Raw genomic sequence first — 65,100 nt, 5'->3', positions numbered from 1 at the left:
ATATCTGCTTTCTTACACGAAAAGTTAGAATTCTGTATACAATGTTCTAGACCTTTCTTTTCTCACAGACAATATATCCTAGAAATGTCTCCATCTCAGCTTATAGAGTTCATTGTAATTTTTTTAACTCATTAAAAAAATTACTTTTGGCTCTGTTGGGTCTTCATTGCTGTGTGTGGGCTTTCTCTAGTTGTGGCGAGGGAGGTCCTGCTCTAGTTGCAGGGCACTGTCTCCTTCTCTCGTTGCAGCACATGGGCTCAGTAGTTCCTGCTCTCGGGTTTCGTTGCTCTGCGGAATGTGGAATCTTCCCAAATCAGACATTGAACCTGTGTCCCCTGCATTGGCAGGTGGATTCTTAACCACTGGACCAGCAGGGAAGTTCTTCTTTTACATGGTTGCCTCTCCATAAAGCCACATACTCTACCATGGGGATAGAGCATAATGTGTTCAATAAGCTTTCTACTGATCAATATTGGGGCTACTTTTAATCTTTTGCTGTAATAACAGTACCACAGTAGATAACCCAGCACTTGCAGTGTTTTAGTATTTGTGGACATACATCTTAGGAGTTGATTCCTAGAAGTGGTTTGATAAGTCAAAGGGAAACTGCATGTTTAGTTTTTTTTTCCCCCCCTAAATTCCCCTCCATAGCAGTTGCTATGCAATTTTTTACCCACTAGAAAACTATGAGAGTATGTGTTTTATCACAGCTTGCCAACAGAATGTTTTGCTCAACATTTTTGGATTTGTTCCATTCTAATTAGTGAGAAATTGTGGTTTTAATATGCTTTTCTCTTGAAATAATGATGAGCATTTTTTCACATATTTAAAGACCACCTGTGTATCTTTTTGTGTGAATTTTCTACTTGTTTACTTGCCACTTATTTCTATCTGAAGGGTTTTTAAAAAATCTTTTTCTTAGCTTTTAAAAATCATTTATATATTAAAGACACTGGCCCTTTGTGATGCAAATTGCAAATATTTTCTCCCAATTTGTCCTTTGTTAATTTTTGTTTTTTTCCCATGGAGTCCTGTTCCTTGCTATGATGTTGTCTTTATTTTTTTTTTTTTACAGCTCTGAATTTTGAGTCAGAGTTGGCCTCTCCCACCCCAAAATTGGAAAGGAATTCACCCATGTTTTCTTTCAGTACTTGTTTCATTTCTTTACACTTGGGTGTGATACATTTGTTGTTTAATATGTGGTATGTGTGTGGTATGAGGTATGGATCCAAATTTATCTTTTTCCAAATGGCCATCCAGTTGTCACTCCACCACTTATTAAGGAATCTATCTTTGCTCTGATGACTTGAGATGCCCCCTTCATCCTGAATCAAATTTCCAAATGTATTCAGGCCTCTTACTGGCCTTTCTAGTATGTTCCTTTGATCAGTCTGTCTCTTCAAGCATCAGTACAACCTTCTGCATTATGTAGACTTTATCATGCATGTTTTATTATCTAGTAGGATGTCCTGCTTTTTACTTTTCTGTTTTCAGGGTTTTCATTTTCTTTACTTTGTATGCATGAAATTTAGAATTAACTATATAGCTCCAGAAAAAAAGTTGGCATTTTTTATTGAGATTGCATTAAATTCATATATTAATTTGGATGTAGCTGGAATCTTTATGATGTTGAATCATCCTATCCAATAGCAAGGAAGACCTACACATTTGTCTTTTTGTATTATTTTAAGGTTTAGCCCATATCTTGTTAAATTTGTTCTTTAGTATTTTATTTGCTGCTAAAGAAGTCGTTTCTTCCATAGGAGGTCATATCTTCCAATTGGTTATGCAAAATTTATTTTTTTTGAACAGTTCCTTGTGTGTTTCTAAGGTACAGCCAAATTTAAGAGGCACAACTCTATTTTTTATTTATTGAGGTGTAGTTGATTTAGAATGTTGTTAGTTTCAGATGTACAGCAAAGTGATTCAGATATACATACACATACACACTTATTTTTCAGATTCTTTTCCATTATAGGTTAGTACAAGATACTGAATATTGTGATACTGAAAATATCATGCTATACAGTAGGTCCTTGTTGTTTATTTAGAGTAGTGTGTATCTATTAATCCTAAACTCCTAAATTATTCCTCCCCCACCTCTCTCCATTGATAACCATAGGTTTGTTTTCTAGGTATATGAGTCTTTTTCTGTTTTGTAAATAAGTTCATTGGTATCATTTTTTTTAGATGCCACATATAAGTGATATTATATGATATTTGTCTTTGTCTAACTTACTTCACTTACTATGATAATCTCTAGGTCCATCTGTTTTGCTGCAAATGGCACTATTTCATTCTTTTGTGTGGCCAATAATCCATTCTGCATAATATACTGCGCTTCCTTATCCATTTGTCTGTCAATGGGCAGTTCGGTTGCTTCCATGTCTTGGCTACTGTAAATAGTGCTGCTATGAACACTAGAGAGCATGTATCTTTCTGAATTCCAGTTTTGTCCAGATACATGTCTAGGAGTAGGATTGGTGGATCATATGGCAGCTCTGTTTTCAGTTTTTTGAGGATCCTCCATATTGTTCTCCATATTGGCTGAACCCACTTACTTTCCTACTAACAGTGTAGTAGGGTCCTCTTTTCTCCGCACCGTCTCCAACGTTTGTTATTTGTAGACTTTTTGATGATGGCCATTCTGACCAGTGTGAGGTGATACCTCACTGGAGTTCTGATTTGCATTTCTCTAGTAATTAGTGGTGTTGAACATCTTTTTATGTGCCTGTTGGCCATCTGCGTGTCTTCTTTGGAGAAATGTCTGTTTAGGTGTTCTGTCTGTTTTTTGATTAGGTTGTTGGGGACTTTTTGATTGAGCTGTATGAGCTGTTTGTATATTTTATAAATTAAGCTCTTGTCAATTGTATTGTTTGCAAGTGTTTTCTCTCATTCTGTAGGTTGTCTTTTTGTTTATGATTTCCTTTGCTGTGCAAAAGCTTATAAATTTGATTAGGTCCCTTTTTTTTTTTTTTTTTTGCCTTGGGAAACTGACCTAAGAAAACACCACTACAATTTATGTCAGAATGTTTTGTGTATTTTCTCTTCCAGGAGTTTTATGGTGTCATGTCTTATATTTAAGTCTTTAAGCCATTTTGAACTTATTTTTGTGTATGGTTTGAGGGAGTGTTCTACCTTCATCAATTTATATGTGGCTGTCCAGCTTTCCCTGCATCGCTTGCTAAAGAGACTGTCTCTTCTCCATTATGTATTCTTGCCTCCTTTGTTGAAGATTGGCCATAAGTGTGTGGGTTAACTTCTGAGCTCTCTATTCTGTTCCATTGATGTAAGTGTCTTTTTGTGCCAGTATCATGCTGTTTTGTTTACTGTAGCTTTGAAGTACTGTCTGAAGTCTGGGAGAGCTATGCCTCCTGATTTCTTCTTTTTTTCTCAAGATTTCCTTGGCAATTCTTGGTCTTTTGTGGTTCCATATAAACTTTAGGATTATTTGTTCTAGTTCTATGAAAAATGTCATGGGTAATTTGATAGGGATGGTTTTAAATCCATAGATTGCTTTGGGTAGTATGGTCATTTTAACAGTATTTATGAAATATCTTTCCATTTCTTTGAGTCATCTTCAGCTTTCTTTATCGAAGTTTTATTCTCAGTGTAAATATCTTTTCCCTCCTTAGTCAGGTTTATTCCTAGGTGTCTTTCTATGTGATTTTAAAAGGGATTGTTTTCTCATTTTCTCTTTCTGGTATTTCATTACTGGTATAAAGAAATGCAGCATATTTCTGACTGTTAATCTTGTATCCTGCTACCTTGCTGAATTCATTTATCAGTTCTAATAGTTTTGTGTGGAATCTTTAGAGTTTTCTATATAGAGTTATCATGTAATCTGCATATAATAACCGTGTTACCTCTTCTCTTCCAATTTGGATACATTTTATTTCCAATCTAATTGCTGTAGCTAGGACTTATAGTATGATATTAAATAGAAGTGGTCAGAATCCTTGTCCTGTTCCAGATTTTAGCAGGAACACTTTCAGCTTTTCATCATTGAGTATTATGTTGACTGTGGGTTTGTCATAAAAAGTTTTTTATTGTATTGAGATATATTCCCTCTATACCCACTTTGGTGAGGGTTTTTATCATGAATGGACATTGACTTTCATCAGATGCTTTTTTTGCATCTATTGAGATGATCGTGTGGGTTTTGTCTTGTCTTTTGTTCACATTGGTTTATGTATGTTGAGCCATCCTTGTGAACCTAGGATGAATCCTTTTGACTCTCGGATGATCCTGGTGTATGATCACTTTTATTACGTGTTGTAGAATTAGGTTTGCAGTATTTTTGTTGAGGATTTTTTTCCATCTCTATTCATCAAATAGTGGCCTGTAATTTTCTTTTTCAGTGGTGTCTTTGTCTGGTTTTGTATCAGGGAGACAGTAGCTTCATAGGTTGTCTTTGGGAATGTTCCCTCCTCTTCAGTCTTCTGGAAGAGTTTGAGAAGGATGGATGTACATTATTCTTTGTATGTTTGGTGGAATTCCCCAGTGAAACTGCTCATTCCTAAACTTTCATTTGCAGTGAGTTTTGTTGTTGTTTTCTCAGGCAGTTTTTTAAATTACAGATCCTATTTCCCCTCCAGTGATGGGTCTGTTCAATTTCTTCTTGATTCAGCTTTACAGGCTGTAAATTTCTAGAACCGTATCCATTTCTAGGTTGTCTAGTTTGTGGGGATATCTTTGCTCAGTATATTCTGTATGGCATCTTTGTATTTCTGCAGGATTGGTTTTTTTCACCTCTTTCATTTCTTATTTTGTTTATTTGGGTCCTTTCTATTGAGAAATGCAACACAACTTTAAATGAAAAGTCAGTGTTATCCTTCAATTTAAGGGTTCAATTTAAGACTTAAATTAATCACCTACCATGGCTCAGACTGACCACTTTTCTTCCAAGTTCTCTATTATCATGGAGCCATTTATTCTCCATTTCCTTCCAGAGGTGACCTCCTGGTGACCTTTGATCTTTACCTTCCACACCCATGTGCACCAGGTGGACTAGTTTTCATGCCGCCTTCTCGACGGCATTGTTCAGACCATGTGTGCCACTCTTCATTTCTATCCCCAGATCCCCTGGCAAAGCCCTGGGTCATGCTTTCTCTTTATAACCTCCTTTCCCTTGGTATGCCTGTCTTCTCCTGTCCCTCTCAAAGCATTCTTCCCTGCTTCCATCATGTTGCTCCAGGCTGCCAACCACAAGTGCCCATCAATCTTCTGAATCACATGCAGACTTGTGACAGCGGCTGCGGCTGCCCCACCTCAGGTACAGGGCTCATATCTTCTTTGCCAGGGACTGTCTCTCAAGCCTTCTCTCTCATCTTTGGTCTTCTCCTCTGGCTTTCAGCGTGTATGGAATCCTCTCTTTACCTGGTCCCCTTTTAGCAGCAGCTATTGGTGGCTAAAGAATCACCAATGCGAGAGACGCAGGTTTGATCCCTGAGTCAAGAAGATCCCCTGGAGGACGAAATGGCACCCCACTCCAGTGTTCTTGCCTGGAGAACCTCATGCATAGAGGAGCCGGATAGGTGCCAGTCCATGGGGTCGCAGAGTTGGACATGACTGAGCGACTGAGCACACATGCACATCCTTTCACCAACGGACTGAGGTTTGACATTTTTAGGAAGTTTGCTCTGATGGACTTCACAAACTTCTGTCATAATTCTGGAACCAGCCATTCCCTAAACTCCTCTTGTGTAGTTAGTGAGGTGGTTTGTAGCACGGCTTTGACATCCAATCCAAGTGCAGTGTTACCTTGGGTCTTCAATACCATGCTTTGTCTTCTCGTATGTTTGACATTGTGCATAATGGAAAGGTGGGCCAAGTGGGTGCTTGTTGGATTGAATTAAAGGAGTATTATGGGCCCTTGCAGCTTTAATTTCCACCTGGGGCTCTGGACACCAGTTCGGGACCCCTGCCCTTCACCTCACGGGCAGGGAAGTGTCTTAGCTCAGAATAACCGAGTTCACTGCTTCCAGTGATACCTGACCCCCCTCAAGCGGGACGTGGAGAAGACACTTGACTCCAGAGGCATTTGCTCCCGAGGCTGACTTCCTGCTCTGGCTGGGCGCCATCCCAAGGGGCCCTGTGTCCACATGTGGAGCAGGAGTGTCCACATCACACAGGAGTGGAGGAAGACCACTCAGGAGAAAGCCATCTTCTGGGGAGGGGACTCAGCTGCTCTTTCTGAGCAGTTAGCACCTCCTGAGCTGCCTGCGTTCTGGAGACACAGCACGCTTTCTTCCAGCGCACCCAGGAGGAGACTCAGTGCTCGTCCAGGCTGTGCAGATTGGTTCTCACTGGGTGATGGCTGGAAGAACAAGGCCTCCTCCTGTTCCCGTAAAGTTGGCTAATAATACATTGCTATTTCATCCGTCCCCTTCTGATCAGAGAAGGGTTTCACCCCAGCTGCAGGGCCAGTTAGCCCTGAAAGGTGCCTGTTTCAGCATCCCGAGGCTCCTTCTCTAAGATGTATCCCTCTTTGGATGGAAATCTTTTAAAACGCACACATATGTCCCTTCTCCCTGCTCACCTCAATAAAACAAATATCTAATGTGATCTACTCAACGACACTAAGATAACCAGTAGTACTGTGTGTAATACGTGGAAACCTTCAGATAGAAAATGTAAAATCTACAATGTGCTAAACACAGCACCGGGTGTGCCTGAGATTTTATTATCCTATTGAATGCACATAATCAGTCTGCAAGGCAGCCATATTCTCCCCATCTTTGCGCTCAGTCATGTCCGACTCTTTATGAGCAGGGAAGGGTCTGCTCCTGTGACTTGCCAGGCTCCTCTGTCCATGGAATTTTCCAGGCAAGAATACTAGAGTGGGTTGCCGTTTCCTCCTCCAGGGGATCTTCTCAACCCAGGGATCAAACCCATGGCTCCTGCATCGGCAGGCAGATTCTTTACCTTGAGCCCCCTGGGAAGCCCTCACTCCCGTATCACAGATGAGAAAACAGAGGCTCAGAGAAGCAAGGCACAATGCCCGCCATCACACAGTGAATCAGAGGGTGAGCTGTGGGATTCACACCCTGGCCCGTCTGACTCCAAAATTCCACAGCCTGTACCTGCTGCTGTCCGTGCAGTTCTGTCCTCCAACAGGTACGTTTCCCAATGGCTGTGCTTTTTTTTTTTTTTTTTTGGCTGCACTGTGCAACTTGCAGGATCTTAGTTCCCTGACCAGGGATTGTACCTGCACCCTCAGCAGTGAAAGCGCAGAGTCCTAACCCGTGGACCACCAGGGAAGTCCCCAAATGGCCGTGCCTTTTGATCCCTGATGCCTGCTTTTAGAACGGTTCGCTCTGCCGTGGTTTTGTCACTTCCATCCTTGGGGTTTCCAGAGAGCGGGGCTCTCTGCCTCACTCTGAGGCTCCTCCTGTGGCCTTGGGCAGACCTTCTGCCCCTCCTGCCCCCCAGGTCCTCCTATGCAAAAGCAGCTTGACCAGCCAGCCACCTGTGAGACCTCCGAGCTGAACACTCTCTGCCTGCTTGAGGAAGGAGTGTGATGCAGAGAGGAAGACAAGGCTACATGACCTGGAAAACCTGGAGGAGGCCAGCAACGTCTCAGAGCTAGCGTTGGGTTCAATTAATGTGAGCTGGGACTGTTTTACAAGGAGCTCAAACCCTGTACAGAAAACATCCTTGCAGTTTCCCGGAGGTGGGTGTGGAAGTGGTTATATAGAGACACAGGTAAACTGGTGACAAGAAGATGTAAAGAGCAAACTGAGCCTCATTCTGCTGCCCACAGGACCCCTCCCAACCACAGCTCCAGGTGGTAGGGAAGGACCCACCAGCACCACCCCTCCCCGGGGCTGCCCTGCTCCATCAATGCCTGAGATGTGGCCAGGGCCCCTCGCACTGTCCCTCAGCCCACAGGGCTGGCTCACACCTCTGCTTTGCAGGTGACCTGTACCTGTCTTGACCAGGCCTCCCAAGGAGATGGCCAGCCAGTGGACAAAGATGTGGACTCTGATGTGTTGCTGGGCAGGCAGGATGGGACCTCAAGGAGACCATCCCCTTTTAGACACAGACAGACCCTTTAGGAGCATTGGGCTCTCTTCTTGGATGTGGAAGGTCTCTAGGGATGGGAGTCTCAGCCCAGCTGGAGCAGGGGGGTGGGGGTGCGCATGCAGCTAGCCTGCAGCAGGCTGGGGGGTTCAGGCTTCCTGGTTTTTGTTTTTGTTTTTTCCTGCAGCCACACACCTGCCTGGCCCTCACAGAGCAGGTGGGTTCATCAAGTGTACTTTGACTTAAAATCACCGGAATCTCAAAAACGGTTGACTACCCATTATCCTGGAAACCGTTACAGGTAAAGGCTGCATCTCCCTTTCTTTTGTGCCCTCTTGAGGTACTCTGCACCGGGGCCAGCATACAGTGGATGATTAATGTATCTTCCTGCATCTTAGGGGTCCACAGCCCTGCACTGCCCCATCCCCACCCATACCTCTTCCACTTCTGCGGGTGCTGTGTGTTGGGAGGGGGCGGCTCTTCCTCTCAAGGGGGAACTGCTGACAGTTAATGACCACGGGGTGCCCACCAGCCACCCTCCCAAAGGCTTGTCAGGAAAGGTAAGGAGAAAAGAAGGAGACATAAAGTCAGGCAGGAGTGGGCCGAGCTTCAGTCACACCTCTGGTCTCCTGGCTTTGTTCCTTCAACCCCAATTTAGAAAGACTCATGCTTGCTGGACCCTCTCCTCCCATCCCCCCGTTTCTCTGCAGGCATGCCGCCCCCTAACCCCCACCCTGGCCAGCAGCTGGTCTTTCCTAATTGGTCATGTGTCTTAATAACAACAGGTCCTCAAGCAGCTGTTGCTGTGGATACTGTCTGGCAGGGTGGCTCCCTGTCATTAATTTACTTGTTGGTCCTACTGATGCTTAAGAAAGGATTAAATTAACAGTGACACTAATGAGACAGAAAGTTACACAGTGAAAGGAGAAGGAGGAGGATTATAATTGTTGTTGTCATTCCTGGCACAAGTTTTACAATCACACAATTCTGTCACGACCCTGTGTTGTGACAAAAGTCTTGCCCAAAATGCCAAGAGGATTTTCATCTTTCTGTCCTCAAGTTGCACTCCTTTTCCCCACATGATGAGATTTCTGTCCCCAGAATGCACCCTGATTTTCAAGCATGTGGCGCCTGCAGGATGGAGTTTAGGCCGGACCCCCGTGAGGCCGCCCCTCACACCGAGTGAAGACGCCCTGGCCCCAGGCTCAGAGAAAGGCATCTCAAACTTCCAACTTTCTCCAGCTGGAGAATGGTTATGGATGCTGCTCATTTCTATATATACCTCGCCCTTGGCAACAGCAAAAAAACGTGAGGAGGGGAGCTGGCCCTCAGCTTGTGGCATCGGTCATTCCCTTTCCAAATATAGAGCAGGAATGAGTGGTGGGGGGACAGGCTATAAAAGCCACAGCGGCAGCCCCCTGGCGCTGCTGTGGGCAGAGGAGTCTGGGCGCCCTGCGCGGCTCTCTTCCGTGTGTGGCTCAGAGGACCACCCAGTGCAGCCCTGCCTGGCTGTGGTGAGGTTAGTTAGAGGTGGAGCTGGGTCTCCACCTCCCGCACTCCACTTCCTCCTCCCTGAGCTCCCCTTGACTTTGTCTTCGAGGGCCCCCTTGGGCAGGATCCCTCTGGATGCTCCAGGGACCTCGGTCTGTCAGTGTGGCCTGACGACCCCCCTCTTCCCCTCTGATCTGTGCAGAGGCTGTGGGGTCACCGCCCCCCGCCCCCACCCTCACCTTCCCCATCTGCGCTGTGTGCCTGGTGAGCGGGCGCCCATGATCTCAAGGCCTCAATGGCTTGTGTCAGTTTGCCAGTTTGAGACTTCTCCCTGTTCGCAGAAGTCAGAGGGGGCCTGATCCTGGCCTGGAACCACAGGCCTTTTCAACAGAGATGCTGTACCTGCCTTGTTCTGAAGGAGAGGCACTGCATGCAGGCTGAGGAGGGTGTGTTAGTGGGCTGGCAGGAGCCAGGTTTGGGGGCAGCTGGGGGTTTGACTACCTTTATGAATCACTTGTAGGTCGCATCCCATCTGCTCTTCCAGCCTGTCTCCAGGGTAAGACTCTATTAAAGTTATTAGTCCTTTCCCCTTATCCTGTCTCCAGGGTAAGACTCTATTAAAGTTATTAGTCCTTTCCCCTTATTTGGTTAATTCAAGACCCGATTCAGAACTGAACCACACATTTGGGTGTCCTGAGCTTTCTTTTTGCATATTTACCACAGGTCTGATTCCCACGGCTGCTGTTGTCCGCTGTCCTCCTGCGGGTGTGACTCTCAGGTGAGGAAGCTGGTTGGGTCCCTTGCCTCAGAAGTCTCCAGGGCCCAGTTCCTTCTGCTTCCAGTGGCCTGGGGGGCAAGAGCCCGTGGAGCTTAGACCAGGACAGGGCAGGCTGGGCAGAGGGTCTCAGCAGGTGCTGAAGTCAGATGCCACCTCTGTTCTCAGAACAGAACTGAAGGAAGCAAAAGCCAGTTTCCTCGTGTGAGGAGGTAGCCACCTTGAATCAAAACAGTCCCCAGATTCCTTAGCTGTTTGCCATTTAGCACACTCTCTTTGAAGAATGGTGTTTATTTCTGATGGTGTTTATTTTTAAATTTCCCCTTGGCAACACCTAGGCTTTTCAGAAAAGGAAACTGAGTCCCAAGAGCTGCCCCCTCCCTCGGGTTCCTTCACCCGTCTGAGCCCTGCTGGATGGGGGAGCTTGGGTAGCATCCACTCCATGCCCTTTGCACAGAGTCGGCACAATAAATACGTGTGCATTTGATTTTTCCCAGGGGGTGGATGGGAAAAATCAGATGCTCCCGGCCCACCTTGGTGGGCTCCCATGGGGGCAGGGCTGGAGTCGGGGGTAGGGGGCTGACCTGGTGGGTTCATCCCCCAGCCAACACCATGAGTAGCGACACCGAAATGGAAGTGTTTGGCATCGCCGCTCCCTTCCTCCGGAAGTCGGAAAAGGAGAGGATCGAGGCTCAGAACCAGCCCTTTGATGCCAAGACCTACTGCTTCGTCGTTGACTCTAAGGAAGAGTATGCCAAGGGGAGAATTAAGAGCACCCAGGATGGGAAGGTCACGGTGGAAACTGAAGACAACAGGGTAAGCCCCATCCACTCCCTCTGCGAGCCTCTGGCCCTCTGTCTGCTCCCCTGGCTGCCCAGTCTGTGCGTCTGCCCCACACCTGGCCCTCTCCACATGTGCATACCTCCTAGGTGTCCTCAGAGAAAGCAGAGTGAACACTGGCCTCAGGCTGCATGGTCGGAGAACCATCTGCCTGCGGCTGGCCAAAGCAATTCATGTTCCAGTGCTTTTGTTGATGTGCACGTCACTCTAGGTCAGCGGGGACCAGCCGTGTGTGTCCCAAGGGTGTGGAGCTGGGAGTCCCACAAGATGACGGCCTCCTTCAGAGCACTCTCCTTTGGGAGCCTAGGTTTCCCCCTGATTCTTCTGGTGGTAGTATGTAAGGAAGTAAGGAAAGCGGATCAGGGACCCTAGTGGACCACAAGCTTGACTGAAGTAGCAGCGTCCCCGTATCATGAAGGCAATGAGCAGTGTAGCCCATTCCTTTCTGCCCAGGCTAGCATGGGGGTGTTGGGAGGAATTCTGGACATCCCAACTGTCTGGAATTTAGACCAGAAGAATCCAGAAATGTACTAAGAAAGGATAAAATAAAATGGGGGTGGGGATCCAAATGAGAGTAGTAAAGGAAATAGTATCATTGGGTTGGATGTGAAAGAAAACAGCATGGAAACCACCCATTGAAACCACCTTCCAAGTCCTGAAGCTCAAGGGCAGCTCTCAGTACATTTCAGATGACGGAGTGGGGAATGGCGTCCGAGGCTGCAGGGAGCACAGAAGCTAGACCTGGTGGGGGACAGTTCAAGATGTCCAGCCCCTCACCTCACTGGAGGGCTGAGGCCTGGATGGTTTTAGTGAACCCCTGCTTGAAGGCAGGTTTTCCCCACCACCTGGCTCAGAGGCAGGGCCGGGAAAACCACTGTCTGCAACGGAGGTCTCAGACAGGAAGGGGGTGAGTGGAGGGTGGGAGAGCGGAAGGTGAGCTCCACGCCACGATGCCAGGTCCTCCAAGGCGCCCCGCCCCGGGCACTGGGCCCTTCCACAGCTCAGGCAGGTGGGGGTGAACGGGCGAGATGCAGGGTGGGGGCTGGGAGCTGCTTTCAGGGAGCTCAGGATGACTTGGACTGCTGGCCTGGAGGTCCATGCCACCGGCCTCCTCCTCTCTGTCCCTCCCTCGGGGACGCCATCCACCTGCCGTGCCCTCTAAGTAGACGGCAAAGACCCTTGAGCCGCTGGAACCGGGTTTTGGCCCAGCCAGCATGACCCAGCTGAGGAGTTCCCGCTGGCTCCTGGGCCTGTCTCCTACTCCCCGAATTCCCCCGAGACCCTCCTCTCCTTTCTGTTACCCTTCCCTCACCTCAGGCCACTGGAGACGGAAAAAAACGAAAGCCCGAGTCTCAGAACCGAACCCCGTTCCATCTCCTCCACCAGGAGCCGCCCCAGCCCCGCCTCCCTCCCTGTCAGACGGGCCTTGCCTCCAGCGCCCCCTCCTGGTCTGGGCGTGGGAGACACACCTGCGCACAGAGAAGCCCAGGTGCGCACTGTCCCCCTTCCCTTGCAGACGCTGGTGGTGAAGCCAGAGGACGTGTACGCGATGAACCCCCCCAAGTTCGACCGGATCGAGGACATGGCCATGCTGACGCACCTGAATGAGCCGGCCGTGCTGTACAACCTCAAGGACCGCTACACCTCCTGGATGATCTACGTCAGTGCCCGCGTCTGCAGGCGCCTGGGTGGGGTGGAGGGGAGATGCTCATGGCGGGGTGGGCTTTAGAAGGATTAGTGTTTGACGAGGCCATTGGATGGCATCACCAACTCCCAGAGTAAACTCTGGGAGTTGGTGATGGACAGGGAGGCCTGGCGTGCTGCAGTCCATGGGTTCGCAAAGAGTCGGCCACGACTGAGCGCCTGAACTGAACTGAGGCCATTCAACAAAAGAGGGGGAATGAAGAAAGGGAGACGAGAGTGATGGAGGATGAGAAAGTGAGAGATGAGTGGGCCCAGGAGGGGACCGGAGGAGGGGTGGAGCTGAGGCCGGGTCCTGGTGCTGTCACCCAGCAGCTGCGGATGGTCACTGCACCCCTTGAGTCTCAGCTGCCTCACCCATAGAGAGAAATTGGATCTTGCTTCCTTTACAAGTTTCTCAGAAAGAAAAGTGAAATAACAAAGGGGGAGGGTTTTATATACACACACCCATGTGTACATAAATTTGTATATTTTACGCCCCCACAGACCTACTCAGGCCTTTTCTGTGTCACCGTCAACCCCTACAAGTGGCTGCCGGTGTACAACCCCGAGGTGGTGGAGGGCTACCGGGGCAAGAAGCGCCAGGAGGCCCCGCCCCACATCTTCTCCATCTCCGACAACGCCTATCAGTTCATGCTCACAGGTAGGTGTCTAAGGGGGAAGCCTGGAGAGGCAGGCAAGGCTCAGGGAGGCTGCAAGTCTGGAATCAGCCGCCCCTCTAGTGTGCAGCCTCCACACAACTGGGTGGAGGTGCTTAAAAAAAAAGAAAGAGGCCAGAGATTTTAGGGCCTTGCAGGCCTGGGTGAGAAGCTTGGATTTAATGCAAGCATGGGTTACCTCATGTGAAACTGACGTTTTTGTGGGCCCAAGACAAAGACTGATAGTTTCATATGGTTCAACCTAATACGATGGGCAGCCAGTGGCTGGCTGTAAGCAGGGGCTTAACCTCTTTGATCCGTATTCTCAAGGAAGAGTCTCTCTGAGCTCCCACATAGGACGAAACAGAGCCATGTGCAGTGAACTCTGACTGCTGGAGACACGGAGAACTGGGGGCTCTTCTTATTTTTATTAAAAATTCTTGATCGAAATATAATTGATTTACAGTGTTGTGTTAACTTCTTGTTTACAGCAGAGTGATTTAGATACATATATATAATATATATATATATTCAGATTTTTTTCCCATTATGATTTATTATAGAATATTGAATACAGTCCCTGTGTTATACAGTAGGACCTTATTTATTTTATATATAGTAGTCTGTATCTGGTAATCCCCAAATCCTGATTTATTCTTCCCCCACCCCTCTTCCCCTTTGGTAACCATAGGTTTATTTTCTATGTGAGTCTGTTTCTAATTTCTAACTAAGTTCAATTGTATCATATAACCACACATAAGTGATATATGGTATTTGTCTTTCTGTCTGCTTACTTCAGTTAGTATGGTAATTTTTAGGTTCATTCATGTTGCTGCAAATGGCATCATTTCATTCCTTTTTAGGGCTGAGTGATATTCCATTGTATGTAGGTACCACATCTTCTTAATCCACTCCTCTGTAGATGGACATTTAAGTTGAGAAAGTTCATTTTATAATACCATCAACCCTATTTTATTTTTCCCTTTGGCAGATCGTGAAAACCAGTCTATTCTGATCACGTGAGTATCCAGGGTGTACAGTGTTTTCACAGCTGTGGCTCTTTGTCCCCAGGGCAGAAGGGGAAGATGCCACTTGCTTTGTTCTGTCAGTGAGAAAGTACTGGACAAAGTCTGTGATGCAGAGATGGACGGGGGACAGGCCAGAAGGCGCATGAGGCCTCGGGAAGCAGGGCTCCCGGTCCAGGCTCTTCAGTGGTGCCGACCTCCCAGGGCCCTTGACTCTCCGGGTGGTCTCCTCTTTGTTGGGAATCTCACATCTGATGTGGCAGAGGAGGCTGTTTACACTCACAGGACTCTCTTTCTCCTTCTCCCTCTTTCAATCGCTCTGAATAGTGGAGAATCCGGGGCAGGAAAGACTGTGAACACCAAAAGGGTCATCCAGTACTTTGCAACAATTGCAGCAACTGGAGACCTCGCCAAGAAGAAGGACTCCAAGATGAGGGTAAGGGGAGGAGGCAGGCTGGCTCTGCTTCCGCCGCCAACGCGTGTCTTCAGAGTGAGGAGGCCCAGGGTGTGTGTGGGGTGGGAGATACCCATCTCCTCGGGGAAGGAGAGCTGGCAGGGTTGAAGGTCTCACAGGACAGCCGGCTCTTCTAGACGACCCAGCGCATGGTGATCTCACAGGACCGGATCCTGTGATTGCCAAGAAGACAAGCTCTAAGGCTCCGCTAAGAAAAGTCAGTCTGACATACACCAGAGTCACACACACCACCTGGAGAGAAGTGTAGCGTCTTGCCTTTCAAAACGAATATATCCCAGCAGTATGGTGTGAACACAGGTGACCTCACCACCTGGAGAATGGAGAACCTGAAGGGTTAAAGGAGGTTTATGTCAAGATACCCAACCAGACCCAAACATGACATGGCAACAGGGCTCTGAGTGAGGTGCTGATGATGTGGTTGGGCCCTAGGTTGGAAAGCAGGGGATGGGGAGGGACTGGCATCAGCCGGGGCAGAGGGGCATTGGAGCTCACCCTCACACGGGGCTCTTCCTGCCCTGACTCCCTGCTCCAGGGCACGCTGGAAGACCAGATCATCAGCGCCAACCCGCTGCTGGAGGCCTTTGGGAACGCCAAGACTGTGAGGAACGACAACTCGTCCCGCTTTGTGAGTCTGCTGGGTCAAGCTGGTGTGTCCTGCAAGGCCAGCGAGGAGGCACGACCCCTGCCTCCAGGAACCTGCGGCCCTGGGGGTGGATAGTGAGAGGAGGAGGAGACAAGCCCACAGGACAGTCTGACAGTTCCTCATAGACGGGGCGTTAAAGGGGGCCAGGTGTCCTTTAGACGGGGCTGGCAGGGGAGCCCTCCCAGGGGCGCTGGCCGTGAACCCGAGATCCACAGGGTGAGGAGGGACACAGTCGCAGAGGCAGGGAGGGGACTGGTGGAGTCAAGGGATCTCCAGGGGGTCTGAATGAGGCAGGCTCTGCGAGGTGAGGCGGGGCAGTGGGAAGGGACCTGGAGCCTGGGAGCACGCAGGCCAGGAGAAGGGTCTGGTTTCATTCCAGAAGTCAGGATCCTGTTAGAGGGAAGTGATACGGTTTGATTTGCATCTTGAACAGAACGTGGCTCTGCTGACTGGCTGGGGTAGGCGTGTGGATGCGGTGTGGAACAAGGGGATGGAGGAGGGCACAGCAAAGCAGGGAAGAGGCGATAAAGACACTTAACTGCAAGTTCCTGGGGAAGAAGGCTCTGTCCCACTCCCCAAGTGGGTAGGAACACCTGCAGTCAGGTCACCTGGTCTCCCTTCCCCGACAGGGCAAGTTCATCCGCATCCATTTTGGTACCACGGGGAAGCTGGCCTCTGCAGATATTGAAACATGTAAGTAGACTCCTAGGATCAGATGTTTTGGGACATCGGGGGAACAGTTTGGAAGACACTCCTGTGTTTGCGTTCCTAGATCTGCTGGAAAAATCAAGAGTGACCTTCCAGCTGAAGGCTGAGAGAAGCTACCACATCTTCTACCAGATTCTTTCCAATAAGAAGCCCGAGCTCATAGGTGAGAATGCCCCCAGAGGGGCTGGTCTGGGGCCTATCAGCTCTTAGGTGAGCGGACTGAAGAGAGTCGTGCCTCCTCGCAGAGGAAATTTGTTTTAGAAATGGGGTGTGGCTGTTTTGACAGTGATGTGCCAATTTGAGAAATGCAATCCAGGGGACAGAAAAGAATGAGGCACAATTGCCCTCAGCTCTGGTTCATGGAAACGGGCTGAATGACTTAGCGTTTAGTGGTCCTCTGATGCCCCCTGGCGGTCAGCCGCAAAACCAACCTTCCACCAAATGCTGTGAGGCCCGCGCCAAAGGCAGAGGAACCGCTAGCTGGTGGATGTCCACCCCGCTTTCCATTTGGCACCTAACAGGGGCCCCATGCCCTTCTCTGCTCTCTGCCTATGTCTGCTCAGCATTCTGGGCCCAATCTTGGAAACAGGCTGCAGCTCTCACCAGGATTTGGAAAAGACGACAATTCTACCAAACCACCTGGGCTTCCCTCCAGGGGCTCTCCGTGTCCACAGAGGGCTCTCTGGCGCGCACACAGCCTGTTTTCCTGGTTAATCTTTCCTAACCGACATGAATCTGTGCTGTCTGCACACAAAGCAAAAGCGTTCAACTGTTCTCTCTGGGGTTTGTGCCGTGTGTGGCCAGGGTGGGTGCAGAGTCTTCCCTGGGCTTTCTATTCAGCCGCAGCCTGAGTACGAGAGGCTGTTTGGCCCCAGGTGGATGTTTCCTTTGCATCCATGTGACCCCCTCTAACTGGTCGTCATTGCAGAGCTGCTGCTCATCACAACCAACCCTTACGACTACCCCTTCATCAGCCAGGGTGAGATCCTGGTGGCGAGCATTGATGACGCCGAGGAGCTGCTGGCCACGGATGTAAGTAGGTCAGGGAGAAGGATGTGTGTGTGGTGGGGGGCTCCTGCTCCATCACTGAGGTCAGCCGGCTGACACGCTCTCCTGCAACGCCAGAGCGCCATTGACATCCTGGGCTTCACCCCCGAGGAGAAGTCTGGGCTCTACAAGCTGACAGGCGCCGTGATGCACTACGGGAACATGAAGTTCAAACAGAAGCAGCGGGAGGAGCAGGCAGAGCCGGATGGCACGGAAGGTACCACATCACCTGCTGGGGTATGCGCCAGAGCTGGGGGCCTCCCTTGAAAGCGACCAATCCTTCCTCCCCCTGGAGAGATGAACCTTGGCGGGACTCAGATGCCGACAGGCTACTGCCCTGTCTGCTGAGTCACTCGAGTGGTCCTGCTTCAGACGCAGTGAGGAGTGACCAGGTTTTTCTGGAACCCAGTGCTGCCTTTTCACAAAGCCCATAATATTCTCTGAGTGACTTAGCGCCCACAGGTGAGCAGTTTAGAGTCACGTAATGTAAACACATGGAGACGAGCTGAGCTGAGCCTTGAAACATCTGGAGGATTTTCAGAGGGGTTCTTTGGCTGTGCCACTTATCTGGGGTTTCCCTGGTAACTGGCCTTCTTTCCTGCTAGTGGCTGACAAGACAGCCTATCTGATGGGCCTGAACTCTTCGGACCTCCTGAAAGCTTTATGCTTCCCCAGAGTCAAAGTTGGGAATGAGTATGTTACCAAGGGCCAGACCGTGGATCAGGTAAGTGACCACCAGGAGGCTGGGAAGGGATGCAGGCACCGATGGCTACTGCCCACAGACTCCACACAGGTGCTGACCCCCGACACAGGTGCACCACGCCGTGAACGCCCTCTCCAAATCCGTCTACGAGAAGTTGTTCCTGTGGATGGTCACCCGCATCAACCAGCAGCTGGACACCAAGCTGCCGAGGCAGCACTTCATTGGCGTCCTGGACATTGCAGGCTTTGAGATCTTCGAGGTTTGCATTCCCGATATTCAGGTGGCTTTGTGTGGGGGGGCTGGTTCTCAGGATCACAGGAAAGATGTCCAGGCAGCCACCTGTCACCCCGTATCATCTCTGGGAGGAGCACTAGATGGAGGGTGGGTCAGGTAGAAGCATGTACACCCATTAGAGCATGTTGTCAATGTCTACCAAGTATAAGACTTGCAGATGAATAAAAGATGAGCTTGTTTGTAGATGATGATGAGAAGTATGTAAGTACACAGAAGACCAACTATACAGATAAGGCAAACTGTGGTCAGGGCCCAGGAGAGGCCCATCCCGTGGACTTAGGAGAGGGAGAGGTATCTTCCAGCTCGAGTTCTGGAGAAAACTCTAAGACGTGATGTGAGCTGAGCCCAAGAATGTGACCACACCTGAAAGTGTAGTTGAACTGCTGGTAGCCCGAGACGAGGAGGAGGAGGAAGGTTGGTGGGTCTTTGACTTTGAAAGCAGTCTAACCTTCCGTGTGGACATTGTATTTTGATGTTAGTATAACAGCCTGGAGCAGCTGTGCATCAACTTCACCAATGAGAAACTGCAACAGTTCTTCAACCACCACATGTTTGTGCTGGAGCAGGAGGAATACAAAAAGGAAGGCATTGAGTGGACATTCATCGACTTCGGGATGGACCTGGCTGCCTGCATCGAGCTCATTGAGAAGGTACCTGCCATGTGTGCTCATTAACCGCCCCTCACAGCCCTGATGCTTGTCACTGCAGCGCACACTCACTCACCCCGTGTGCATTCTGCCTTGGTTCAGCCTATGGGCATCTTCTCCATCCTGGAAGAGGAGTGCATGTTCCCCAAGGCCACGGACACCTCCTTCAAGAACAAGCTGTATGACCAGCACCTGGGCAAGTCTGCCAACTTCCAGAAGCCCAAGGTGGTCAAGGGCAGAGCCGAGGCCCACTTCTCCCTGATCCACTATGCAGGCACCGTAGACTACAGTGTCTCGGGCTGGCTGGAGAAGAACAAGGACCCTCTGAACGAGACGGTGGTTGGACTGTACCAGAAGTCCTCCAACAGGCTCCTGGCGCACCTCTACGCCACCTTCACCACCGCAGACGGTAACAGACTCCCAGGCTGCCTCGAATCCACACTTCTCCCCCAACTCAGCCCACAAAGGAAACAGCTCTGGAGGGCTGTTAACACCACACACCATCTTTTCTTTCAGCTGACAGTGGAAAGAAGAAAGTTGCCAAGAAAAAGGGTTCTTCCTTCCAAACCGTCTCTGCCCTTTTCAGGGTAAGAAAGATAGAAGTTTATTTGCTTGTAATTGGTTTAAGTCATCTCAAAATGAGCAATGTAGAGATGCTGAACTTGGTCTATTCAAAAATAGTGATGTGGTCTTAATCTGCTTACTGTTACTTAGGAGAGTGGTGGTATGACATGTAGATGAGTGCTAACAAATGGAGGACCAGAATTTAACCCCATCTTACATGCAACTGGCTGGGTGGTCTGGGAGGCGAGTCCTCAGAATGAACTTTCTGACTTGCCTGAAACACAAGGCGGTAGCACCTTAGGTGCCCAGTACAGCCGGATAGGTCCCCTGAGTTAACTCGGCAGGTAGCCTGTATTTGGCTAGTCTCTGGCTACTGTGAAGCAAAAGACTGTTTTATCAGTTACTTGCCTACACTTCTTGCCAAATGGACTATTGAAAGACCTTTTGAAAAGAGTTAAATAAGACCTTTATTAGAATTCACAAGAAGTTTAAAATATCTTTTTTTGTTACACTGTATCTCTGTGTTTATAAAAGCCTACAGTCTGCTCACTGTCAAATTGAATCTTTCTCTCTTAGGAAAACCTGAACAAGTTGATGTCAAATTTAAGAACAACGCACCCTCACTTTGTGCGCTGTATAATTCCCAACGAGACCAAAACCCCAGGTGAGACACCTGCCAGCTCTGGAGGCAGTGCTCAGGTCAGGTTTTAGCAGAGTCTGTGTGAAGCTGACATTGCTTCTCTTCTCAGGTGCCATGGAGCACAGCCTGGTCCTGCACCAGCTGCGCTGTAACGGGGTGCTGGAGGGCATCCGCATCTGCAGGAAGGGCTTCCCCAACAGGATCCTCTATGGGGACTTCAAACAGAGGTGCGTAGTAAGAGGGCTTCCCCGGTGGCTCAGCGGTAAAGAACCAGCTTGCCCATTGCTGGAGACACGGGTTTGATCCCTGGGTGGGGAAGATCCCCTGGAGGAGGGCATGGCAACCCACTCCAGTATTCTTGCCTGGAGAATTCCATGAACAGAGGAGCCTGGCAGGCTGCAGTCTATGGTGTTGCAAAGAGTTGGACATGACTTAGGAACTGAACATGCATGTGTAATAGAAATGTTCCATTTGTTTCTTGAGGAGGTGTGTAAATGCTAGAATTTGAGAGGGAAAAATACTGAACAGCTGTGGGCTCCATGTAAAATGATTTAACTATCATATGGTCAAGGTATACATGCTTCTTTCTCCCACACTTTCTCAGGGCCTTCTCTGATACACAACGTGACAGAAAAGGATATGGCAAAGAAGAGTCGGGAGGCCTAGATTTCAGGCCACTTTTTGGCCTGTGACCAAGGCCAAGTTTCCTTCCCTCTCAGGACCTTGGCCTTCTTGCCTCTTGGAAGAGAGGCCTGAACTGGCTTCCAAAGTTCACGTCTTTGCTAACAGCCTATGATGTTTCTGTGTCCACACGGCAGATACCGAGTGCTGAATGCCAGTGCCATCCCCGAGGGGCAGTTCATCGACAGTAAGAAGGCGTGTGAAAAGCTGCTGGCATCCATTGACATCGACCACACTCAGTACAAGTTTGGACACACCAAGGTACTGTGTCAGTTCCAACAGACACTGGCCTGTGGTCCCTGAGAGACTCCTCCAGAAAATTGACCCAGGGCATCCGTCTTGCCTCAAGGTGTTCTTCAAGGCCGGCTTGCTGGGAACCCTGGAGGAAATGCGGGATGACCGCCTGGCCAAGCTGATCACCCGGACGCAGGCAGTGTGCAGAGGGTTCCTCATGCGCGTGGAATTCCAGAAGATGGTGCAGAGAAGGTGGAGCGGGGTCTGTGCTCAGATCTGAGCTCTCTGGGAGAAGTGGGGAGCCTCTCTCAGAAATAACTGATGTTGTGTTTTCAGGGAGTCCATCTTCTGCATCCAGTACAACATCCGAGCCTTCATGAACGTCAAGCACTGGCCCTGGATGAAACTCTTTTTCAAAATCAAGCCCCTGCTGAAGAGTGCAGAGACAGAGAAGGAGATGGCCACCATGAAGGAAGAGTTCCAGAAAACCAAGGATGAACTGGCCAAGTCAGAGGCAAAAAGGAAGGAACTGGAGGAAAAACTGGTGACTCTAGTACAAGAGAAGAATGACCTGCAGCTGCAAGTACAAGCTGTATGTGTCTAGGAATTTAAATTTTTTTCTCCTAGATTTGATTATCTAAGAAAACTGGATTTTGGGTGGGATTTTTGCTTTTTACTGGGTATGTTTCATAAAGGATTCTATTTATAACAAAATACCTTGTTATTGTTCAGTTGCCGAGTTGTGTCTGACTCTCTGCGACCCCGTGGATTGCAACACGCCCGGCTCCTCTCTGTCCTTCACCATCTCCTGGAGTTTGTTCAAATTCACTCATTCAACAAAATACTGGAATGTCACAAACTTTACCTTTAAACCATTAAAGGAAATCATGATTCTTTTTATTTTTTTAAAGGAAAGTGAAAACTTGTTGGATGCAGAGGAAAGATGTGATCAGCTGATCAAGGCCAAGTTCCAGCTGGAGGCTAAGATCAAGGAGGTGACAGAGAGAGCTGAGGATGAGGAAGAGATGAATGCTGAGCTGACGGCCAAGAAGAGGAAACTGGAGGACGAATGTTCGGAACTGAAGAAAGACATAGATGACCTTGAGCTGACACTGGCCAAGGTTGAGAAGGAGAAACACGCCACAGAGAATAAGGTACACCCTTGTAGGTCTTTCCACTGATATGGTCAGTACAAACCCAACTTGATCTTTTCTTATAATTGCCTGTGGCATCTTCTTAGGTTAAAAACCTCACTGAAGAACTCGCCGGGTTGGATGAAACCATTGCAAAGTTAACCAGAGAGAAGAAGGCCCTCCAGGAGGCCCACCAGCAGACCCTGGATGACCTGCAAGCGGAAGAGGACAAAGTCAATTCTTTAAGCAAAATCAAGAGCAAACTGGAACAGCAGGTGGATGATGTGAGTGAAGGATGCCAATTGGGAGGCCTGGGTTCAGGGCAGGAAGAGCCCCTGGGACACTCATGGTGCAAAGCATTTGTTCTTAAAAGGAGACGGTGCCTTTTGCAGCTGGAAAGCTCCCTGGAACAAGAGAAGAAGCTCCGTGTAGACCTGGAAAGGAACAAAAGGAAGCTGGAGGGAGACCTGAAGCTCGCCCAGGAGTCCATCCTGGATCTGGAGAACGACAAGCAGCAGCTGGATGAGCGGCTCAAGAAGTGCGCCCTGACACCGCTGTGCTCAGGTTTCCAGTGCCCAGGTGTCTGGTCCTCACACGTTGTGCGTTTCCCTTCACAGGAAAGATTTTGAGTACTGTCAGCTGCAAAGCAAAGTGGAAGATGAGCAGACTCTGGGCCTGCAGTTTCAGAAGAAAATCAAAGAGCTTCAGGTAGGGGGTGCTTGGGACTTTGCTTTCACACTCGGTCACACACGGTGAGCTGGCAAGTCTGCTGTGCATTATCAGAGCAAGGGGCAGGACCGTGGGCCTCTTGTCTCTGTCCAGACTGACAGTAGCAATGAACAGTTCTTCCATAATTTAAACAAAACACGTAATTGAAGTATTTCATATCAACCCCTAGTCAGAGTGTTGGATACTCATTATCAGCCGCTGCAGGATAATGCCGAGGTTGAGGCAGGAAAGGCTCATGTCAGGGGAAATTCACAGTGTTGGTATTGCTCCGGGAGCAGCCCAAGACTTGGTTGGTCTAATGGGAGGGGAAACTAGCCTGTTCTTGACACTGGGAGTCAGGATTCTCCCGGGGATGGCCTGCCCGCACAGGCCCGGATCGAGGAGCTGGAAGAAGAGATCGAGGCCGAGAGGGCGACCCGCGCCAAAACGGAGAAGCAGCGCAGTGACTACGCCCGGGAGCTGGAGGAGCTGAGCGAGCGGCTGGAGGAGGCGGGGGGCGTCACGTCCACCCAGATCGAGCTGAACAAGAAGCGCGAGGCTGAGTTCTTGAAGCTGCGCCGGGACCTGGAGGAGGCCACGCTGCAGCATGAGGCCACAGCGGCCACTCTTCGCAAGAAGCACGCGGACAGTGTGGCCGAGCTGGGGGAGCAGATCGACAACCTGCAGAGGGTCAAGCAGAAGCTGGAGAAGGAGAAGAGCGAGCTGAAGATGGAGCTCGACGACCTGGGCAGCAACGTGGAGAGCGTGTCCAAGTCTAAGGTTCGGGGTGGGAGGCAGGGGGCTCATCCTCGGGTGAAGGAGACCGTTGGCCCTCCACACCTGAGCACTGACTCAGCTCTCTCCCCTTCCCTACCCTGCAGGCGAATCTGGAGAAGATCTGCCGCACCCTGGAGGACCAGTTAAGCGAGGCCCGGGGCAAGAACGAGGAGATTCAGAGGAACCTGAGTGAGCTGAGCACCCAGAAGTCCCGGCTGCAGACGGAGGCTGGTAAGTGCCAGGGAATGGGAGGGGCAGCGCCTCCTGGATACCTACCCAAGACAGCAGGTCAAAACCAAAGGCAGGATTTGTTTGGGGAGGACTTCTAGGGAAGCAGATTTTTAGGAGAGAGGCAATCAGAATAACCTACAAAGGGCCATTCAGAGTGCCCTGGAGGAGGTGAGCACTGAGAGTTCAGTAATGAGAGAGGAGTGAGGAGGGGCTCGGAACACCCCCTGCTCCCCAGGCACCCTCTAGAAGTTTACAGTAGTGTCTCACCAGGGTATGCGCTTAGCTTCCTTGTCATGGACACGTGCCTTCACCCCCAGATCTCAGCACAGTGCCTTACACACAGTAGGAATGTGTGAGTGAATGAATAGACGGATGAAATAAAAATATTTTCCTTCTGGACACAGGTGAGTTGAGTCGTCAGTTGGAGGAAAAGGAGAGTACAGTATCGCAACTTTCCAGAAGCAAGCAAGCATTTACCCAGCAAATAGAAGAGCTCAAGAGGCAGTTGGAGGAAGAGAGCAAGGTACATAGCTGAGGGAATGCTCCCTGACCTACTCTCTACGTACCACCTACAGAAACAAAAGGCAACTTCATTCATAGGTGATGACAGCGCGAACACATCTGGACTGCATCACAGACACAGCCTGAAACATTCATCCATTGGGACTCTCCTCTCTCCTGACTTCCGCAGGCCAAGAACGCCCTGGCCCACGCCCTGCAGTCCTCCCGCCACGACTGTGACCTGCTGCGGGAACAGTATGAGGAGGAGCAGGAATCCAAGGCCGAGCTGCAGAGGGCGCTGTCTAAGGCCAACAGCGAGGTGGCCCAGTGGAGGACCAAGTACGAGACCGACGCCATCCAGCGCACGGAGGAGCTGGAGGAGGCCAAGTACGCAACTCTGTCTTCAGAAGAACTGGCACTCCCAAATGATCAAACGCTCCTAAATGATCAGATGACAGAGGGCACTGACCCTAGCACTGCTCGAGAGTGAATGTTACCGTCTTTTAAGGCAGTTCTGTGCCAGCAGAGAACTTCTGTGAGCACATTTCATTGAGACAAACGACTGTGATCTTGGTTAGAGGCAGGCAGGCAGGCTACTGATCACTGATTTTTAGCAGACAGGAGATTCTCCTGGGTTTATGAAAGGAAAGTGGTGTTTGAATCACATAGGTTAGTGGTTCCAGCTAGATGAATAGTGATGTTCAAGAGGACTGAAGCTTAAACAGCATCTGCTTCTCATTTGTTTTAAGGAAAAAGCTGGCTCAGCGCCTCCAGGATTCCGAGGAGCAGGTGGAGGCAGTGAACGCGAAGTGCGCGTCCTTGGAGAAGACCAAGCAGAGGCTGCAAGCGGAGGTGGAGGACCTGATGGTCGACGTGGACAGAGCCAACTCCCTGGCTGCCGCCCTGGACAAGAAGCAGAGGAACTTCGACAAGGTGCAGGGTGGGCAGAGGAGGTGGGGGCCTAGTCCTGACTGCCCCAGGAGCAGTGAGACCTGGGGTGAGCCCCCAAAACCAGAGGGGAGTGGGATGCAGGTGGGGGTCCCCTTCAAACACTTCAGTGGAGACAAGCCACCTCCTCCAGGGTCATCCAGTGTCGTCCAGCCCCAAGCATTCTTGGTCCCCAATGTGGCTGGTCTGTCTGGGTGGCTGATGTGGAAATCTAACTCAGGTCCTAGTGGGAGGGTTTCTGGCAGCCTCCCCTTCAGTATGACAAGTAAGGTTGATTTGAACAGAGGTTTTAATGAAATATTTAGAAGTTCAGGTCCATTCTTGTAGTAGGAAAAGGAGGCCTGGCTAATTCCTTCCCAAAGGGTCCACTTGCTTTTTGGAAATGACAGTTGTTACTGATCAGTGACTGATCTTGAATTGATTTATGGAATGAAATCTTGGTTAGTCAACAGTCAGGAACACGGGGCTAGACAAGTGACATGGCCAAGGGGACCCTGATTCTCAGAGTGTTCATACTCACAGGGGTCCTGAGATAGAAGCTGGAGGTGAGGGGTCATGAACAGAGGTGCCTTTCTCCCTGGCATTGCAGGTGCTCGCTGAGTGGAAAACCAAGTGTGAGGAGAGCCAGGTGGAGCTGGAGGCATCTCTGAAGGAGTCCCGCTCCTTGAGCACCGAGCTTTTCAAACTGAAAAATGCCTACGAAGAAGCCTTAGATCAACTTGAAACTGTGAAACGAGAAAATAAGAATTTAGAGCGTAAGCAGTTTATCCAAAATCCCCCTTCACACTGTGCCCCGAGTGTGAGGCTGCAGGACCATGACTTCAGGACCCAGCCTCATCTGCCTGTCTGTTACCACAGGCAGAGGAAGCATCCCACACCCGAGGGCTTGTTTCCGAGCCTCCCTGTGTCCAGTATCTTATCTCCAGCAAGCAGAGTCCTTAGAGCTGTGATAAAGTAGTTAAAAGCATTCGCTAGTGCTTACTCTGCGTGGAAACCTGTGTGGAAGTTCAAGAGCAATCAAACTTCTCTCTTTGCAGAGGAGATAGCAGATCTCACTGAGCAAATTGCTGAAAGTGGTAAAACCATCCATGAACTGGAGAAATCAAGGAAACAGATCGAGCTGGAAAAGGCTGATATCCAGCTGGCTCTGGAGGAAGCAGAGGTGAGCAGAATGCCAGCGAGGCAGTACGGGTGCAGACGCTGTGATGGCGGGGCTCCAGCCAGGCCCCCCTCGGGGTCTGCAGAGTCACAGTCCTCATGTTGGTTCTTTTCCTAGCAAACTACGTGGACAAATACCTGTGAATAATCTTGAAATTACTGGAGAAAATCTTACTTTAAAATAGGTCTAAAAATGAGATTTTACAAAAGACTGAGATGAATTTAAAATATCTATAAAGTGCCTTAAGTGCCTAAGAAATATGTAAATGTTACTATTGTTTCATAGTGTAATAAAAACAAATTGCAATGAAATATTTTATTTCTGCACTGAAGGTAAGTTAGGGATTTTTTTTTAAGAATTTTGAATATTGTTGAGTTAGTTACAAGTATTCCATTGGAGTTTTCTTACCCCAGAGAAGAGTGTAGCAGGCTCTGTCCCATCACTGGTACCATTTCTGTTTTGTTTTTGTTCTTCAAAGGCCGCCCTTGAGCACGAAGAGGCCAAGATCCTCCGAATCCAGCTGGAACTGACACAAGTGAAATCAGAAATCGATAGAAAGATGGCCGAAAAAGATGAAGAGATCGAGCAGCTGAAGAGGAACTACCAGAGGACCGTAGAGACGATGCAGAGCGCCCTGGACGCCGAGGTGCGGAGCCGGAATGAGGCCATCAGGATCAAGAAGAAGATGGAGGGGGACCTGAACGAAATCGAGATCCAGCTGAGCCATGCCAACCGCCAGGCCGCAGAGACCCTCAGACACCTCCGAAGTGTCCAGGGGCAGCTGAAGGTGTGCGGGCTCCCTGGTGGGGGACCTCTCCATCCTCAGACCCACACAGCTATGAGCTAGGCTCAGGGTCCTCTGGCCTCAACTTCAAGCAGACGCTTCCATTGCTGTCTGGCCAGGATACCCAGCTCCACCTGGATGACGCTCTCCGTGGCCAGGAGGACCTGAAGGAGCAGCTGGCGATCGTGGAGCGCAGAGCCAACCTGCTGCAGGCCGAGGTGGAGGAGCTACGGGCCACCCTGGAGCAGACGGAGAGGAGCAGGAAGATCGCAGAGCAGGAGCTCCTGGATGCCAACGAGAGGGTGCAGCTCCTGCACACCCAGGTGAGTGGAGGGTCCTGGGTCCTGAGGGCCCTGGCCTCGGACGTGGCAGGTGGTAACCTGTCCCTCGCGCCCTAGAACACCAGCCTCATCCACACCAAGAAGAAGCTGGAGACAGACCTCACGCAGCTCCAGAGCGAGGTTGAGGATGCCAGCAGGGACGCGAGGAATGCTGAAGAGAAAGCGAAGAAGGCCATCACGGACGTGAGGCTCCTCCCTGCCCTGCATTTCATCCAGGCCCTCTCTCCCCAGCCCTGAGCTGGTTCCCATCAGACGGGGTGGGGCCTCCCCGGGGCACATGTGGTGTGAGTTCTGCTCTAGAAGCATTCCCCCGCCCCAGAAATCAGAGTTTGCCCTTCCACACATTAATAAGGGGGGATGAAAAATAAGGGAGTGTGGATGGAAAAGACCAGAAGGAATTCTGTTCACGTCTGATGCTCTGGGAGAGGTATGCTCTTATTCCCTTCTATGTATGACTGATCCCAAATATGAAAAGGAGGACCCCCCCCCCCCCCCCCGGCCTTGTTTGGATCACACCTAAGGTCACCTCACAGAAAGCCCGCTTCCAGCCCCATCACCCACCTTCCTGCCCGGGAGGCCGGTCCCTGGACGTGCGGTTCCCACAGCGCCACCTGCTGCTGGTGGAGAGCACTACCTCGCGATTATCCCCGCCCTGCACCTTCCGCGCCTCAGTTCCCTTAGCCTCCCGACCCCACATCCGTGATGCTGGGTTATAGACTCGGAGTCCTATAACTCACGGGTTGGTAATGAAAGAGGGGATTTCCTTGGGGTGGGGCGGTCCCAAAGGGGCCAGTTTAAGAAAGGGAAGAAACCATTTCCCATGCAGCCCTTGGAGGTCTCACTGTCCAGCTTACATGCCTGGTGCAGCTCTTGCCAGAGCCCATGGTGGCATGGTGGTCTCAGGCATCATGTCACCTGTGTCCTTTGTCAGTGGCATGGCTCCAGTCCTCCGGGTCCCCAGATTTTGACAGTTCCAAGCACCTGATCTTTGTTTACATTTCAGTGTGATGTGCTTTTCAGGCGGCCATGATGGCCGAGGAGCTGAAGAAGGAGCAGGACACCAGCGCCCACCTGGAGCGGATGAAGAAGAACCTGGAGCAGACGGTGAAGGACCTGCAGCACCGCCTGGATGAGGCTGAGCAGCTGGCCCTGAAGGGCGGGAAGAAGCAGATCCAGAAGCTGGAGACACGGGTACTTGCGGGAGGGACCCCAGCATAATAAGCGGAGTTTTCCAGCCTGCCTGGGTTATGCTCCAGCCCCAGACTAACTTCCCAAGTGCTCCCCCAGATCCGAGAGCTGGAGGCCGAGCTTGAAGGGGAGCAGAAGAAGAACACTGAGTCTGTCAAGGGCCTGAGGAAGTACGAGCGGCGGGTCAAGGAGTTAACTTACCAGGCACGTGGAAGGAAACCCCAGGGGCATTTCCTCTGTAAGGGGGGACCCCACCCTGGGTCCTCTCCAGAAGACAGGGAGAAACCCTTTAGCCCAGGCACTGGGACTTTGTGCAGCCCTGTCCCCTCCTGGCGACCTGCCATCCCATGTTCTCTCTTGAAGAGTGAAGAGGACAGGAAGAATGTGCTGAGACTACAGGATCTGGTGGACAAACTTCAAGTGAAGGTCAAGTCCTACAAGAGGCAGGCGGAGGAGGCTGTAAGTCAGCGAGACCCCAGGGCGACACCCGCCCTGCTTCTGCCCGGGAGCTCCAGAGAGGTGTTCACAGCTCATACCCATTTGACTATTTTAGGATGAACAAGCCAACGCTCATCTCACCAAGTTCAGAAAAGCTCAGCATGAGCTGGAGGAAGCTGAAGAACGGGCCGATATTGCCGAATCTCAAGTCAATAAGCTGCGCGCGAAGACCCGAGACTTCTCCTCCAGCCGGGTAGGTGGTCCTGAGGCGCTGGGTGGGCAGAGCGAAGAGGGGAGGTGTGGCTCCCGGGGAGGAAGCCTCCCGAGATGAAGACATTTTTGAGATGGACAGGACGCTGGAGCACCCTCGTTTAGAATTGGTCCATCTGGGATTTACTTAGAGCCACACAGCTGAGAAGAGCCCGGCTAAACCCAGGTCGATGAGTCCCAATAAAACACTGTCCTGGAGAGCAAGGAGCGGTCGCTCCGTGGGAACGGGGCTCTCGGGCGCCCTCTGCCGCCAGCCTCCGTCACCGCACTCACCGCGTGTAGGTCCCTAAGTGAAAGTCGCTCAGTCTTGTCTGACTCTTTGTGACCCAATGGACTGTAGCCCACCAGGCTCCTCTGTCCATGGAATTCTCCAGGCAAGAATACTGGAGTGGGTAGCCATTCCCTTCTCCAGGGGCTCTTCCCAACTCAGGGATCGAACCCAGGTCTCCTGCATTGTAGGTGGATTCTTTACCATCTGAGACACTAGGGAAGACCACCCCTGGGCCGTTCTGAGGACCAGGCTCTCAGGCCTGGGGGGACTGCCACCACGCAGACAGTCGTGTATTCACTCGCCTGCGATCCAAGGAGTACCCCGTGTCCTCTGAGACAGACAAGCAAGCACCCCAGATGCTTGTGGGGAGGGGGAGCGGCAGGAAGTGAGGCTCTGCAGACAGAACTAAAAATGCCCCTCTTCCCCCCAGATGGTGGTCCACGAGAGTGAAGAGTGAGCCCCCTCCTCTGAAACAGGACAGAAAATATGCAAAATGTGTATTTTCATGGTTCCTGGCTCTGATACTTACTTTCACATGCAATAAACTTTGTTTTCAGTTTGGGGCTGTTTCATTGTATTTGTTTTCTCTTCCCAGTGTGGAAATGGTTCACTGGTGATATTTATGCCCAATGTGGAAATCTCAGCAGATGGCTTGATAAAGCTATTCTGCATATTTTCTGGGGTGTGTCTGTAGGGACAGGGAGAGATTGCTTTTGGTTTACATTTGAGACTAAGTTAACCACTGCTCTGGCAGGAGAAGGGGGAGTTTGTCCAAAGAGTCATCTCCCAGTACAACATGAGGGAAGCACGAAGGCTTGGTTCAGGAAAGCCCTGACTCAAGTTGAACTGGGTTATAAGGCAGGGGCTAGAGTCCCCCTACACCCTCTCAGGAAACTGCCCTGAAGTACAGGAAACGTTTGTCAGGCAGCGCTCCACATGAGCACTGCATTAACTACTGGGAAAACACAAATGAGTGGAACAGCGCCAGTCCCCCCAGAGCTCAGGCTACATCTACCACTGAGTTTTTGGCTCAGTCTGCATGGTTTCAAAGCCGCACCGCAGAAAATCCCACCCCTATCCAGGGTAAGCCTGTCTTTATAGGAAAATACAGCAAGAAGTCAGAATACTACCTGGGCAACCTGCTATAGAAACGGAATTGTCAAACTTGGAATTATTTGTTCGTCATTATCAGAAATATCATCAAGTGCCCTTCTTTATCTGATTCTGGGGGATTAGATGACCCGGAGCTCAGCGCCTTCTGGGATTTGTCATCCACAGAAACAAGGCCACTGTGGTCTGTTGGTGATTTCAGATAATTTTACCTTAAAGACCACATCTCTCTGACATGCTTTCATCCTTTCTGGAGATGCTGTGACTAGAATGTGCTGTGTCCACCTGGCGGGTCTGCTGTTGAAAGGAATCCCAGCAGTGAGACCAAGGCTGGTCCAGGCCTGGCCTGAGGCTGGGCCAAGGGTTACGTTTGCCCAGAGCCTCTCTGCTGCACACTTATGGCTACAGGCTGCCTTCTGGGGAAAGTGGGGGATGGAAAAAGCAGACAAAGCTTGTTACAGAGGTGTTCAAGCTGGTAGATTAAGAAGGAATGAAAAGGCCTGGCACGTCACCATTTTTATATGAATTATGAACCCCTGATGAATTATGACTACTAGTATCACAAAAATAAGACAAAACATGACATGCCTATGGAAAGAAGTATATACACCACTGCCCAGGAAAAATTCCCATCCAGCAATCACACTGGGGTCTGATTCAGACCCCACCAACTTACAGGAAAGCAGAAACAGACCCAAGATAGAACCAATAAACTCCAGGATATGGGGGACACAACTGAACACAATGTCTAGTTTTTTCAATAAATGAATCACAAGGGAAAAATCCATGAAAGAAATGGAAGGAGGAATTCTGGATTAAAAGAGATTCAGCCCTATCCACCAACTGCTTGGCTTGGACCTTGTTAGAATACACATGTATGTCCCATTGGGTAAAATGTGAATAATGACTGGATATTTGATGATGATATGGGATTATTGTTCATTTTCAAGGTGATACTATGTTAATGTTTTCTAAAATAGTCCTCATCTTTTAAAAATACATAATAAAATACAGATAAGAAAGGAAGAAAGAAAAAAGGCAGGCAGGCAAGCAAGACCACCTTTGAAGTGAACTCATTTTATAGAATTTCAAGCAAAGAATTGATGAGAGAGATACCTGATGCATTTTATGTAGACCGGTGCCATAAAACTGAAAACCTCTGAGGCTGTAGGACCTGCCATGTCCACACACTGACAAAGCACAACATTTCACATGAAGCAGGTGAGCAGGTGGTTCTGAAAGCAATCCATAACTTTCCAATTAGGCTCTGATTTGGTGAGGGGCATTACTTTGCCAACAAAGGCCCATATAGTCAAAGCTGTGGTTTTTCCAGTGGTCATGTATGGATGCGAGAGTTGGACCATAAAGAAGGCTGAGCACCGAAGAATTGATGCTTTTTAACTATAGTATTGGAGAAGACACTTGAGAGTCCCTTGGACTGCAAGGAGATCCAACCAGTCCATCCTAAAGGAAATCAGTCCTGAATATTCATTGGAAGGACTGATGCTGAAGCTGAAGCTCCAATACACTGGCCACTTGATGCAAAGAGCAGACTCATTAGAAAAGACCCTGATGTTGGTAAAGACTGAGGGCAGGAGGAGAAGGGGATGACAGAGGACGAGATGGTCGGATGGCATCACCAACTCAATGGACATGAGTTTGAGCAAGCTCCGGGAGGTGATGAAGGACAGGGAAGCCTGGTGTGCTGCAGTCCATGGGGCTGCAAAGAGTCAGACACGACTGAGCAATGGACAACAACAAAACGGCAACATTCATTTCCTGTTAATGTTGTGACCAACTGCGCCAGTGTTCGTTTATTCCACGAAGCAAAGGATGCCCATGACTGTAGAAAATCTAAGCCCTATTACTGCAGAGAGAAAGGAAAGCATGAACCTCATTCCAAATAAGCCCCAGCCGTGCCCCACATGGGAGCTGGGGGAGTCGAGTCTGGGAGCGGAGAGGGGGAGGGTAGACTCGGGCCTGTCCCCTGAACTCCTTCCCCGGCTCTCAGCACCAAGTGTTGACCCAATGATGACACGTCAGGGCTATCGCCCCGCTTCACGGAGGAAGAGAGAGAACCACAGAGCACGGAGCTCGCGGTCACACCGGCCTCTAGAGCTGGGGTTCTCCCCGGCACCCAAGCTCCTCTGCACTGCAAAACGCCACCTCCCTGGGCAGCTGGCAAACAGACGCGACAAGTACCTGAGGAGGTGGGCTTGGGGGTGAGAGCCCATCAGAACTGGACAGATAAACCCACGGCGCACAATTTTCCCCTTTTGACTGTTACCATTCCTGTTAAGTTCCTCCAGGCCTCCACTCTGACCCTTCTTGTCCCATCAGCCCAGCCCACTGTCTTCAGAGAGTCTCCCCTCAGACAGGCCAGGTCACTAGGAACTTGGTGACCTTTAGCTCATCTGCAATATTGCCTGGTCCTTTTGCATGTGAGCCCCAAAACAGGGTGGCAAAAAAGGGCGAGTGTCCCTCCTTCAGGCTAAGTTCTCTGGGTGGAATCCCGCCACCTTCAGATTAAGAGCCATTTCAAGTTACTTTTCCTTTGTATAGACAGCCTCACCTTTTATTATTTTTTTCCTGGTACTTGAACATAGAATTTATTAATCCTCCCCTTGTAATTCTTACACTATCTAGAAAACTCTTTCTGAAGTCTTTACTGAGCCAAATCTCTTGGCAGTAGATTTCTATTTTTTATTACCTTTTATAATTTTTTAATTACACAAGAAATACATGATCAACACAGGATTTAAAAAATACATCTGTCAACTCTAAAGGGACTGTGGGCTAGGATGGCAGACTGCTTTATTTGGAAGTGAGGGGATCCTGATTTATGATGGTCAGGTGGCCTCCTTCCTCACAACGTGTAAGGGACTCGGCTTCTAATAAGAACCACATGTCCTCATGGCGGGGGCAGGGGGGAAGGGGGACAGTTGGCTGCACCCTGCAGCCTTCTCCTCCTGCTGCTGGAGAGGGCCGCCCCCCTCCCCTTTTCTCCATGCCTGGTCCCCGCGACAGCTGAGAGCTTTAATAAAGCAAAGTGCGCCTGGGAATGTGGGCTGAGGAAGCCGCTCAGAAGGTGGAGGTCTATTTCTACCCCTCCCAATAATCCCACTGCTAAAAACAGCTGAGGCTGAGCCATCCCGAGGCTGCTTGCTGGGGCCCAGCCATGGTCTGGTTACCCTGAACAAGGCCTAGACGTTCCGGAGGCCCTCAAGCCCACGGTGGCAGCAGCCGGGACCCAGGATGGGACCGATTATTTTTAGCTAAGATGTGTCACGCTTTCCATGGCAGTGAGGAACAAGAAGCCTGGGCATCTGGGGGCCTTCTCCATGTTTTATCAAACAAGAGGTGGTCCTCAGAGCCCCAGGGAGGAGCAGGGGAGTGGGTGCTACCCACCGTCAGGCTCCCCTGGTCAAGACCCCTGACGCCAGCCTGCAGAGAAAAGGGGCAGCTCAGGTAAAGAACATGGCCCACTGTCATCGGGAGAGGGTTACCCAGTGACCCAGAGATACAGATTAAATGAGTCAGAGCCTCAAGAACAGTCGAGGGAATGAGTACTCAAAGATGATGGAAAACAAAACAAACCACAGAGATAGCGGGAAGCTCAGGAAGGGGACAGGGCGACATGTTTTATAGTCAGAAACCGAAAGAAAGTCAGTCCCTTTAGCAGTGAGCACAGAGCTCTATACACACCAGGTGCTCCACACACGGGCTGAGCTCAGCTCCTGGTAAGAGGGGGACACGGGGGGATCGGTGTGCCCTTGGGGAGAACCGGTTCTTCTGCCTTTCTGCCTCTCCTGTCACTAGTAAAGACATAATAATAACCCAGAAACTGTTCTTTACAAATCTGCCAACAATCCTAACCATGCACATGAATTTCTTGGCTTCCCAAAACAGTGGGTGTGGGCACGGCTGTTTGCAGTTCACACTGGCTCAGAAACCTGGGCAGAGAGTCAAGCATCAGTGAGGAGGCCCTGGGAGGGGGTGCGGGGGGTGGGAGGCGAGGTGTGAAGACCGCTCGGGGCAGAGGCAGCGCCTCCCCACGCTCCAACGCTGCTGCCCTCTCAGGCCCGTGGTCTCACACTGACTCACCCACCTGTGTTTACCCACTGCCTACTCCGTGCCCAGGAACAGGAAACGGGCGGACAGAAGTCTCCAAGAAAACCAGATCAGGACCATGTAGAGAGACCCCTTGCTCTGAGCTCCCAGGGCCAAGTGGGGAGGGCCGGCCGGTGGAGGGACAAACATTCCCAAATATGACACAGCCTCAGCTCGGGGCAGGATTAGCAGCCGCGGCAGCTGCACCTATTTTGGGCCTGGGGTCTCTGTCCCCTGGGCAACAGGTGCAGAGACTGGGAGCAAGGCATTTACAGCAATGTTTATTTTGGGGGCTTCCTGGCCTCAGGCCCAGGGACCAGAGTCAGCCTTTCACATAAGGGTCCTAGGCCAGAAACCGAACATGTCCTCCTCTGTCTCCCGAGGGGCCTACAGGCCTGTCCCCCTTCTACCCCCAGGCTTGACTGAGACGCCCACCGAGTAAAGTCCGGAAGGCAGAGAGAAGTCGGCCCCTTCCCACCACCCACCCCACTGCTCACACTGGAGAACCCAGCATGGCGATGAGGGGAACGTGCCTGCAGTGGCCAGACCCCATTTAGGCTCTTTCTCGAGGGCACTGGCAGGTCATTCCTACACCAGCCCACGAGCCAGCAGAGATGGGGTGGTCCCTCTTGGAAGTAGACTAAAGGACACGAGTTTTTTTGCAGTTTAAGTGACTTGCCTTCAGCCCCACAGTGAATCCAGACCACAGAAGGTCCTGGTGCAGTGTCATGAGTGGCCTATAGACACACACCGAGTCAGTGTGATGTGGCCACAATCAGCATCCCATGGCCAAGAGCGAGCAGCCCATGGGCAAGAGCGAGCAGCCCATGGTCCTGGGGACCCAGCCAGACAGGGGCCAGGCCCCCCGGAGGGTCAGCTGGTCCCGATGCAATCGCAGGGAGCTGTAAATAGTGTCTCCTGCCACTTCTTCTCCCCCTTCCTCTGTGTCCCCCTGGGGAGGGTCAGAGTGGCAGCACCAATGGGTTGCCCCCAAGCCTAGAATCAGTCCTGTCAGCCACAAGGAACCCCAAACAGCTCCGCAGGCAGGGATTTAAATTCCCAACTCTGGTCCCAGGACCATCGCCACTGCCCGAGTGGCTGGGCGCTGACACTCAGTTCACACCTGCTTGACCTGTCCTGCCTTGTAATCCTGAGCAGTCTACTGCCTTTGTTTCATTGTCTGAAATATGGGCTTGATGATGAACACAGGCCTTTTTTGCAGCTTGAGCCATCTCTGTAAGGAAACATTAATAGTAGTTCCATGTTTTAAATCATCCCAGGCTCCTGAGATAAAAAGACAGTTTGAATATTAATCATCACAGTGAAAGGATGAAGCAATTTTGACAGTTTTCCTCCTGCATTTCACAGTTGTGCAGAAACCCCTCCTGGGCTCTGAAGGCTGGTAATGTAAGGACGTGGGCTCTGAGGTCCACTCAGGCCATTTGGCCAAAAGAGGATTGGGTTCAAGGCAACCAAAAATCACAGCCAAGTCCATGCAAATTACCCGAGACGGCTTCATCCTTCCAAGTCATCTTATTCGAAACATGACTCTGATCTGTCACTGCTCTGCTCGGACGCCATCAACAGTCCCCTCTGCCCCCAGCTGAGCACACACGCCTGTGACCACAGCTCACCTGTGTCCCACACGCCCACAAACATGCTCCTCCTGCCCGGCCACCTCCCCCGGGGCCACCTCCAAGTGTGAAATCTGAACATGTCTCAGGCCCCCTTGGTCCTCTGCACCCACCAGCAGTCACAACATGAGACTCGGCACACATTTCCGGAGGCACGTTTTTATTCCTTCTACTCTCCCTAAGGAGCTGGGACTTACTATCTTCCTTATCTTTGAATCTCAGTTCCTGCCTCAATATCTTTTTATTTCAAACACAGAGAGTTTAGTCACTAGAAGAACTAGGATGAGAACTAGGAGTAAGACAATTCAAGTTCCAGCCTTAAGGTGACTTCCAGTTTCTTTCACCATCTTGGGCTGCTCATTCTCGAGGTTTTGAGTCCTTACCTGGAAAACGAGCCATTGGAAAAATCACAAGCTTCCTAACCCAACTGGAGCTTGGGGATCTACATCTAAGGCTCCCCTGTTGATTCTAATGATCTAGATTCCTGGTACTGTGTAATGGGAACACACTGCCCTAGAGGCGAAGTGAAGTGAAAGTTGCTCAGTTGTGTCTGACTCTCTGCGACCCCTTGGACTATACAGTCCATGAAATTCTCCAGGCCTGAATACTGGAGTCTGTAGCCTTTCCCTTCTCCAGGGGATCTTCCCAACCCAGGGATCAAACCCAGGTCTCCCGCACTGCAGGCGGATTCTTTACCAGCTGAGCCAGCAGGGAAGCATACCCTAAGAACTAACAGCGTCTCAGCAACACTGCTCAGGCTTCCCCACCCCCTCGTCCATCTGTTCCCAAGCCCCTGGCTGCCCCACTCCCCCCGCCACAAGTCCACAAGCCACGTCTTCCACACGTGTAGCCCTCTGGTGCTCTGCCTGAGTCTCCCGCTAGGTGGCACCACTGCCCCGCCCGCCGCACAGTCCCCGGCAGGACCAAAGGCCTGAAGTTCTCCAGGTGCCAGAGCTGATGGGTGACTCAGGCAAAGTGCAGGTGGAAAGCGGGAGAAGATACCCCTCTGTCCTTTGCCTGCACTTTGGTGGAGAGTCCAGAGCACAGCCGTGCCACACTGGAATTAGGGCAAAAGGAAAACCCACTAATCCCATCCCGTCTTAATTCAAAATGTTGATATTTTGTCCATCACGCATTCTTTTGCATCAACTCTGATTTTGAAAATATTGGGCAAATATCACCAGTCTTACTAACGATCGAGTCTTTTGTTGCCTCCTTAAGTTTGACACAGACTTGCCTCACCCTCGTCCCACCCTGGCCAGAGCAGCGTGGTTTTCCCCAGTGTCCTGGGCGCTATAGAAGGAGCTGTGCGTGCTGCGATGGATGGAGGGCCCCTTCTCTGAGGATACCAACGCTGGGCTGGAAGAGAGCTGCGGGCAGGTGCTTGGGTCAGTTCACCGTCACAGCAGGAGCCCAATTCCCCTCGGGCGAATCTCTGTCTCAGGAGACCCTCAACCTCACTGTGGATCCACTTCTGCCAGGTTCCCAAAGAGGCCTGAATCCCAGGAATGCCACCAGTTGGCCAGAAGCCAAAGGCCCTGCTACAGAAGACCAGTCTAACCTCCCTAGTCCTGTCCTCTGAAGGATCTAGGGGATTCCCTGCCCTCTGCATTGCCTGGCCGAACTCACTTCCCGAGGGACTGCTATGCCTGCTGCTCCCTCCTGGGCCATGTGTGGGCTGCTGTCTCCTCTCTACCCATGTTTCAGGGGCATCTTTTCTCTCTTCTAATGAGCTTGTACTCTTTCCGGCTTTTTGTGCCACCGCTCCTGATGCTCCCAGTTTCCTCCTGTGTGTCCAGGCACCCCCTACAGAAGGCTGAAAGCACAGAAGGTGAAACAAGTGGGCCACTGACCCCACAGAAATGACAGTCACAGCCCAGTCACTCCCTCTAGAGCTACCTGGGAGCTCTACGATTGCGCAGGCCACACCCAAGTCCAGCTTAATCACACTCTGGGGGTGCAGTCCTTCCCCCTCTCCCGCCTCTCACCCTCCAGGCATCAGGAGCCATAAACCCTCCCAGGTGAGAAGTTCAGTTCAGTTTAGTCGCTCAGTCATGTCCGACTCTTTGCGACCCCGTGGACTGCAGCCCGCCAGGCCTCCCTGTCCATCACCAACTCCCAGAGCTTACTCAAACTCATGTGCATCGAGTCGGTGATGCCATCCAGCCATCTCGTCCTCTGTCGTCCCCTTCTTGAGATGATACAGGGCCAAAGGTAAGAACCCCTGCGTGGGGCAGGCCAGGCCCCTACTGAGTCAAGGCTGCCACCTACAGGCGAGAACACGCACTGCTGCCCAGTGGTGAGAGGCCCGGTGCGGGGACGGACAGACGGCAGAGGCTTTGCAACTGAGGACCCACCTTCTACTGATTCTCCCCCTGCCCAACCAACGAGTCTCCTGTATAAACTCCCCGGTGGCCTCCAGTCTCATCTCCACAAGCCACCATTTTCACCCACGCGGCAGCCCTTTCTGGCTAGCAACATGCTTCCACATGCGGCTGAACCCTGCCTTGAGAACACGGCTCCCCTGGACCCAGGTCTGCACTCTGGAGATGCACACAGAATAAACTACTCCCCTTGACTCTTCGGCTACCAAACTCGTCTGGATCCTTGCCTCTCAGGGTGAAAGAGCATGGTTCCTTTTCCTGCCCCTCCTTCCTGGCTGCCCTCATCTGGATGTGCTAGACCAGCCACATCCCTTCATCATGGGGACACCCAGAATTTAGCCTAATTTAAAAATATATAGAAAAATAATGCATATTCATCATAAAAATATGTTAACTAAACATAAAATAGAAGTGGCCTCACCCATTCCATTCTCCACTCTCACTCCCACTGTTAAGGGTAGGGCAGGGGCTTCTGTTGCAAACAGGTTGGTGGCACTCAGAACCGAAGGTCACCCCTTTGCAGCAAGAGTGAGACCTCCCCTTTAGTACCAGCTCACGCATCAGTAACGTGAATAATTAGAGCACCTCTCCTAGCAATTACAAGTTAGTCTGATGCTTTAAAGGGTCTAGCACAATGCCTGTGAACACATACTAAACATTCACTCTTCCCAGGCGGCTCAGTGATAAAGAATTGCCTACCAGTGCAGGAGATGCAGAAGACACGAGTTCAACCCCTGGATCGGGAAGATCCCCTGGAGAAGGGAATGGCAACCCACTCCAGTATTCTTGCCTGGAGAATCCCACGGACAGAGGAGCCTGGCAGGCCACCCCATGGGATCGCAAAGAGTTGAATACGACTGAGCATTGCATGCTCAAATGTCTAAGTGGGAATTCCTTAGGGCTAACTGGATTAGACAATTGGTGGAACCAGACAGAGGCACGAAGTACATTGTTTTCCCTGGTTATTATTCTCACATCACAGCAGGATTGGGCCCATGTAGGTTAGCATAATTAGTCGCAAAGCTCAAGTGCTGAGAGCATCCACGAAGTTGTCAATAAAGGAGGCTCCTGAAGAGACCCTTTTAAGTCAGTGTGCGTTTGATGGGGCCTACCACCAGAGGGCAGTGCCGGGCCACTTATGGAGGGACTGCTGCCTGGTCCATCAGACGTGAACCCACCGAGCACGGTGCTGTGCGGCTGCCTGGGTCCTGCTTACCTCAGCTTGAGCCAGGGTGTCCCTTGCCCAGGCCTGAGGTCAGCAGGTTCCCCTGCTATCAGACTGTCCAGAGTTGGGTGCACCCAGACTGTTCTCTGGTGCCCGCCCACCATTCAGGGCCACTTAAGTGATTTCAAGTCCAGATTCTTTTCTCACTTCCCACACCAGGACTCCCACACGCACGATGACTTCTGTCTGCTCATCTGCACCCCCGCGGGTCAGTCCTAAATTACAGCTTTTCCCACAGAGCCAAGCCTGAAAATTTTCCTCAGCATCTCACGTCAGAAAATTGCCAGCAGCTGTGGTTCAGTCACTGGGCGGATACTTCCTGGTCTGCTCTGCGCCAGGCTCTCCTGTCCTCCTTCCCCTGCCCACATCAGGCCCAATGAAGGCTTGGTGTCCCTGACACAGACTCAATTTTCTTGGGTCTCCAGATTCACCATGTCTTAGAACTGCTCCCAGCAAGGGTGCCCTTTCAAACTTCTGGGCTTATCCTGACAATGAGTGTAAGAAGCCACGAAACCCTAAACTCCTGTGACACACTCCTGGTCCGACCCTCTCATGCTCCTCTGGCCAAATTCAGAATGGTGACAACTCCCCCCTTGCCGTTCTGACTCAGACCTCCAGCAACACTGGAAGAGTCTGACCCAAACTGGAAACAGTGCCCCAGAGTAAACTCGCCCCCTTCACGCCATGCCCACCGAAAGATAAAGATGCTTACAGAGATGCTACTGCCCAGGACAGTCAAGTATCCTCTCTCCCTGTAAACACTCAGATGCCCTTGGATGTGGCAGCCCTGTGCCCCACTGACAGGGGTTGCCCTGCCCCACCGGGCCTGGAGGTTTGCATTCAGGAATGTTATGCTCATGCATGTTCTTAAGAGAAACTGTTTCTTTACAATTAGGCAATTTTAGAGAAAGGGAAATGGAGAAAGTCCTCGACATGAGGGCTACAGACTATTTTAAGAAAGGGGAGAGGAAGGATACAAGTAATCAAAGGGTTTAACACTGCTTAAACCAGAGAGATCATAAAATACTTGTGGGGGATTTATTGCTAAAGTGGAATTTAGCTGATGGGATGATACGAGATGCTTAAGATAGCAATGAGAGGAGGAAGATGTCAGCTCATTTAATCACTCCAGAAGAAGGAGAGATACCGAAGAGGTTTACATTTGAGTTATATTATGAGCCTGGGTCAAGAGAAGGCATGAGACTTCGGGTTTGATCTAGTTTAGGTACTGTTGGTCCAACTTTGCAAAATTGGGGGAATCAGAAAAGAAATGATGGTTAAAACAAGGGTTAAAAGTCATGGGACAAGGCATTCAAGTCACTTGATGACCTGGGCAACAGAGAGGGTTATGTACATCTTAATGGACCAGGGAATGTAAAGGCAAACGGCCTCCCTGCCTTGGTATTTCTTGAAGTCATAATAAGCATACTGTCAACAGCAGCAAGCCAAAATTATCAGAAAAAGGTAAAACACTGGTAACTCTGATCCGTTTAAGAGGGTAGGAACAAAGGACCACATATTATATGATTCCATTTATGTGAAATGTCTAGAATAGGCCAGTCCATAGAGACAGAACTACAATTGGCAGGACTGACAGCTTACTGGGTATGGAGTTTCTTTGCATGGTATTGAAATGCCCTAACATTAGACTGTGGTGATGGTTGCCCATCTCTGTGAATATGCTGAACACTACTCAAATTTCAATAGGTGAATGTTCTGGTAGGTGAACTGTTTCTCAATAAAGCTGTATAAAACGAGGGTAGGAAGGTATGTAATACAACTTATAAGTATTCCATTAGTAATTACTCCAAACTTCAACAATATAAAAGAATTAGAATCCTCAACCTGGAGAATTCACAGTGTGGAAAATTTCATTCTCAGGTAATGCTGGAAAAACGAGGTGTTTCTATATAACCAACCTAATTGAGTTCAGTAAAGAGACTGTAGAAAGAAAGTACAAAATAAACCCTCATGCAAGAGAATTACAAACTCTCAGAGAAGGGACTGCTCCTCAGGCGGCTCAGTGGTAAAGAATCCACCTGCCAATGCAGGAGACATGAGTTCAATCTCTGGGTTGGGAAAATTCCCTGGAGTAGGAAATAATCAACTCCAGTATCCTTGCCTGGGAAATCCCATGGACAGAGGAGCCTGGTTGGCTACAGTCCATGGGGTTGCAAAGAGTTGGACGCGACTGAGCGACTAAGCACACATGCATAGAAGGGACTCAGAAGATCCTATAATCTCAGACGTAATGTGTTATTTAATGACTAAAGAAGTCTAAAGCAGTACAAAAAGTTAAAAGTAAAGTAAAAAAAATAAATGCCTTTTCCCAGCCCACCCAGTTCATCAGTACTCTTCCCTAAAGTAGTCACTGTTTCCACTTTTTTGTATGTCCTTTAAATGTTCTAATCACATGCAAAGACCTACAGATAAACCCACTCCCTATGGTGCAATTAGACCACAAGTACAGGAAGAAACATAAAAATAAAGTTTAAGAAAGATTTTCCTTAACACAAGAGTAAGTCCCCAAAGTCATTCCTCCATTTTTATATGTGGAAGCACTTGCTTTTATTTATCACACTGAAAACCAGGGGCAGCAGGTGGTGGAGTCTGACAAATATATGCCTGAAATCTAGCACTGGCAACTGACTGGCATGTGAGTGGCTCTGAGTGACACTCACAAAGCTCATCAAACTGAAACCAAGCAAGACCTGTAGGGCCTTCCCCGGGAGAGACGTCCCTGTGTCCTCTACTTCTTATTTATAGAAAAGCTTTAGCTTCCCAGAGCTTCCCCAAGTTCCAAAGAACAAATTTAATCAGAGAAGTGAGAAATGCAGAAACAAAGGAAAGCAGTCAAACAAGACAAAATTAGTAATAGTTTAGTCATTAAACAAAGTCAAGGACCTTTACTTGCACCTCAAGGGCTGTAGATAATACCCTGAGCCAGATCCTTGAGTTGCTCTGCAGACTAAAACCCCACCAGGTAGAAGGTAGCTGAATGCTGACCACCAGCATATAGACCCCAGACCAGCTGGAACCAGAAAACTGAGATTCCTAAAACATCTCTCTGTTACCTCATCATCAACCAGTCAGGGAATTATGGAGAAGCTGATCATACACCCGTGACCCTCTCTCTCACCCTGTCTTTAAAAACTCTTCCCTGAAAGCCATCAGGGAGTTCAGATCTCTTGAGCGTGAGCTGCCCATTCTCCTTGCTTGGTTCCCTGTACTTTCCTTCAGCACAACCTGGGATCAGTAGATTGGCTTTGCTGCACGTTGGGAGAGCAGACTCAAGTTCCGTTCAGTAACAGAATCAACGGCAAACAGGGATGTGGAGCACCCAGAGTTCAGACTGAACTTGCAGCAGCATGTTTAATAATTTTCTCCGGAAAATTATAGCAATTGTGCAACACAAATACATCTCTGTTCTTCTGGTCTTAGGTTTCTCCGGAAGCTCCCAAGTTATACTATTGGTGGTGGGAGAGGGAGGGGGCCTGAAGGGTTATCATGGCTGACACACACGGATGGATGCTCACATTTATGTGAGAAAATGAAGCCTTGGCATGAGACGCAGGGAAAGTGGCTAATTCGGCACATTGAGTCAAAACAGTAGTCATACTGCATTCAGGAGAATCACAGCAACGAGTCTTGGGTACATTTGTAGGGAAAAGGCAAAAAGATCAGAAAGGTCATCATAAAGACTGGCCTACAATCAACCATCACCTGAAATATTGGTCTAGCAGGTAATATGCAGCTTAGCACAGCAACAGGGATACTGCCTTGAAATATGGCATCAAGACACGAGGAGGACAGGCCAGGTTGCAAAGTCCCCTTGAAGATTCTTCACCCTCTGAAGTATTTTTAGTGGTGGTAATTGTAGAAGGTGGACGAAGCACTGCAGTACTCAAAATAAGACTGCTCTCAGAAAGCGAGATCAGCAGATGCCATCCTTGTAAGTCAAGCCTGCAAGAAGGACAGGATTAGCTGTCTCCAGGATGGCTTTCCAGAAGTAACCTGCCTTGCAGAGTGATCTGAGAGACTTACTGCAGAGATTAAAGTGCCTGTCCCAAGTATGCTGTGAGCAAGCAGCCCAACTCAACCCAAAATAACCGGACACTCAGGAGGCGGTGAAGTGTAAACGGCGGGGGTGAGGGTCTGCGTGAATATTCACAAAGGGAAACTGGAGAAGGAAAATCTATCAGCATGTCACCAGGAAGTCCAACAGGCACTCTGATTCTGGATGATCAATTTTTGACCCTTTATGTAAAAACAGCCTTAAAGAAATGGAGGCCCAGCTATGGGATCACCAGAACCACACAGAAATAGCACATACATAAGGTCCACCTTTTCTGTGTGATCACCAAGTATCCTTCTGATCCCATTCACCAGGAAGAGACCACATGGGGACAAAGACTGGCTCCACTTCTTGGACCCAGGAGAGATCCCTTGAAAAACTGATAAACTGGAATTATGGTAGAAAAATCTCTCCTGTGTATTTGTCTACTCATCTCTGATCACATGATTAATCCTAGATGCCCCGATAAACTCATGTTCCTGAAGTTCAATTTATCGTTCTTTCATCCAGTATCTATTAACCACTCCACTCCACATCAACTGTCATAGGCACTGGTGAAACCAAGAGGAAGGACATGGCCCTGCCCTCAGGGCGCCCCGGGCCTGGGCAGCGGCTAAAGATGACACGTGTGGGGCTGAGCCCGAGGGGACCATGAGCCTCCTCTGCTGTTACTGCACAGGCACTGACTTGGCATTCATTTCCTATCTGCAGGCTCAGAAAATCAATTAACCTTGGACCTGGGAGGAACCTCAGACATTGTCCTGTTAGTGAGTCTCCATCTCGCCTGCCTGCAGCTACCTGGAGAAGCTTCTGAACACTGAGCTAGAGCTGATACCTGAGTGGGTCTGGAGAGGATGGGAAGATCAGCAAACACTGCCCAGGAGATCCAAAAGGAAAGACGGGGCGAAGAATCACTGACTAGTCCAACGCCCATATTTTCCAGGTTGGTAAACAGAGAATCAAAGCGACAGGCCCAAACCAACCCTCGCATGAGTGTGATGCGCCTGGAAACCCAGTGACTTGGAGTCCGTACCCCAGACTGCTCTGGCTCAGGCGATGTTTCCTAAATCTAGTTACCTGCACATGCTCTTCAAAGCATTTGTCACAGACACCCACACTTTTACGCACTTAATATTTTTCTTTAAAACTGCTTATTTTTTTTTTAACTTACATGCTTATTTTAACCTTTTAGCCTTGTCCTCAGCAATAAAATTTGTGAAATATGCCTTGAAATTAGTAACTACTGAAATGCAACAGGTTTAGCCCGAGGCCACCAGAGTCCACATTTGTCACGCCTAGTGCATGTGGCACTCTTCGGGGCGCATGGGCTGAGGAGCCAGCAGCACCGAGAAGTCTCAGGAAGGTTGGGAATAGGTGCTGCACACCTTCAGGGCAGCCGCTTACATGGGGAGGGGCTGCAAGCTCAGGCGAGCACAGGTACCAGGCAGCCGCTGGTCCTCAGAGGTCTGTCAGCCTTGGGGCACTCAGACTGAGAGGCGTGATGGAGACCAGGGTTGGCGTGAGGCAGGAACAGGGTAATGACAGCAGGATTTATCTTCCCTTTTCTGGAAAGGCCATAGGTCACTTGGAACCAACAGGCTATTAAAATGAAGCTGCCTATCCAGCACCCGGAATCTGCTGATGCCAACATAATAAAATTGATCTAGAAGGAGGGGGAAACACCATTATGGGACCCCCATCAGGGAACAGCATGGGGCTGTCCTTCAATCTGGTTCAGAACCATTTGGGATTCTAAATCCATCATCCTAGTTACCAAAACCTATTTTCTTTTTTGAATAAGCTCATTGATCTTGGTGTCTTGTTTAATGTTTCAAGTTGCTGTGCAATATTTGGAGAGAAAAGAAAGAAAAAGTAACTTATTGGCCAGTCTCCAATAAGTCTCTCTGAATGAACCAGAGCTACATATATTTACTTGGACAAATCTCAAAAAAAAAGGTGATGAAAAAGAGCAAAAAGTAATTATGTATGCAGCACCAAAATATTTGGGTTTAGTTTTAAAATAGGGCTTCCCTGGTAGTTCAGCTGGTAAAGAATCCACCTGCAGTGTGGGAGACCTGTGTTCTATCCCTGGGTTGAGACGATCCCCTGGAGAAGAGACTTGGGTTTGATCCCTGCGTTGGGAAGATCCCCTGGAGAAGGGAACAGCTACCCACTCCATTATTCTGGCTTGGAGAATTCTATGGACTTGCAGTCTGTGGGGTCACAAAGAGATGAACATGACTGAGCAACTTTCACTTTTATACATGAAATAATAGTGCATATTGTTTGAGGATAAACACATAAAAGTGTGAAACACTGGAGAGGAAGATACACACCAACTTCAGGGAAACAGATGCTGCCGAGATGAAAGCAGAGGATAAATAACTGTAGTATTTTATATTATTTTTTAAAGATGTGACGCAAGTATGGAAAAATAACATTCGTTAAATCTAAATGGTGGAACAGGAATATTCGTTAAATTATTTTCCAGACTGTTCTGTCAGCTTGAAACTTCATAGTTGAAATAAAGTTACTGAAGCTCTTGAAGCTCTAAATTAATGCACACATATGAATTCATACAGTGAACATCTGCTTGTGACAGAAAGGCCTCTATGACCCGTATAGGGGACAAATGCCAAATTCAATTTTTGTCAGGTGGTCCAACACATGCAAAATTGGCAGAAAGGATTTGCTAAAGAGCCAAGAAAATACTGTTCAACAATTTTTTTTTCAGATGACAAAAATAAAAAAATTCCTCTTGAGTTTACCTTAAAATAAATGATAAAACTAATATACACTGGTTTTACCAGGTCAAACAATATAGACATGGTTTAAAAGTTGGAAAATCCCATCCCTTGTTCTGATTCCATCTCACACATTAACCAAGGTTAACTTTTTGATTTCTCCATAAAATTTTACAGATTATTTTGTGAATTTTTTCAAGCCAATTCAGTGTTTATAACATCAATCATTTATTTTTATCACTGTCAGTGCCATCCACAATCATTGTAGAAAAATACAGAAAGTGCAAAAGAGCAGAAATGGGGTAAAATAAAAACATTTTTAATGGGGGTGCACTTTAACGCACTGTTTGGAAAAAACTTAATAACATCTTAAATCCTGAATCAAAGGTTCAGTGCAAACTCTGCTTGCTGGCTCCAAGATGGCCAACTTCATTTATAGCTGTTGTTTGCCATGAGGGGACTTTAATGATGAAGGCCAGAGGGGTTTCTACTTCAGGCGTGAGCAGGGTTGGTAAATAACCAATCACACCCTGAGGCTCAAAGCAGGGCACCGCCCTGTCCCCAAAGTCCAGCGGGGGTGTGGTCAGGGGGCAGCTCGATCTCCTCAGACTGACGGACAGCCTTGGCTCGGCCAGCCCTGCCTCCCTCCTCCTCACCGCCCCTCCCCCTTGTCGCTGCCCTTCTTTCTCCTCTGACCTTTTCTCCCCCAGCTCCCTTGCCCACTCCTTCCTCTTCTCCAACTCCCCAAGTGTCCACGTCACTCACGTCTTGGGTAACTGGAGCCCTTCAGCTGTTTGGCTCCCTGTTTGGAAGGACGTCTCACCATTGGCTCTGGGGGCAGCCAACTTCTCAGAAGGTTTCATCTGTCAGCCCAGGAGGCTGACTTAGTTTTCCTCACAAGAACTTTACAAGAGCAATTAAAATAAGCTATCTTAGGTGCTGAAATAAATCTCTCCAGAACTGTCTCAATCTGTTTCTGAGCCTTCTATTTCAAAATAAAATTTTCCTCTTTCACATTTTGGGGGCCTCATCACGGAGGCCTGGAGGATGTGTGCGAAAAGCTTCAAGGGAAGATTCAAAGGCAGAATTCTCCCTCCAGGAAGAGGAAGGCCCAGAGACACTGTGAGATGGCAGAAACAGACTTAGGAAATAGGAGAAAAGTATGGGCATTTTAGGCAAGAACAATCATTAACCTCTATTGGTGATAAGCTTCCGAGATTGGGGGTGGGACCTGCCTGGGTGAGTGGATGGTCCTTTCTCTTCTTTCTTTCCCTCCTTCCATCATGTCTATCTTTCTCTCTTTTCCCCTTATACTCCACCTTAAATGCTTTCCTCCAAATCAGGTTATTTGAAAATAAGTTAGCACCACAAGCCTCACACTAAGTTATTTGAACAGGCTTTCCTGGGGACAATTTCTCATGTAAAGTCAGCAATTCCTACAGAAGGTATAACACTAAGAGTGAAGACTAAAGTAAACTATGGAATCTGGATGATAATGACATATTGTTGGTCCACTGGCTGTCACAAATGGACCTTCCAGTGGGGAATGTTGATAGTGGGGGAGGGCTCTTGTGTGTTTGAGGGGAGAAGAAGTAAATGGGCATTCTCTGTGCTTTCCGCCCAATTTGCTGTGAACACAAGATAGATCAAAAGAAAAAAAAAAGTCTACTAAACATTTGCTTAAGGTAATAATTACTGCCAGGAGGCATAAACACAACCCACTCTACAATACAGCTATTAAACAAAGAAAAAAGGGGAGAGAAGCAAGGGCTCAAGGCAGTCCGCAAGGTCTGATATCAGAAGGCACCTAGTCATCATGGTGGGGATGAGGAGCCTTGGAGGGAGGAAACGTTCCCTTGCTGCTGCCAGGCACCCTTGACATTATCATCTTACACAAGGAGAGGCGAGGGCATCTTCATGATCTAAGGCTTGGGCTCCCCTCCTTGATCCCCACATGGAAAGAAACCTGAGGACAGAATGAGCTGCACAGTGTCCTCCCAACTCTGCAAACCTGGCCAAGAGATGGGGCTGAAGCTGTAAATCCCATTGTGGCTGTTCTCAGAAACCAAGTGTTGGAGTTACCTGACCTTAACTGATCTACCTGACCCTGGACTTCTGCACTGACCTGACCAAGGAAACCTGACCTATAGCATCAATCATAGGTTTTCCAGAAAACGATAGCATTAGTCTTGGTTTAACATGAATTCAATATTTGTGAACAGTTAGCAGTCAGCATTGATTGACCACATCACATACATTCTCTTACTTGTTCCTTATGCTCCCAGTTAAGAAGGTGCTACTTTTACCCCTATTTTACAGATAATGTAATAACATTATGGGTAAGACTGTGTGGGAGGGACTTCCCTAGTGGTCCAGAGGTTGGGAATCTGCCTGCCAATGCAGAAAACATGGATTCGATCCGCGGTCCAGGAAGATTCCACGTGCTGTGGGGCAACGAAGCCCATGTGCCGAAACTACCGAGCCCACGCTCCAGAGCCTGTGCTCTGTAACGAGACACGTCGTCTCAATGAGAAGCCTGTGCACCACAACTAGAGAGTGGCCCCCGCTCGCTGCAACTAGAGAAAGCCCACACGAAGCAATGAAGACCCAGAGCAGCAAAAAAATAAAATAAATAATAATAATAAAAGACCGCACGGGAGAGCCTTTCGGGCTTTAGTAGTAGTTGCTTATGTGTCACAGTGTCCAGAACTGTTCTAAGTGAAGGCCCTTTGTCTCTTGTCTCTAGTATGTCTTCCTGCCGCACAGACACATTAAGTTCTCCTGAAGCTCCAGCACCGCAGATCCCGCCCATGTGGTTTCCCCACTGGGAATGCGCTTTCTCGAGTCTCTGTCTGGCAAAGCCCCAGTCCAAGAACAAATTACAATTCTGTCCTTGTCTCAGCAAAACCTCCCCTAGTCCCACAAGAATGACTCTTCCTCTCCCTACCACGCTGTGGCAGACCCACAAATCTAGCCCCTGGCGTATTGCTCTTTATCATTTGTGTTCATGTCTGTCTCTCCCCCAGACTCGACGAAGACAATGGCTGTTCTCTCTTGCTTTATCTTATTCATCTTTATGGTGAACAAATACCAGTACTACAGTACCTAATTACATTGGGTGCTCAAAGTACCTTGTATGAGTGAAGGCATACACTGAATTTAATTGGAAATACAATTAGGACTTTGGAGAGCATTGTTAGCCTAGGGTTTGGTTTGAAATTGAAGACTCTAAGGCTCACAGTTTTGGTTCAGAGTCATATTAACATTATGCAAATCACAAAAGAACTAAAGGCAAAAGCTAAAATAGTCCATTGAGTAAACCCTCAGTCTCCTAGTCATGAATTTTATTTTTATGAAAACTAGCCCTAACAGGTGGAAAGTATGCCCTTAAAACTGAGTTTGTTTGATGACACATAAGGGTCTAATGGGAAGATTTTTATCCAGAAGGATTCAAGGAGACTTTCCTTATCTATTGACTATTAAGAGTCCAACATTCCTTCCTGGGACCTCTTGAGAAAGAGGGAAAATTGCTTCTTTGGGAAATAAATAGAAACCAGCTAGAAACAAGTTTTATTATAACTGTGGGACAAATACTAGTCTTTCATGATGTGCCTTCCTGCTGCTAAGAGGGTCTTTTCAGTTCATTCTAAATTGGACTCTACTTAGAGAGACCCCAGAGCATGGTTACCCTGGGCATACTGGTGGTCTCGCCTTGCAGCATCTGGACTGTGAGTCCTGGGAGGTAGGGGCCCTCTAATGTTAGAGGCTGGGTAACGCTTTGGAGATGTGACTTGTGCACCGGGGAACACTGGGGGGAATTCAGCTGCCAAAGTGACTCCCCTCCCAATTCAATTTGCAAAAAGGGTCATATGATTAGATCCAGTGCTACCATATGTCTAAGCTCAAACTGCATCTCAGGCAATGCCCTCTGAGACAGTAATCGGGAGATGGCAAAACAGGCTAAGCCAGGAGGCATGGACCCTGCCCTTGCAGCCTGTCTCTTCTTCCCACCCTTAGCAGTTATACAGTAGTACAGAAAATCCCATGGACAGAGAAGCCTGGCAGGCTACAATCCACAGGGTTGCATGAGTTGGACATGACTTAGTGAATAAACCACCACCAGCAGCACACATACAATGTGTGACTCTTACTACTATACTAGGTCAGTGCTGGATCTGACATTTCAAGTGGAATGGTGAAAACAACTAGGTTGTGTGCTGAAAAACAGCCCAGGTCATTTGTGGCTGTGCAAAAACAAAGCTGAACCATGAGTTTAGCTTGGCTCGTGAACCACAGGACAGGCTAAGTGCCTACAGATGGTCTCTGCACTTGCTCTCTGGTCTGCACTGCCTCTGGCAGTGGTAACAGCAACAGGATGGGTTTGCAAATAGGAGTGGGCTGAGCATTCTTTCTAAAAACTATCACTCCACCAGCACTTCCTCTTGTTGTTTAGAGAAGATTTGACCCCTTGGTGGGGTGAACTGGCATGTCTTGATATCACTGGAGCAAGAGCATCTAAGTGCTTCACCCACTCAGCTATCTGAACGAGTGACCACTATTTCCACTATTTCTACTATTTTATAACCCTGAAACAATACTGAGAAGTAATGCACTGAAAGGATAAATTGCACTTATCCTCATCTGGATGTCTAGAGTAGTTTATACTCCTGATGCTTATCCCGAATGCTGACGCAGGCCAGGAGTTTCAACTGTTGTGCTTGCTACTGTTGTTTGAAAGGGAAGGTATTAGTAGGGAGGCTCATTATTTAACAAAGCTCCTGATTATATTCTTTATTAGACCTGATGCTCCTGAAAACTGACCTTAGTACAGAGTTGCTTCTGTGAATGGACGGCCTCCTCAATTCACTAAAAGCACCACTCCACTAGGGATTACTCTGGGTGATTGTAGCAGAGGCTTCTCCACAAGAGAATGCAAGACAATGGCCAGACAGAAGCCCTGGAATGACCACAACAATAGGCCGAGCAGCATGGGAGAGAGTGCCCCGCTAACATAATGGAATGCTTTGTCCACATTCCAAAAGCTTAAAAGAGGTGCCAGGCTTTGGAATCCTACAGCGGCGAGTGCAGGGACCGTCAACAGTGGATTCCTGTGCTCTTGGGGTGAAACTTCACATACGATGACTTCTGGCTGCCCGCTGGCTGAGCCATGCAGTAGGAATTGTCTGAATTTATTGAGCAGCTTCCAAAAGTCCCAAACATTTGGTAGATGAGATCTCACTCATGTGGACAATGTCGCTCCAAAAAGGAAGTAAGTGCCCTGTTCTTATTTCACTGTATGCCTGGTGGCGCTGAACCACCTAGACAGAGAGCTGAAGGGGGCTGGCTCAGCACGAACCCACATTTAGGAAGGGAAGGAGTCTTTTGGTCCATTCTGGCTTTGACACAAAACTGTCATTAGGCCAGAAAGAAGTCGTTCAGTTACTCAATGAGCAGCCATCCATCCCTCCATCAGTCTGAGTGTCTGGTATGAACCAACTGCTGTCCTGGTCACGAAAAGTGAGACAGAACTGGAATCTACCCTTATGGAGATGACAGTCTAGCAGCCTTACTACATGCTAGAGGCTGTAAGGGGATATAGTCCTTGTATAAAAAGTCTTTTTAAAAAGGAAACCTTCGAGCACCCACATGCTAAGCTCCTTCCTGCCTCAAGGCCTCTGCACCTACTGTTCCTTGGACCTAATGCTCTTTCTCTGATTCTTGCATGGCTGGTACCTTTGATGACACAGATTTCAACTCAGATGCTTTTTCCTCACAGAAACTCTACTGAGTATCTTACCAAACAATGCACATTTGTTGAGCAGCAGCTACAAGGAATGTTCTACAGAGAAGTCCTCTGTGAGTGGAAGACAGAAGTTCTGTAAACACTCAAGGGAGAAAGATGGTCATCTGGGTTCATCTGCAAATACTCTCTGAAAAACTCAGATGGGAATCTTAGTCATGATGAATAAAACCATTTCAGAGGCCATATGAGGGAGGGTCAGAAGGGCACAAGCAGAAACTCAGAAGCAGGAAGGGGTTTTTAAAGCGTGGCTGGACCCAAGAGTTCATAGAAGCAAGCAGTCAGCCTGAGAAGACAGGTCAGAGCAGCCCGTGGAGAGGCTTCCATGCCACCTGCAGAAAATATTCCCCAAGAGGAGAAAGCACTTGAGGATATTAAGCTGCATTCCTACTGAATAGAGTGCACAGTTGTTGCTATTGTTGTTTTAAAGGAATGCCCATCCACATTTCCTAGAAAATACTATAAGTGTGTAGACCTCTCATTTTCTACTTTAGGATACAAGTAAATCAAAGAGAAGCTAGGGAAAGGATGAATAAATCCAGCCACAGCCAGCTTCTCCAGAGCTCCCCTAAACTTGCCATGATGTGGGGACTGGGGCAGGGCACAGAGAGAAGGTTCAAAGTGCTTCCCCAGGGAGCCTGTGCGCAAGGCAAGCCTGGCAAAGGTATGCATAGCACATTTAGGATCAGACTCAGCACATAAGGACCATAAATTTACTGGCAGCTCCTGGACAGAACAAGATGTAGGTTACCAGGGAGCTTATTTTTCTGAGAACTGACTCCATCACTTAATACAGTTTAAAGGACACTTAAAAAGGGGCAAATAAAAGCCTTTCTTCGGCAACCATTTTGAAACAGTGGAAAGAAAATGGATTAAAATTTTAGGACTGAAAATGGTGGTCAGCCAAAGGGCTAATGGTTAGCACTTTTCTTCACCTTTTCTTCTTTAAAAACATAAACGCGAAAACCAAAATCTATTATTACAGCCAAGTGGAAAACACTGTAAAAGGGTCTGCGTGCATGTGATGGGAGAATGATGCGGCAGGACTTAAAAAAGGAACCTGATGAATTCCAAGATCAAATGCAGGGCGCTTGGAGCTTCCTTGACACAGATCAGCTTCTGTTTGTGGCTCAGCAACCCATATGCTATATTCACTCACTCCTCAAGGATCACCCGCTCCTTTCCAAGTATTAAGATGTCAGCGAAAATCTACCTTCTGGGGAAATTTAATCTGTCGAAGAAGAGTTGCTGACACTCATAAAAATAGCTGTCAGACGTTATGACTCCTCCGGGACACGGACGCCAAAGAGGGTCATGGAGCCCAGAGCAAAAAGCAAAGAAGGATCCTCACACAGGCCAGAAGCTCTCAGCCCAGGGTCCAGAAAGCCTGAGAGCTCTAGGGGTGGGCTTTGGGGTATCTAGAAATTCCCTGAAATGAAACTAAAACTTTTATAACTTTGTGGAATTTAGGGGGAAAATCTTCATTAAAATCTCATAAGTCATGACCAAAAAATGATTTAGAACCATAAAATTAGTATATTATTTCCAAAGGTATTTTTTTCACTATTGAAAATTATTTATTGGTAAAGAAATACTTGCATACACAAATCTTCTAAGAAATTTTAAAATTGAAAGTCTTTTTAAAATTCTGTTCCAGATCTGTCCTCCTTACTTTTGCCCCCTACAGAGGTAATAATTGTTCTACTTTTCTATGCACTTTCATAATTACACACTCAGAGAAAATTTAGAGCACTTGGGTATGTTTTTTCTAACTTAAATGGTGCCATATTTTATATATATTTCTGCAACTCACCTTTGCATTCCGCGATGTCTCAGGGTAAGTCCCACATGTGTACATATACAGCCACCCATCCTTTTCACCTGCTGCATAATATTCCTCAGTAGCTGTGCTGGGGTGCTTAGGCACTTCTCTACTGAAATGTTTAGGCTGTTTCCAGCTTTCTCCCACTGCCAAAAGCAGCACATGAATGTCTGTGTGTGTCTGTCTATGCACTGATTCAAGTGTTTCTCTAGCAGAGAGGCTGAGAAGAGAAATTGCTTGGTCATGAGATGTGCATATTTTAAATTTTAAAATCAACTACCAACCCCCTCTCCCAAATATGTTATATTGGTTTCTGCTTCTGGTGGGATATGCAAGTATCTGTTTCCTGGCTCCTACTGCTACATGAGATTTTAATCAGTCTTTAAAATTTTTACCAATCTGAAAGATAAAAAGTATATCTCCTTGTTGTTTTCATTTCTACTTCCCTAATTGTGAGGTTGAGTGCTTTTTCATTTGTTTACTGACTTTCCTTTGTTTATTTGTGTTTCTTTTCTGTGAGCTTTCAAGAGCAGTGGTTCTCACACCTTACTATATACATCAGAATCATTTGGAGGGTTCTGTGTCAGTGAGTCTGAGGTGGGGCCCTAGAAGTGGCAATTCTAAGATGTGCCAGGTGATGCTGATGCTGCTAGTCTGGGGACCAGATTTTAAAATCACCAAACTAGGGAAAACTCCTGGGCCATGGACTTCTCTAAGGGGTTCCAACACCCACCTTGGGTGGGGTGATCAGGAAAATTGCCAAAGACTTTGAAGGAAGAGCAAGGTGTTGCTAGGAAGAGGGGACAAAAGCGTTTCTGATGGCAAGTATGGACTGAGCGATGGCAAAGCCCCCAGAGCACTGAGCAGTGAGCAGACCAGATGGATGGCCTGAGATGCTCTTGAAGAGGGGGGTGAGAAGCACAGCTGGGGAGGCAGAGCACGGGGGTGGCTTCTGCAGGGCCTAGGAGACCAGTGAGGGAGTCTGAGTGATTGGAGTTTTGATGGGAGCTGCTTTGTTTCCCTAAAATGGAAGAGAAAATGATTAAACTGTATTGTTTTCATTTCATTATTTGCTTTTGAACTGTTTTAATTTAGTTTGTTGATGGGTATTAATTATATGGCACAAAGCACAAAGGTATTATAGTAAAAAGTCTCCCTGCTGTTCCCCACCTGCCTGGATTTGTCTCTGAAGCAATCAGCGCTACTAGTGGTCTGCATATCCTTCAAGTGAGCACTCATACGCATGTATACACACCGATATACACATATAAGTCTTGTTATCCATAGTTATCATGTACCATGAAACTGCTGCTGTGAACACTAAATTAGTGAATACTGACTGATTGCTCCTAGGAGGAAATACAAGGTTCTGTTCCTGCAAACTTTTGGTCACAATATTTTCATCAGTCAATCAATAGGTAATGTTTTGTGTATTTCTGCTTAAAGACATGTTGTCTAATACATATTGTTGATCCATTAACCTTGAAACCACAGTTAATAGCACTATCACTGATGACTGAAGGAAGCTTATCTAACTCATTATTTTCTCCATAAGGCACATCATAGCATTTTTGTGCTTTGGAACATGAAACAGAATGCCATCATTATGCTTGGGGGCCATTTTAAACAGCAAGACCACCAACAGTCTTAAAAATGCAAAAAAAAAGTTACCAAAAAAATGTGTCACCAAATAGACCCTGAGAAGATACTTTCAGTGAGAAGGCAGAATGTAGCCCTGCTCTCCCTCAGCTGAGAATGTCCAAGTTTGGTGACTCAAAGTTTTCACCACCCTGAGCATTATCCACAAATGACCACAAAAGTTCATGAGTACTTATTTTGGGAGTGGGGTACCAATTAATTGTCACAACCAGGCAAACTAGCAAATGTAGAATCATCAAAAATTGAGAGTCAACTGTGCAAACTATCCATCAGAGCGATATAATTTCCCCCTATTTTCACACAAATGATAAAAGCCACAATTGAGTCAGAAGGATAAGTGCGGTGAGGCTGAAGAGATGCAGTCGGGAGCAGTCCCCACCTTCGAGGCACAGGGCTCCAGGAAGAGGACGATGATGTCAATATTCACAGGTGGGGCACAGGAGACTTTCCCCAGGATGGGAGGCCAGGTCAGTGATGGTCTCAGAGTCTCCTTTCACACAAGCATCTTGGGAAGGGTTGGGAGCGGGATCTCAAAGGAGAGAAGTTGGACAAATGAAAACTGAGATGAGTCTTGGGCAAATGACAGGCAAGGAGCAAAAGCATCAGGCAGGTAAATGAAGTAGGGAGTAACTGTGAATGTGGGAGAACCAGAGGGGTCTCAAGTGGAGCAAAGGGACTAGAGGGATGACCTTTGCGACCCAGCTAACATCTAAGAAGACTGTCCCTCTGAGTCAGCACTTACGGGAATTGCAGTGACCAAGGCAGATCTGTCTCAAGAAGGGCAAAAGTCTCAGAGGTCATTTTAGGGGCTGTTGCCATTACTAGCCATCCCTAAAGCTTTTTCAAAGAGGATATTTACACTGGATGTAGAATCTAAGAATTGGGGACAATTTTAGAATAATGATTGGATTCAATTCTAATGTAACACTGTTGTTATTTTGTTAGAGCAGCCTGAACTGACTAAGAAATTATAGGGTCACCAGGAGTCCAGGGCTATGGTCAAGGAGCCAAGACCAAGGGTCACCACGGCTGTGAGGCTCCTTCTGAAAGAGTCGCCATTCTGCTCTTGAGAACTGATGGTTCTGCATATCCAAACAATGCCCCGCCTGGTTGACAGCTGTCTCCCAGGAGGCGCCAGGCAGAAGCTTCACTGGTGTATATTGTGGTCATGACCTCGGCAGAACTCCCAAGGAACAGACATTACCTTTCTTGTGAATATTCACTTTCGCATATGGTGGTGGTTCTCAACTGAGAGCAATTTTGCTCCCCCTTGGGGACATTTTTGGTTGTGTCACATCTCAGGAGGGGAGACGCTACTGGTGTCTTCTAGAGAAAAGGCCAGGGATGCTACTAAACACACTCTGCACAAAAAGAGAGGTCTGCCCCCACAGCAAAGAATGACCACATCAAGAGGGCAGAGGCTGAGAAACCCTGGAAGAGGGAGATCAAAGTTTAAGATGTTGAAATGTATTTCAAGCATTACTTCAAGTCAATCTGCTAACAAGCCATGAAACTCTTGACTTATAGCTCGGAGTTTGATGGATGATTGACAACCAAAAATTCAGACATGAGAATTCATTTTAGAGATGCATACTCTCAGCCACACTGCAGAGCATTTCATTTTTGAGACTTGCCCTGCTGACTCAACAGATTTCCTCATTTTATCTCCACATCCTCAAAACTGTCATTTAACAAGGACACCGAATGAAGCTGACTCCAGCTTATTTGATGTAAGCTGCAATTTCATAGGCTCTCTCTAGTCCTGAGCCCTGCAGAGACAAGACTGGCTCCTACTCTTAGGTATGTATCTCAGGATGGCTTCGGGTGGCCAAGTAGAAGGGTGACAAAGACAGAGACTGACTACCCACTCTAAGGTATACATTAATGTGTGTATATAAGAAACAACATGTTAGGAGATAAAGCCATTCTAGAAAACCCCATTCTTACTTCCTCATGAGACTCTAGAATTTGGGGAAGCATCTTCTGTGCCCTAAATGTGAATTAGGTGAATGTCTGACTATGCATCCTGGACACTGGACTAGGAAGCATGCTTTATGGTACATGAGGATCACCTGGGGGTCTTGCTAAATGCAGATTCTGATTCAGCAGGGCCACAGCATGTCCAACAAGCTTCCAGGTGATGTGGATGCTACTGGTTTGTGGACCACCTTTGAGTATCTCCAGAGTACAGAGGATTCTAAGTAGCACTTTGTTAGAATCTGTCACTATTTGAAAGACATGTGGTCATCATTTCTAGAATTTACAAACTATTTCTATTCACTCACTTCCTTCATTATGCAATGAGATAAAAATTTGGGGGTCTTTGCTCCTCTGAGGGTCTAGAACACGGGAACTTTTATATCAAGTGAAAAGTAATAGAGAATGGTTGGAGATAATAATCGTTAGGTACCTACTTTGACTTGAAAGATGGTCCTTGTTCAGAATTAATGTCAAATATTTGCTTTTTAAGACAGACTATCCATAGAAAAAGAGATCAGTGTTGTGGTTAACTGAGGTAGGGGGAGAGGGAGTTGGATGAAGGTGGTCAAAAGACATAAGTTGCAATTATAAAATAGGTAAATATGAGGGATGTAATACACAACGTGATAAAAATAATCAACCCTGCAGTATGTTATATATGAAATTTTCAGGAGAGTAAATCTAAGTGTTCTCATCATAAGGAAAAAGCTTGTTTTCTTTTTCTTTTTTGTATCTACATGAGATGATGGATGTTCACTAAACTTACTGTGGTAACCATTTCACGGCATATGTAAGTCAATTCACTATGCTGCGCATGCCAACTATATCTCAGTAAAACTGAAAGAGAAAAAGAAGATATAATAGCATTGTATAGCTGAACAGTGAAAGCCCACTGGATCAAGAATCAGTGGAACCAGGTTCCAATCCTGCTGCTGGAAGTCAGAAAACCTCTGCAGACCCCAAGGTGACATGGATGGGGTCTTTCTGCATCGTGAAAGGCCACAACTTCAAAGTGAAGAAAACTTATTTTTATTTAAACTATGCATATACATTGTACATGCCTTTATATGTACGATATGCTTCATATTACTAACAATTATTTAAAGAGTTCAGTGGTGTCACTGTTGGTAAGTTAGAAGTTGATGTTCTGTTTTTAGATATTTAAATAATATCTTATTTAATCTGGAGATAGGGCCAGCCACAATTTCTTACAGAACAAGGATGTTGATGTTGCCAAGTATGTACATGAAATGAATTGCTAAAGAGGCTTTGAAACACCAGTATAAACATATACATTAAAAAGAAGGCAATGTTGCAAACTGTGTGCTTATAAATATGGAATACAAATCATAACCTGCTAGTGATATGGAATTAAAGATTTCACAGTAGAACTGAAAGAAACTCCAGCTTTTCCTTACACCTCTGTAGGGTCCCAAGGTAGTATATAGATCAGTCTGACAGCCAGAATTTTGGGAAAATTTTCTTGCAGTATGACACTGCTGACAATCCTGGGAACAGGCGAGGGACATCTCGAGCACACGCTGAAGGAGCAGGGCTCTGATGGAGGCGTATATAGGCTACAACCCAGCTCACCACTGCACAGGCCACTCTCTACATCTTCTCCCATTACCACAGCACAGCACCAGCTGTAACAGTGAGCAGGAGGCCCAGAAGGTAACGATGCAGCCCCCTCCTCCCCACTTTGGAAGCACTCATCTCTGGATTCCCTCATGACGATTCTCTTCTTGAATTCTCGGTCTCCCATCGCCCATGGCTCCTGACTTTGGGCGTGGAGAGGCCTCACCAGGATGCAGCATTAGGCAAACATCACAGTTCAGGGAGGGTTAAGGACTGTAACTCTCTCTCCCCAGTCACAACAGGGAGCCTATCATGAGAGAAAACCCTGGGAGTTAGTACGATGAAAACACTACCCAGGAGACTATAGGGAAAGGGAACATGGACAAAGGTGAGCTTGAAATGTCGGCAGAACTCAGACCCTCTCACCCCTTTCACTGGAACCCAGAATAGGTTATTGCATTTCCATTGGAGAATTTTCTCATTTGAGGCTTCTTGCATCAGGCAGCTTTTGCTTAGGGGGCGGGGTAGCTAGGAAAGAACTAAATTTGTCCATCATTACGTCAATTATAATTGAGGTACTCATACTCAAATAGATACTATCAAAACTACTCAGTCCTAACCACTTGTGGAATGTCTTAGTACAACTGTGTTTAGTTAAAACTCAAGGTGATGGTGGTTAGAAGAACAGGATAACTGTTGATCACATGGCCATTTTAAGAACTTAGAAAGAGTCATAAACCACATTGTTAAATTAAAAACATTCACATTTCTCTGTGAGTTTCGTGAGTTTCAATTTACCTAATTGATGTGAAAACTTATCTCCACACAAAAGCCTACATGTAAATGTGTATCAACATCTGTGTGAAATCGTCAAAAACTGGAAGCAGTCAAATTGTCTTTCAATAAGTGAATGGATAAACAAACTCTGTGGTGTGAATACTGAATGATAAAAACAAAAGAGCTACCAAACCCCAAAGACATGAAGGAAACTTATATGCATATGACTATGTGGAAAAAAAGAAACCAGAAAACTTTAAAAAGACTACACACTGTGATTCCAATTACGTATATGGAATTCTATCAAAGGCAAAACTGTAGAAACAGTGAAAAGATCAGCGGCTGCAAGGAGCTCCGGGAAATGGAGTGTCATCAACAGGGGAATCACAGGGGATATTTAGGCCAGTGAAATAACTGTTTCATTTTACAGTATCTGTTGTATACGTTTCTTTTAAGGTTTTACTTCAAAAGTTTTTATTTTTATTTACGGTTATTACAAAACATTGGCTCCATTCCCTGTGCTGCATAATACATCCTTATAAGCCTGTTTTATACCCAACAGTTTATACCTTCCACTCTGCCACCCCTATGCCAGGCTGCCTCTCACTGGTAACCACTAGTTTGTTCTCCATATCCATGAGTCTGCTTCTCTTTTCTTATATTCACTAGTTTGTTGTGGTTTTTAGATTCCACATATAAGTGATATCACACAGTATTTTCTTTCTCTGTCTGACATGCACTGAAACTATTCTTCATGATACTCTGCTTGTTGGACACTATGCATTTGTCAGAACCCATAGAACTTATAGCATGAAGAGTGAACTTTGATGTACGCAATTTGGGGAAAAAAAAAAAACATTTAGGAGGTCAGGGGATCCCAGTAAGGAAGGCAGACTATAAGAGACTGTAACTATATTACAAATGTGTGAAACAACTTCACTGAAGGGAGTCAGGCTAAAAAGTGCTGACTTAAGTAGTTTGGAAATAGAGTCTACAAGACCAAAAGCAAACGGAACTCAGCATAAGCATGCTGCTCCAGTTGATAAAATTGTTTCATGGGGGTTCAGGGTGAAAATTCTGATGCTTCTATACATGTACACTGAAGCTGAACAATGAAGTAAATGGCCAATATCGGGAGCCAAGTGTCTCCTGTTGGACTGAGAGTTTACATATAAGCAAAGGAAGGAGGCTGGAATGAGCCCTGTGGTAATAGATTAAAGCTCATCAGGATGAACTCATGTTAAGCTTAATAGATAGATAGTTACATACAGAAATGTGTGTGTACACAGATTAGTAGTTACACATGTATTTCTTTGTTGTCAGCCATTTAAGGCCTAAAAGACTCCAGGAGCAACAAACACACCTTACACCCAGACACTTGTTTCCCATAGCATTCTCCAACAAAAGGAACAAGGATTTATTGGAGAAATACCTTAATGAAGAATTGGGAGGGAACTATAGAATGAGCCTGGAGCATCCCTGGTGCTAGAAAGTAAGAAAGTAATAAAACCAATACCCACCCCCCCCACCCCACCCCCCCACACACAATCATGGGAATTGTGTCAAAGGGACACTGGAGCCAACCAAAAGAGCACCCAATGGCCAAATGTGGAATAATGTGAACAAGAACAACAAAAAAATAGAATTGAATTATAACTTAAAGTATAAAATATCTATGAATCTATACCGATATAAACAAATGATTGACCAAATTAATAAAGAGGGAGAAGAGGCAAGTTTCCCAAGCAGAAAAATTCCGAGTAATTTTATGTAGATACTCTGCCCTCAACAAGGAGGAACATAACTCCCCATTCCTTGGGTGTGGGCTGCTCGTGGTGACTTCCTTCCAAAGAACACAGTACAGGCAGCAGAAAGAAGAGTTTAGAGTGGAGAGCCTGGCCAATAAAGTCAGTGTTACCAGAAAATGGCATTCTACCTCTGGGATGTTAATCCTCAACCCCAAACCCACCTAATCATGAGAACACATCAGACACTAGAGGACTATCCTGTAAAACACCAGAGCAGTGCGCCTCAAAACTGTCAAGGTCATCAAAAGCAAGTGAAGCCTGAGAAACTGTCAGAGCCAAGAAGAGCCTAAAGGGTCATGAACAACTCAGCGAAATGCGGTGTGCCGCACAGGCTCCTGGAACACGAATGGAATATGAGGTGAAAAACTAAAGCTGGTTGGATACTTTAAAGGGGTAACAAGTGGGAGTGGGGAAGTGGGAAGAACTGTTCCACAGAATAAACTGACAAAGGGGCCGTAGGCTCCGCTTATACGAGGAGTCTAAATTTCCAACACATTTCTTCACATTCCTCAGTTAGTCCATTATAAAGGTGTAGATATGCAAGCAGGATCTAGCTCATGGTAAGCAGTGACGTGATTCATCTCCTTCAATTCTGTCTCCCCGAATAAGAAGGTGTGGAGGGCAATATCATGGTCCTTACGGTCCTAGAGCTGCCAATTCAAAGCTATACTCTTCAAAGTTTCTAAGTCAGGCTATACAAAAATTTCAGTGGCCACGACAGGCTGCCAAGACTTGGCTTATCCAGTGCAGTGAGGGTGCTGAGGGAGTGTATTTGTAAATCTAGCACCCAGCATCTCAGCAAGTTTTATGATGATGTTAGGTTTCTACATTTTCAGCAGTTCTTTTGAAACAAGTCCTTAAATATTCTCACAAACACGCAAAGGAAAATGAGTGGCAGCTCTATTTCCTGTAACATGTATCTTTAACCAACAGGTGTGGCTGTGTTTATTTGGCTTTATAATTTCTTCTACAAAGGACTTAGAGTGTGGCCCTATACATTTCAAGTTCCTGTAAGAGTATATCCCCAGGTGTTTTATTGAAATGCCCAGAGTAGAAAAATAAAAATAAACATGAGGTAAAGAAATGAAATAGCAAAAGGGAAGGAAATCATGCTTTCCAACCTTTCAAAGTACAGTAACAAATTTGTTCATGGTAGGACTTAAAAGTTTCTTACATTATTATTCAAGAAAAGAACACTTTTTATTTTCTTTTCACTAAGTATATATCTTTAGTAAAAAACAAAATTCAACCAACCAAGTAAATTTAAAGATCCCATTGGCTTTATTCAAGAGTCCTGATAAGGGAGCATCCTAACTAACAAAGAGAAGAGTGCTCTAGAAGTTGTACAAAATGGAAAGCTTTCATAGGCAGAAGGAAGGACAGACAGCGAGATTAAAGGAGTGGATTATCTCAGGCAAGGTCATGTGCCCTTAGGGGCGGGCAGGGGGTCTTCTCCAGCAGACTGGCTCACTAGTGTTGACTAGGAAATTCCAGTCTGCCTGGTTTAAAATTCTACTCCTGGCTGAAACTGCAGTGAAGTTAGGTACTCAGTCTTGGTGGGACTTTGCATGAGTGACTCCAGTTGGGGCTTGATGGTTCTTCTTAACACTTTAAACCCTTTGACAGGAAACTTCATCATGCTCACTGCAAACACATATTCTTTTGAAATATTTTTTCTCATTTAAGGAGTGAACTTTGCTGAGTTTGTGTTAAAACTAACATGGAATCAAGGGAAATGTTTTTAAATGGAACAGCTGGCAATCTCTTTCCTATTCAGTTTTCAAGCACAGTTATAGCCACCTGTGGCCGTAAGCATCTTGTCTGTGGAGTGCTCTGAATGGTGAAGCGTGTTTGAGCGGCTCTTCACTGGTTCTTTCACAGTCTACAGTTCCAGGGGGTGTCAGTGGAATTTGGGAGGAAGCCTAATCACTACTAAACAAAACAAACTACTCTTCAAGGATAGAGCAGTGTAAAATATTTATACCTCCTACGATTACAACTGGAAAAGACCAAGGATCCAATTATGAAATGCCCTGGGAACTACAGAGTGCTCTTTGGGCATTTATAATAGGTATTTAAAAACTCATTTAAAAAAACCCATTCATCATTCTTTTAGTCACTTAAAATAATTACAAGTACCTATTTATGTTCTGGGTACTGTTTTAAGTGTTGGAGAGGGAAAAGACAAAAATATATGCCTTAACAGAGGTAAGAACACAAGTAAATTTATCTCATACTTTTTCTAAAACTGATTAGATGGATTAGTAGTATTTCACTGAATGCGTATTCATGACATAGGCATTCAGTCTCCCAGCGATGGGTATATAAGCCTTTTCCATCTTGTTTTTTTCTTTCTTGTTACAAACACTGCTACAACGAGTCTGCAGCATATATACTGGTGCACCGGTGTGACTAAGGGTACAATTTAAATTTCTAGAAGCAGAACTTCTTGGCCAAAGGATTTGTGCATTTCAAGTGTTGCTAGATACTCCCAAGTTGCCCTCTTAGAGACAC

The 65,100-nt window shown here is 47.8% G+C and overlaps 1 protein-coding gene and 1 long non-coding RNA gene across 2 annotated transcripts; both read left to right on the top strand.

The window, feature by feature from the left end:
* Positions 1-9,466: 9,466 nt before the first annotated feature.
* On the top strand, positions 9,467-10,294 carry LOC139038950 (uncharacterized). Its single transcript, XR_011492054.1, has 3 exons — positions 9,467-9,544; positions 10,037-10,072; positions 10,240-10,294. It is a non-coding gene; the product is annotated as an uncharacterized lncRNA (long non-coding RNA).
* A 609-nt stretch (positions 10,295-10,903) lies between these two features.
* On the top strand, positions 10,904-30,441 carry LOC110134202 (myosin-3). Its single transcript, XM_020888542.2, has 39 exons — positions 10,904-11,107; positions 12,648-12,791; positions 13,319-13,475; positions 14,462-14,489; positions 14,823-14,931; positions 15,503-15,595; positions 16,243-16,306; positions 16,386-16,484; positions 17,250-17,353; positions 17,447-17,585; positions 17,974-18,092; positions 18,181-18,330; positions 18,845-19,015; positions 19,115-19,421; positions 19,529-19,599; positions 20,153-20,240; positions 20,326-20,443; positions 21,035-21,158; positions 21,247-21,383; positions 21,468-21,723; positions 22,043-22,285; positions 22,372-22,548; positions 22,657-22,802; positions 22,882-22,972; positions 23,363-23,752; positions 23,854-23,980; positions 24,385-24,503; positions 24,672-24,868; positions 25,231-25,414; positions 26,019-26,184; positions 26,467-26,591; positions 27,067-27,375; positions 27,492-27,695; positions 27,771-27,896; positions 28,734-28,904; positions 29,001-29,105; positions 29,265-29,360; positions 29,455-29,592; positions 30,311-30,441. The coding sequence occupies exons 1-39, from the start codon at positions 10,904-10,906 to the stop codon at positions 30,335-30,337; spliced, it is 5,823 nt and encodes a 1,940-aa protein (XP_020744201.2). The 3' UTR covers positions 30,338-30,441.
* The last annotated feature ends 34,659 nt before the right edge of the window (positions 30,442-65,100 follow it).

This window comes from Odocoileus virginianus, chromosome 17, assembly GCF_023699985.2.
Source record: "Odocoileus virginianus isolate 20LAN1187 ecotype Illinois chromosome 17, Ovbor_1.2, whole genome shotgun sequence".
NCBI classification, from domain to species: domain Eukaryota; kingdom Metazoa; phylum Chordata; class Mammalia; order Artiodactyla; family Cervidae; genus Odocoileus; species Odocoileus virginianus.
The sequence above is the reverse complement of the archived record's forward strand: the minus strand, read 5'-3'. Positions and strand labels throughout refer to the sequence as shown.

Excerpts from the sequence above, each read along its gene's own strand:
- LOC110134202 (XM_020888542.2), top strand. The coding sequence starts at position 10,904 with ATGAGTAGCGACACCGAAATGGAAGTGTTTGGCATCGCCGCTCCCTTC. Across the intron at positions 18,093-18,180 it reads AGGGCCAGACCGTGGATCAG|GTGCACCACGCCGTGAACGC; the intron begins GTAAGTGACCAC and ends CCCCCGACACAG. Across the intron at positions 29,593-30,310 it reads GAGACTTCTCCTCCAGCCGG|ATGGTGGTCCACGAGAGTGA; the intron begins GTAGGTGGTCCT and ends TCTTCCCCCCAG.